Genomic DNA, 60,948 nt, shown 5'->3' with positions numbered 1-60,948 from the left:
TTCGTCTTTTTAATGGACTCTGAACATCAATTTTGGCATGTAGTCTCATATAACCATGACCACCTTGACTGATAAGTTTTGTATCATGAGCATCAAATTTTCCTATAAACCACGAAATGGTCTAGCCATTGCCTTCGTCATCAAACCATGTGATAGATAATGGATTTGAACTTAAAAATCTGCAAAACTAATAAAACTCGTAATGGATCTTCTCCACCCCTAAATTGTGAAACAATAGGATATGAATGTTAAAAGTCTATGAGGAACCATCAATTACTCTTTCCATATCCATCTCATGGTAAAACCAAACTAAAAAAAATGCTTTTTACAAAGATCTGTGATTGTAACCCCTCCCAACAAATGCTAGAAATTGGCCATAGTATTACCGTTGTAATACCCCAGAATTTTGGTTTATGAGAAAGGATAAATAGTTGAAAAGTGAAATAAGTATTTAGAGAGAAAGCATGAATAATGAAATTTAGTAAGGTTAAATTGCAAATTTGTGAAAGTTAGAGGACTAAAAGTGTAAATTTACTATTTATTGTGACATGGTTATGTATTGATATGTGGATTTGGAAAATTGAGATCTTGGTTAAATTGAATAAAGAGAAAAATATAGGGATTAAATTGAAATTTCCCTATTTTATGGAGGAGAGACTTAAATGTAATTTTTTATTTTTAAATGATATTGAGATTCTGATTTTTTATTTTATGGAGGAAAAAATCCATGAATTTTCTTAATATTACCCTAAAACTATAGCCTAATTTCATATCCTAGAGTGTTATGAGATATTATTTACCATGGATATCAATTAGTTGAAGGAGAAGTAAAGGAAAACATAGGAAAGAGAAGAGAAAGGTTGAATTAAATTGAAAAAAATAGGTAAGTGCTTAATTGAGTTCAAGCTTGTTTATTTTATTTTAAGTGTTTAAAATTTTAATATGAAAAAGAAGAAGATATGATTATGATGAATACTTGAATTTAGTAGTGAATATGTAAATAAAGGTATGTTAGTAAAGTAAAAATGATAAAGTGATAATTTATTGATTAGTGAATTTAATGAAACTAAGGATTAAATTATAAACAATGAAAAATTATTTATTTGTCATAAATTGATAAATGAATAGATGCATTATCTTGAAATTACTATAGAGAGGATTAAATTGTAATGCGTATAAAAGGTGTTATATGAAACCAACAAAGTGATTAAAGACGTAAATGAAGTGTTATGTGATAGTAATGAAGTGTAAGGTGATATAATAATTATTGAATTTTATGAATTTAAAAACTAAATTGTAAAATGTTCAAAAGTTACTATGTGTACTAAAATAGTGAAATAATTATTTGAATGAAGTGTTTTATGAAAGCAAAGTGTTATATGAAAGTGAATTAAAATCTAAAGTGTAAAGTATTGTAAATATGTGATATGTTAGTGTTCGTGTGAATTAATATATGAAGTGAGGATGTAGTGCATGTGGTTATGTAATTCAAAGTGAATAAGTAATGTGATAGAGAGTGATATATGTGATATGCCAAGTATGTTATATAAAGAAAATATGTGAATGTGTAAAAATGAAAAATATTATGTATATGTTTATATGATTTAAAATGAAAGTGTTATATGAATAAATGTCTTAATAAGCTTAGAAGATATATGATATGTGATAATGAAATGATTTTAGAGTTGAGAGGGGCTAGGGGTTCAGATGGGAACTAGGTTGGTGTTGCGGGGGTTTGAAGGGAATTGGGAGAGGAGATGTAACACCCCTAACCCGTAACCATCGCCAGAATAGGTTAAGAGACATTACTGGACTTTCAACTCAAGTTCAGATTGGTAATTCATCAAACATTTAACAAATTTCATTTCATTTCAGTAATTATCAATCATCCATATTCATAACATGCTTAAATCGAGCATACAAAGCTTAATTCATATGTTCGGGACTGAATCGATAACATATAAAAGTTTTGAGAAAACTTAGAAAAAATTTTGAATAAGGGTCATACGCCCGTGTACTCAGGCCGTGTGGCATGAAATAGGCTTAGTTTAAGCCACTTTTCACACCCTAAAACACATGTACCTAAACCATTCATATAGTACCAAATTCACATACAATATGAACAACTATAAACAACCATTTCAATGCACATATATGCCATTTCAAAGCCAATCATTTACATACTCAAATTAATACCATTTATGCATTTAAACACATATCAAACTAATATGATTCAACCTCATACCTATCCTAATATCAAATAACATTCAAGCATTTCTCAATCACCAACTCATCACATACCAATATTATAATATGCATCAAGTCCTTCATAAGCAAACTTGCCAAAACATATCATCTTATACACATTTGACCATTATAACAACTAAGCCAAATCTCATAGCTTAAGAACATTAAAACACATAACTATACAATAAGCTAAAATAACCAAAAACATATTCCCATATACTAGCCTATACATGCCATATTTACACAATTTCCATGAGTTCAAAAGTACCGAGAAATCGACTGGATAGTGTGATGCTTATCTCCGACGTCGTTCGAATCGAGCTAGCTAACAAACCTCTATAAAACACGAAGAAGTAAACTGAGTAAGCATTAAAACTTAGTAAGCCCGTATAATAGAATTTAAACTTACCATATTGCATAATTTAAGCAATTAAATCAATATGTCCAACTCGAATATTCAAATGCCTATCACACATAGGCCTCAATAGGTTAGAGTCTCAAATATGCAGATAACCAATATTTCATCCATGAATGATTCAATTTGGCATTCAACTCACGTAGCATTTCATTCATACATTTCATAAAATCTTGTTTCCAGTTCCATATGTCCTCATAACACATATCATATTTCATCTATAAAATTCACATAGATCATATTCCATTTCATTCTCAATCATATAATCAGTAACAGTATAATGCCCTTTGAACCTAATGAAACATCGAAGGATACTCTAGTGATACACACTATGTGCATTAATTGGTAATCTGTCAATTCATTATCATTTTTGCTCTTTCGAGCCATGATCGGTAAGCTCATTCTGAGCTGAAGAACGGTAAGCTCTATCGAGCTGAAACGGTAAGCTCATAAGAGCTGATATATCGGTAAGCTCATACGAGATGTGGTGAGTCCAGAAAAAATGTAGGAGCTTGACCAAAATGGTAACCCTGGTGACATGTCACTCGTATCCTACGATTTTCTATAGTTCAAACGGGGCTCGGTATTACTCAATACATTTCAAATTAAGCAATTCAATATCGTTTATTTCAACCATTCAATTCACACACATATACATACATATTCATTTCATACAATTGCAATTAAATGAAAGTTCGATTCTAATTATACAAACTTACCTCGAGTTGCTAAGATGGAAATTATCGACTATTCGTCCAATTTTCCTTTTCCCCGATCTAATCCCAATCTCGACTTATCTTGATCTATACATTATCAAAATCAAATTATTTAATCAACTATTTATTCAATTTATTCCAAAACACACATTAGGGCTATTTTACACATCTTCCCCTAAACTTTCACATTTTTACAATTTAGTCCTTATCACATAAAATTGCAAATTCATGCAATTTAGTACAAACCCATGCTTAACTGAATTTAATACATGTTACTAGCAGCCCATATTTTCAATTTATTCACACTTTTAACCACCACATTTCACATTTTATCAATTTAATCCCTTTTTGACATTTTTGTTAAAAAGTACTTTACAAAACTTGTATATCTAACATTACACCTTCATAATCTATCATTAAACACTTAAAAAACCAAGCATTCAAAAATGGCATCATTTGAAATCTATAACAGTTTCAAAAATGAAGGTACGGGCTAGCTAGATTAAGATGCAACGATCCCGGAAACATAAAAATCATCAAAAATGGGCTTAAAATCACTTACATGCAAGGGTTTAGGTTGCTGAAATTTTGAGCTCCCCAATGGCTATTTCTTGGTGAAAATCGGTGGAAGATGAAGAAAGAATGAAGCATTTTTCTTTTGTTTTATTTAATTTACTATTAATTACCTAATTACCATTTTACCCTCACCTAACTTTAAAAATTACTCAATTACCAAGCCATGCACATCCACTAACTTATGTAATGGTCTAATTACTATATAAGGACCTCCACTTTAAAGTTCTATGGCTATTTAATACCTTTAGCTATTAGAACTCAACTTTTACGCTTTACATGATTTAGTCCTTTTTACCAAATTAAGCATTTAAACAATAAAATTTCTTTACGAAAATTTCATCTAATGATTCTATCATGCTTTAATATTTAATATAATAATAAAATTAATATTTTAATTTCAAATTTGTGGTCCCAAAACCATTGTTCCGATTTGACCCAAAAACGAGCTGTTACAGAAGAAATGAGTTATGTAATGTGTTTAATGGAGGTCCATATATTTTCTGAAGCTTTATTATCAGAGTTTCGTTAAAGGCTGAGAGTTCTATTTTGGCCTAGAGTTATGGAATTTATTGAAATACTATATGTTCTAATTGATTGGAACTCCTTTAAGATTCACTAAGAATTGCAAAAGTGATACGAGAAAGTAAAAATGTTGTAGTGATATATGTGATTCAGTAATACATGTGAATTATGTCTTAAATGAAATATGTGAGTTAAGTGTTTATGTTATATTTGTGATATGGGAAAAAGATTTTGATATGTGAATGTGAAAGTTGATTAGTGACTATATGTGTGAAAGTAAAATTATAACTTATAAAGTTAATTTAAATGATTTTATGTTTTGAAAATAAATTAAAAGTTTAAGTATATTAGTGAAAGAAACTATGTGAATAAATGTTATTAAAATTATTTAAATTGTATATATATATATATATGGTGAGATTGAATTCAATTGAGTACTTAAGTTATTCAAATAGCTGAACGCGTTTATTCAAATATGTAGGTGAAAGAAAATACATTGAAGGTATGTGAACTACTTTATAATGATTGTTAATTCAACTTGATCACATTACTAATCCAACCTGCAAGACCGATTTCTTTTTGGTATGAATATAAATTTTGGACTTTAGAGATGGCATATACTTAAGTTTCGTAGTGTATAAATGTATAATAAAAATGTTATAAAATAAGTGTATTTATGTAATTTCAAAAAATGATTATGTGTTTAAATGTAACTGTTGCTCGGATCTATTATCGGATCTAGTGAAGGTGTTACATGCCTAACCTAAAAATGGACAAAACTGGAAGTTAGAAAACACCCTACTACCCAACCTATCTTGATCTTCTCCAACGTTGATCTTCCAGGCTTACTCTTCCCAATCTTTAATACTAAGACCCGCCATGTCTTCCTCCATCATATCCAAGAAACAAGACCTGCAAAAGAAAGAAAAAGCAAAGATCAATAGAAGAAACTAGCCACAAAGGCAGACGAGAAAATAGAAGAAATGTGCCACGAATAATTAATTTGATCCCAAGTACTCACTTTAATAAATTGTTTTATTCTCTCATGTTCCTGTCAAAAAACTCAAATATAAAAAGTACTTCCTTAACAATGTTTAACTTTCCTTCTTGTTCTTGCTTATGTTTTGATTTGGTCCATTGTCGTTTTGAATTTATAGTTCAAAACAGCAATATTCAACCCTGACAAGCAGAAGAGCAAAAGATTTATAGTAAGAACCAAAACAACACTTGACCGACTTATGTTTATGAAATTCCATTGCATTTTCAACTGCACAATATTGAAAGCAAACTTGATCCCAGTATTCTGATAAATGTATTCTAAAAAACAATCCTAAACATTTGTAAATATAAAATCCAGTCTGGGGCTGACAAAAACATAAGATCTGCAGTTTACCTGCCTCCAAAGTTTAGAAGGTAGAAAAACAAGTAAGTTTACTTGCAGTTTCAATTAATCACATGAAAAATAGTTTTTATAATGAAAACTGGGCTTTGGAGAAATTGAACTAACTGAGCTTAGCGGCTTCAACGAAATTTCCACCTTGTCGAGCTGGATTTGAGTTCTAAGTTTAATGATCATTTCAGTTTCTTGTTTCAATCCATCGCATTCTTTGCTCTTATTTTGGTTTGCTTATCTCTCAAGCATTCATTTACTTTGATGTTCCCCATCTTTGCTTTCACCCGTTTGAGTTGGACCCTCATGTAATAATAGCTAGGGTTATGAAAGAGAGAATTTAGTGAAAGAAGGAGAGAAGAAGAAGAGAAGAAAAAGAAAGAAAAAAAAAAGAAATCGAAAATAAAAGAAAATGAATAAAATTGATCGAAAAGAAAGAAAAAAACACCATAAGGATTTACTATGCAACTTGGCCTAAGAGTAAGTCACACTAATGCCATTACACCATTAAAGGATGAAAATGTAAAAATTGATAGCTTTCGCGACAATAACATAACTTTTTTAAAAGTTTGATAACCAAAACATATTTTAAATCATACATAAATAATTAAATTTATATCATTTCATCGTTAATTGCAATTAAGGGCTTAGTAACGTTGTTTGAATAAGTCCGACTAACCAGTTGGATTGGTTGAACTAAGAGTAGGTTCGGGTACCGGTTCGAAAAGTGACTTTAAATTGGTTAGACCATGAACCGGTATGAATTGACTAAAAAATTGATTGAATCGGTGATGGAATCGATTCAACCAAAATATTTAAAATATTTGGATTTTTAATATTTTTAATCAGACCAGTTGGTCCGACAAACCAATTATAGTCTGACGAACTAGTGACTTGATCAGTTCGACCACCGATCTGGTTTTAAAAAACATTGGGCTTAGTGATCAAAATGTAAAAATTGATAAAATTAGTGATCATATCGTAACTTTATAAAATTTGATGACCAAGACGTACTTTATACATACATAAATAACTATATTTATAATTTAGCTAAAACAATTTCTTGGGTAAACTATACCCATGGTCACTCTAAAATAGGGTTTGTCCTATTTTAGTCACTCCAAATTTTTGTTCACAATTTAGTCACTTTAAATAAGATAATTGTGCAAATTAGTTATTGTCGTTAAAATTTTCATTTTCTTTTATCAGATTATTGACGTGGCACATTAGTCCATTGAGTGACTGGCATGTGGTTTTTTTTGTTGACTTTTGACTAAAGTTTAGGGACCTCTTTGTAAAGTTTAGGGGGGATTTGGACTAATTATAGGGGCGTCCCTAAACTTTAGTCAAAAGTCAACAAACAATACAACGTGTCAATCACTCAATTTGCTAATTTTTCATAGACTTGTTCGGGTGGCTTGGCTCGAAGGCCCATCGGAAAAGTGAGAGGGTTTAGGCAAACAATACATGGACAAAAAAATAATGCCCATTTTTTAAATGGGCCAGGTCTCGGGTAAGTTTTTTTTCTTGGACCCGACCCGGTTAGAATTTGCAAAAAAAAAAAATTACTGTTGTTTTTTACTATTTTTTCATTATTTTTCTATCATTTCGCTATTATATTGCTACTATTTTGTTGTTATTATTTGGATATTGTATAACTCTTCTTTTATTATTAATTTTGCTACTATTTTAGAGGCATTTTATTGCTAAGTTGCATTTTAAATATATTTTAAAATTTTTTTCCATTTATTGAGAAATATTTATTTTAACATTTTAGTGTATTTAATTTATTATATTTTTTAAATTTATTTTATATAAAAATAATATAAAAAATTTTAGGAAGGGCAAGCTGGGCTCAAATTTTAGCATTTTTATCCGAATCAGATTTGGATAAAATTTTAGGCCTATTTTTCGAACCAGGTCAAACTCAGGCCTAAAAAATGAGCCTAAATTTTTTACTTGACCTGACTCGACCCATGAACAAGTTTAATTTTTCATATTAGCAACCCATCAAATGAAAATGAAAAATTTAAAGGTTACATTAATTCACACAATTAATTTAGAGTGATTAAATTATTTTTTTTTAAATGATTAAAATAGGAGAAATATTATTTTAGAGTGGGCAATTTACAGAGAAAAGCCCTTTTTTTCAAAAATTATCAAAACGGGTCCATTATTTAATTATTTACCGGAATGATCCATTTTTCGGGAAATCGCGTCCACGTAAGCGATGTCGAGTGCGCGTCGAGAAATCGTAGCCGCGTCGGCGTGAGTTCTTGACATGGCAACAAATCGCGCCTCTAGGATGCGATTTGTTGCCATGTCGACAACTCATACCGACGTGGCGCATTTAAACTTCAGCGCATGAACGATTGCTCAACGGTCAAAATTTGACCGTTGCCCCTAACGGTAAAAAAAACTATAAATACCCCCACCCTTTTTTATTTTTTCACAAACTAATCCTCTCTCATATTTTCTCTCAATTTCCTCTCAATTTCCTTCCAAAATTCTCTCAAATCCATATTTAATTTCCATTTCCTTTCAATTTCCTTTGTTAAAATAATTTTAAATTTTTTTATATTTTTATAAATCATAAAAATTTCTACGATTTCATCAATGGCCGGATCATTGACTCGTCTTGATAAGCATCACATATCGGTGGAACAAATGAAAATGGTAAGTGTTAAATTTAATTTTTAAATATTATTTAAGAATTTTTTAATTATGCATTTTTAGATAATTATTAATTTATTATTTGTTATAAAAGTCTGTAGATCGGGTATTGGAATGCAAGATCCGAAATATGCATGCTCCTCCATCACCGTTGGTAGAGAACTACATGCGGGAAGCGGGTTTTTGGCACGTGGCGACGGTAGGCCGGGGATGCAAGTTGTACCCAAAACTAATCAGCGCGTTGATCGAGAGGTGGAGACCCGAGACGCACATATTCCATCTTTCATGTGGAGACTCTAGAAGATGTCAGTCTGCAATTAGGATTGCCGGTGGACGGTTACCCAGTCACCGGGTCTGCTCAATCTAGCGATTGGGAGGCGGTGTGCTACGAGCTTTTGGGCACTATTCCGGAGAAAATAGAGGGAGGTAAGGTCGAGATGGGCTGGTTACGTGACACATTCCCTGATCCGGATGAAGATTCAACCGAGATTGAAAGAATCCGATATGCTCGGGCATACATTCTTCAATTAATTGGAGGTTATCTGATGCCCGACACGTCGCGGAGCCGCGTACATCTAAGATGACTGCTAAAACTCGTTGATTTTAGAGCAACCGGTGAATTTAGTTGGGGGTCTGCCGTCTTGACAACGTTATATCGGGAGATGTGCAGGGCGACGCGACCGAGGAGAGCAAAAATCGGAGGTTGCCTATCACTACTGCAATCATGGGCACGGTTTCGCTTTCCATTTCTACGTCCTTGGGTGGACCACCCATATACATTCCCACTCATAACGAGGTAATTTTTATATTAGATTTTACAATTATTATGTAGATTTTTAAAAATAAAAGTATGCTAAAAATTTATTTAATTAGGTGGAACCATCCGGCAAGTCATGCTGGATTACCGTCCTCTCTTGAAGATATACGACTTCTATTGGACGAACGATCGAAAGCACAAGTAAGTATTATTGCAAATAGATATTTTCATACATTCGCTAGTCGATTGATATTTAGTATTTAGTATTATGTATATAACTAATATTTCTATCATGTTCATATAGTTTCAACGGACACCATACGAGGATCCGGCATTTCGGGTAGTAATCCCGGAAGAGTTTTTACAAAATCTGAACGGTTGACACGTGAAAGTCGTGTTGATCAACTATGCAACCGTGGAGCCGCACCAGACAGACAGAGTGCTACGACAGTTTGGATGTAGACAATCGATTCTCGTGGACCCTGATTTGTTTGACGATCACCACAAAATCGACCTTTGGCTATTGAATACGGATTGGACTAGATACTGGTCCAAGTATATAGAAATGTGGGAAAATCGGCATGAATATATACCTACTCGGGAACCAATCATTGTTCCGGAGTTAGCGTACGTTCCAGAATATATGCCATGGTTTATGATCCATGGCAAGCCGTATTTACTGACGCCAGAGGAGAGGCAGCGGCAAATACGTGTCGAAAGGGAAAGACGCAGGCCTCTAAATCCAAGATGACAAGACGACGAAGGCAGCCCCTCAACGAGGCCTAGACATTCACCCAGCTCATCATCAGCAGCCATGCAATCACCGAATAGAGAGCAAACACGGTCACCCGAAGCAGCAGTTCAACCGATGATACCCACTCAACCGCCTTTTCAGATGATGCCAGGTGCGTTTCCTAGCCCTTATATATATCCTAACCCTTATATGTATCCTTTTCCGAGTCCTATGGCAGGTTAGAGCCAAATGCCCGGTTCAGCTCCATTTCCTGTTATGCCAAGTAGACCGCCGATGTATACGCCAGCGGCGCACGGGGAATCGCAAGAGGGGCCGTCGAGGAGCTTTCCTTTTTACCAATCCCCAGCAACGTATGGGTTTCAAACACCGTCGCCCTTCGTGATGCAAACACCTCCACATACACTATTCTTTGAAGGTGGATCATCGTCCCAAGTCCGACAACCAGATGCCGTCTGGAAGAACCGAATCCCGGAGAACAACAACCGCCACGGAAGCTAGAGAAAGGAGGAATCCAGCGTGTAACCGTCGACGACCGCCATGTGGCACTGAATCCCCCGGCATAGACATTGATTGCCATATTTAAAATTATTTGTACAAATATTTTGAGTATTTTGAAGTTTATTTGATGTAATAAAATAGAAGTTTATTTGATGTAATAAAAATAGAAATTTTTTTGAGTTATTTTGATATTATTTGATGTAATAAAATAAAAGTTTATTTTATGTAATAAAATAGAAATTTTGAATATTTTGAATATTTTGATATTATTTGTGAATTCTACTAACCTAATTAATTTGAAAAGAAAACCTAACCCAATTAAATTGAAAACCTAACCTAATTAAATTAAAAACCTAACCTAATTAAAAAACCTAATCTAATTAAACCCTAAACCCTAACCTAATTAAATTGAAAAGAAAACCTAACCTAATTAAATTCAAAACCTAACCTAATTAAATTAAAAAGAAAACCTAACCTAATTAAATTAAAAACCTAACCTAATTAAACCCTAACCCTAACCTAATTAAACCCTAAACCTAACCTAATTAAACCCAAACCCTAACCTAATTAAATTGAAAACCCTAACCTAATTAAACCCTAAACCTAACCTAATTAAATTGAAAACCTTAACCTAATTAAACCCTAAACCCTAACCTAATTAAATTAAAAAACTAACCTAATTAAATTGAAAACCTAACCTAATTAAATTAAAAACCTTAACCTAATTAAACCCTAAACCCTAACCTAATTAAATTGAAAAAACTAACCTAATTAAATTGAAAACCCTAACCTAATTAAATTGAAAACCCTAAACCCTAACCTAATTAAATTGAAAAAACTAACCTAATTAAATTGAAAACCCTAACCTAATTAAACCCTAAACCCTAACCTAATTAAATTGAAAACCCTAACCCTAACCCTAAACCCATAAAAACCCTAACCCTTAACATTCACATAATGTTAGATTTGGAAAAATGTTTTTTCCCGATACTAACAATTAATAATTTTATATAATTTGATAATTTTACTAACAATTAATACAATTTATCGGATAATAATTTTACATTCACATAATGTTAGATTTGGAAAAATGTTTTCACTGGTACTAACAAATAATAATTTTATATAAATTGAAATTTTTACTAACCATTAATACAATTTATCAATTAATAATTTCACAAACTTAATTTTTTTTTACAATTACATTCAACTATTGCGATTAGGGCATGATCGACTTGTATGGCCTAGATTCCTACACCATCCGCACAACTTCGTTTGACTGGCTGTTTTCTCGGATATCCATATTGTTACGTATTCTACTCGAGCAAGGTCGACCCTTTGGTTTGCGGCGTAATTCTCTATCTGGTAACAGCTTAAAAAGAGTAAGAGATACGGGCGGCCAGTTACGTTCATCTGGGAACGGTGGGAAAACATGTCTCCAGACATTGTACATGTTTTCTAATTTGTACACTTCGTCCACATAACTCATCGGATCCAGACAGAGATCCTGACAAGCTGCAATAACATGAGCGCATGGATAACGAAGTGTATCAAACATTCCACAGTCACAAGTCCTATTTCGCAAGTGTACACGATATTGCCTACCAACAACACCTTGGTGCGGTCTGTCAAACTCTGTCACGCGAAACCATAAATTGTCTCGATCATGACAAACTGTGTACATGGTGTTTACCCTCGCCTTGGCCTTGTTAATTTCTTGAACTACCTTACTGCACCATACATGGCCTCCCTACATCGCTCGCATAACTTCTTTCGCTTTGAAATAAGCGCCGTAAGCGAAAATATGTCTCTTACACAACCGATGTTATCGGTAGATGGCGCGTTCCTTTAAGAACAAAATTTATGCATTCAGCCAGGTTCGACGTCATATGGTCATATCGTAGGGTGCCATCATATGCTTGTGCCCACTGTTCGAAACGTATGTTACAAAGGTAGTACGCCCCTTCTGTGTTAATTGAATGTAAAATTGCCAACATATCGTGAAAACGATCTTTATTTATTTCATACCCTGCAAATATAAGATCATAGCGAATAATTTATACCACTTCTACCAATAAAACTAATTCAAATTGACAAACGAAATAACACAGATATAAACTAAATACCCATGTTGGTCACTTGCCGTCGTTCGTTCTTAGATGGATATTGCCTATAGTAATTCGAAGCAACGTGTCTTAGGCAATATCTATGGTGTGTGCGCTGCCATAAGCTTCCCTGTCGATCAAATGCAACTAGTATAACGGCGCCCTGATCTGAAATAACACAGATATCAGGTTAGGGGCACACATGCCTCCTTAACCTAGAGAGAAAGAAATCCCAGTCATCAGATGACTCCCCCGGTGTTATTGCAAATGAAATTGGAAGAATTCTCCCACCGCCATCCTGTGCCATTGCAAGCAATAGCCGATGAGTATACCTCATGAACATAAAGGTACCGTCAATTTGTACCAACGGCTTGCAGTATGGAAATGCGTCTCGGTATTGCTTAAAGGTCCAAAACAGGCGTTTGAACACTTGGCATCCACGTAGCAATCGACCGTTGTAGTACGCATGTTCCGTTTCAAGGTCTGTGATGGCACTTGGGACGTTTCTCTCTAGCACCTGACAGCACTGCCATATTTCATTATATGAGGCGTCCCACCCACTATGCATATTCTCCAACGCCTTTTGCTTAGTTATCCAAGCCTTGCGGTAAGAGGGCGTGTACCCCATTTGGCTACGGATATTGGCAATTAACACCGGCACTGAAGTCCTGGGATTTGCTTTTACCGTGGGCAGTATCAAGCTAGCTAACATAGCTGAATCCATCTTGGGATGATCTTGTGAAACACCTATAAAACGAGTACATTAAATAATGCAACATTGCATAATAAAAGTATTGTTCAGAAACCGTCAATACTATACCTGCAGCACATGTATGTGGACCTTTGTACTTTTTAATCTCCCACAACCCTGTCATTTTCCTTAACGAGGCATAGATTTTCCATGAACATGTGCCGTCTTGGACCTCACACTTCGCTTCAAACTTATCAGATTTGGATTTAACGACGTGGTAGTTAACGCCATTTTTGATGCTATGTTGTTTCAAAGCACCAATAAAATTATCCTTGTTGGTAAACTGATTACCAACTTCAAATTCACCGGAATCTACCCCCGAACTTGTACGACCACGCAATCGGTGTGGTAGATCTGGAAACTCTAACGCATCATCTGCAGACAGATCGACATTATGCATGTGGACTGGAGGTGAGTATGCTCTGAATCGTGGATTTTCTTCTTCATCTGAACTCCTTCCAGCATCTTCAGGTTCTGTTGGAATAGGCTCCGGTTCAGAAAATAAGCCAACTTCTGCACTATCCGGCCCGGGCTCTAGAGGTAGATCCACATCGGAGTCATCTTCTAACCCACAATCATCTGCAGCATACGAGGTTCCCTCACCGGTTGACGTCGTAGGGAGTACGTCATCCCTTCTTCTAGGCATTTGATAACGTCCCCAATTGGATGTAGATTGCCACCCATTAGAACTTGATGTCGTTCCCCAGTACGTATTTCCATCATCAAATGTTGAGCCACCAATGTACATGTCCCATCCACCGACAGAGTGTCTTGCAGGGGATGTGCATTCGACACCGCTACCGAACATGGGCTATTTCGTATTTTGTAACCCGCTAACCGAGTGTCGGCCAGGGGTCGTGTATACATCTCGAACACCGGTCGCAAGTACATCAGTTGGCGATGTAAATTGTATATATAACTCAATATAAGGTGCTCCACTAACAAGATGAGTCTGCACCATTGCTTCCAAGCTACGAGCACCTTTTATGTCGAATGAGTCATATGTCACCGGATCAACAGAAGAACAAAATCGATACGTGATAGACAGAACTTTCATTGGTGTTGTTTCGAAAATTTTACGCCTAATTCTTTTACGAAGTTCTATCAAATCTATGTTACGGTTAAAACCGATCGCACCGTATTCTCAGACAAAAACAACACCATTCTCGTGTGGCAAACCTCACCATCGTAGTAAATAATAGCACTAATCGTTCACTCATATTTGAAACTCTAACCTTCTTAGCCTCTCTAAATTGTTTACATTGTGACTTATGCATTACGAGAACATTTTACGCCTAATTTATAGCCTCATTAAACATGTTCTCAGTAGCAAAAGCGCGTCCACGGTAGCGCGATTTTCTAAATTCTTCTCAAATAGCATCCTGCTAGAAGCGATTTTATACTATTTTCTTAGAAATGTCAAAAAAAAATTATTTCATCCATGACCTACTGTAGCAAAAGCGTGTCCACGAGGGCGCGATTTTACAAATTATTCTTAAATAGCATCCTGCTAGAAGCGATTTTATACTATTTGCTCAGAAACGTCAAAAAAAATTATTTCATCCATGACCTACTATAGCAAAAGCACGTCCATGAGGACGCGATTTCACAAATTCTTCTCAAATAGCATCTTGCTAGAAGCGATTTTATACTATTTGATTAGAAACGTCAACTCAAAATTATTTCTTCTCGGACTTAAAAACCCTAAGCCCTAAAAGCCAAAAAAACCTAACATGGGAAAAACGAAAAAATCGCGTCCCCTGGAACACACTACGTGGCGTCAGGAAATTGCGGCCATGTCAGTGCGAGTTGCTGACATGGCAACAAATCGCGTCCTAGAGGGAGCGATTTGTTGCCATGTGAGCAACTCGCGCTGACGTGGCCGCGATTTCTTGACGCGTACTCTGATATCGCGCTAACGTGGACGCGATTTCCCGGAAAATAGACTATTTCGATAAATAATTAAATAATGGGCCCATTTCGAAAATTTTTGAAAAAAAAGGCTTTTTTTTTTGTAAAATGTCCTTTTAGAGTCGCCGTGAGGTTTACCAAAATTCTTTTTCTACTAAAAGAAAATGTGAAATTGATAAATTCACAAAACCTCAGTCAGACAGTCACTGCGATGTGCGATCACCAAATATTGAAGGAAAAAACAAAAACCAAAAAACCTCTCCTCTATTCTTTTGATCAAATTCTAGATTCGCCCCTCTTAATTTCACTCGAATTTCCAGGTAACCCTCTACGATTATGGCATCGGAGTAAATAAGACCTCCAATTCGGTCGGAGAGAGTTGGGGTAGCGGCCTTGTGAGAAAGCCGACGGAGCGCATTCGTAAGTCCAAAGAAAAATAAGAGAACGAAATGTCGCAGCAGCAGATGAACAACAATACCAGTAGTAGCAATATTCCGGTGAGCGAGAGGTATTGGACTTTAGTTGATAAAGCTGATAAGAAATTTTCGAAGATCAGAGACTTGCCTTACTATGAGCGCAACAGGTATAATATATATATATATATATATATATATATTTGTGAAACTTTTCTTTACTTTTATCGTCGTTTGGGAATTAGGATTTGTAGTTTTTAATTTCTTTGATTTTTCTGCAATTTTAAAGGTAAATAATTTAATTGGAGAGAAAAAAAAAATTATAAAATCTATTTTCGAGAATGGTTTATTTAGGATGTCAAACCAAACTATTGGATTATGCAAACTTATTTTCGTTTTCCTTTATTTTTGGAGGTTAGATTTGGTGGTTAATTTTGCCTTTTCGTTTCACTTTCCTGAAACAGAAAGCAAGAATGCATTTGGATGCGAAACTGAATTATGATTCAAACAACTAAATTTGAAGTTCTAACTTTTTTCTGATAACAAAATATATATTTTTAATAAATCTTGAATAATTATTTTGAATTGATATTGCATTTTTGTCATTCCTTTTTAATTAATTATGATTTTACTTTTACCACTTGCTTTTGCCTGTTAGGAATTATTTGGGAAGGAAACAGAGAATTGTAGACGATGAGTCTTCAAACAGATAATCGAAGAGAACTTTAGTTAATTGAAATAGTGTGGTTCTTTTATTGTGTAAATGGAACTATAATTCGTGAAACATTAATTGAAAGACAATTTATTAATGAACTTGGCATATTTGGTTTCTACTTCATAGGTACGATACATACTTTTACAAGGTATTCAAAGTCTACACTCAGTTGTGGAAGTTTCAGCAGGAAAATCGGCAGAAACTAGTTGAAGCAGGGCTAAAGAGATGGGAGATTGGTGAGATTGCATCACGAATTGGTCAGCTTTATTATGGACAATATATGCGAACAAGTGAAGCGAGTTACTTGTCTGAGGCATATATCTTCTACGAGGCGATTTTGACAAGGGAGTACTTCAGAGAGGGATCATTTCAGGATTTCAATCTTGCAAATAAACAATTGAGGTTTCTAGCTAGGTTTTTGATGGTGTGTTTGGTTCTAAACCGGAGAGAAATGGTGCATCAATTAGTTAATCAGCTGAAGATGTTGGTTGATGAATGCAAGAGGACTTTCCAGGTCTTTATGACGTAACCATGCATGCTTCTTTTCTACAGCTAATGAAATATAGATGTGCCTTAAATAAGACTGCATTTTGTGAAGATGAAGTTATTTATATGCTTCTTTTCACTTTTTTCGGGGCTTTGTTTTTTTTTTTTTGGGGAGGGGGGGCGAGGTTGACTTTTGAGTTATGGAAGAAAGAGGTAATCAACATCATTAGTAGTATATCATGGAATAAACAAGATATGTTACATCTGTTTTTTTCCCTCTTAAAATTAATCCAAAGTTTCACAGAGAATATAGTAATCTTTGGTTGTGGAAGCAACTGTAATCCAATGTTTTAAAATTTCCATGGTTCCTGTCATTTGGTGATGGTTTGATTCAGAGGTTAGATGGTCTTTTAGGAACCTCCAAATCTCCTTTTAATATTCAGATTTGGTTTTTTTTGAATGACAGTGATTACTTGTGTCCAGATTAATGATTGTAACCCAGTTTCTCTCCAGGACACTGACTTTAAAGAATGGAAGCTGGTGGTTCAGGAGATAGTAAGATTTTTGAAAGCTGACACCGCTTTTATGAATATCAGGCCTTTAAGGTATAGTCTTGTACTGGACCCTCACCCAGATGTTCTACCTCATGTTGCTGCACCAGTTGCAAGAAAGAATTTGAGATTGCGGGATGCTGTGCTGAGCAGCTACCACCATAACGAGGTTAGGGAAGGTTTTGTTTTTCCTGTCTTCCTGATAAATGGTATAGCGTCTGCTATATGCATGTATGCAGATATATGTATATATAACTTTAAATGTTGAATTCATTTTGCCACATCCGTATTTAATGAATTAAAAATAGCTTGTAATCTACCTCTTTCTACTGTTTACTCTCAATCAGGTCAAATTAAAAATGTTGAATTCATTTTTCTACTTTTGTCATAATGAATTAAAAATAGTTTGTAATCTATCTTTTTCTCTTGTTTATTCTTGATCAGGTCAAATTTTCGGAGCTCACTCTTGACACCTTTAGGATGCTTCAGTGCTTGGAATGGGAGCCCAGTGGTTCTTTCTACCCGTCAGCTGGTGGTAAAAGTGGTCAGAATGGAGCATTAGCATCTAGTCCCATTAACCACTCCCAAGATATTGCTGATCCTACTTTGCCACCAAACCCGAGAAAAGCCGTATTATATCGTCCATCTCTAACACATTTTATTGCGGTAAGTTTAAAACCTGTGAATAGATATTTTCTTCAGGTTGTAGTTTTGGGGCCGATTAGGTTGCTGTTGGCTTCCATAATGCTGCTTTTAGTAGCCAACGAATCCTAAAGGTTGTGTTTTGAGGTGTAATTATTACAATAAGATGGGAATAGATTAAAATTTTTTTGGGGCCAGGAAAGAATAAAGTTTAATGAATTAAGTATTTTTGGCAAGAGAAATATGGGAGAGGGAGAGAAGAGTTGGAGTGTTGCAGTCAAGCTTTCCAATGGGTGTACCTTTTAAATGAAAGGAGAGTAAAGGTATTGAGTGATTGATTGGATTAGGATAATATAAACTCATTTCAATTTTTAAGCGAAGCCAAGTTCATAATAAGACCAACTTAGGCTCTTGCATTCTGTATTAGTACAGAGGAAGTATAGGGATGCAAAAGAAAATTCAGTACTTCTAAGCTGCTGGTGAGCATCAATTGTGTTTTATCTCAATAACATATCTAAGTAAGTATTAATTGTAAATTTATGTGAAGATAAAGGAGATTATTACCTTGACAAATTATAATTTCTCTGTCCATTAATGAGATATTTTCTTACCCTTCAGGGAATTAGGAATTACTGGATACTTTGTACATGAGTACATGACTTTTCTTGCATGTCAAGGGATATAGTAAAACACATATACTTTGACACAAATGGTGTAGCTTTTTTATGTAACTCATCTGCCAACGTCAACAATGACTGTGGGGTTTACTAATAAAATTGGGGTTTTATACGTGCTACCTTTCTTGCTCCCTTTCTTGCTCTGTAGTATGTTTTATGTTGTTGTACCTTCTGTGAGCAGGTTCTGGCAACCATCTGTGAGGAGCTCCCTCCTGATGGTGTTCTCTTGGTATATTTGTCAGCTTCAGGTGATCAGTTTTGGCTCATGCTTGCCATGTTTCTCCCCGTTCATTATCATAATTGCTGCTGCTCATGCCTTTTATAATAAATTACTTCAGGAACAACTGGACATACGTTGTCTCTCTCAGGTTCTGGGACCGGTATCAACACAGCAGAAAATATTACAAGGGACTTTCAATCTCATACAATTCACTCAGATGGAACCTCCACTTCATCTATGAGTTCACCAAGCAATAGCCCAAACCCTTCGGCAAGTCAAAAGAAAGGAGATTGCATCAGTTACCATACTGGTTGCTTGCAGTTTGGTAATCGCGGGAGTGGAGGTATTCACAAAGTTCTAAGCAATTATCAATCTCGTACATATAATCTGCTATTTTGTTCATTGTTTAGCTTATTTGATGGCTTAATCTATACTTATGGGATGAATTGAAGAGATTTCATATATAACCTATCTCCTCACAAAACTATTCTCCATTATGAACTTAAGGCCTATTGGACATGTCATTTTGTAAAGTCATAACTCATACAAATGCCAGTCAGTTGATAGCCTTGTTGGGATCTTGTTCAATGATTCTTTACATTGTTTTTTTGTTGTAATGATAGTAGGTTTTAGTACTAGTTAATTTTAGGATTCACTTTCTCACGGTTTTTTTTTATCAAACATGTCTCATCATGTGAAAAAGTAATATGCAACATCTCTGCTTTTTCTAATGCTTTGCAACCAAGAATCATGCCAAGCATATTGTTTGTATGTTGAAACTTTCTTCCTGGCATAATCTAAATGCTTAAGGAGCTTCCTAAATGGCTGGTCTTTATTTTTCAGATTTTTGATATTTATGTTTGTACTGGGTCTTACTCATTTTCCATTTGAGAATTACGTCAGTCCTTTAATAATTTGGTATTTCTTTATTCATAGTCTTAACATTATTACGCCCATATCTTCTAGAATTATGAATGTTTGTCCTGACATCTAATAACTCATTTCTAGGATTGAACTGTATTTACCCTAGCGACTTAATTCCATTCACAAGAAGACCACTTTTTATAATAATTGAAAGTGATGCCAGCGAGGTGTTTAAGGCAAGTGTGTCAAACTATGTCTCGTTTATTGTTGATACTTTTTATTGTGCATAATTTATAATTGTTTTGTGTTAAAATGTCTGCAGGCTATTAGTGGAGCTGAGAAAGGAGAGCGAGCTGCATTGCTTCTGTCCCCTAACTGTTCATTTCCAATTGGCAGTAGTGATGCTTCTCGTCACTCAGTTGGTAGCCTATTCACAATTTTCCTAACAGCTCCATTGCAGGCTTTTTGTCTGTTGCTTGGTATTTCAGGCTCTGATATTGAAATGGTAAGGAAGAAATCCACTACTTTTTCATTTTATTTGTTTGGTATATTAACTGCTAGAAAAATTCCAGGACACATATAAACATGCTGAAAGCCTGCTTTCGTCATCGTTAAATGACTGGGGCTTGAAATTGGCAACATCAGATAATGTTGATCCTGTCTGGGCGCAGATTCTTGGAGATCCATTCCTACGACGGTTTCTTCTTAGGTAATTTTGTGTTCTATTGTGAGGGTTGAAATGTTTAGGGAAGCATGTGGTAAAAATGTTTGTTGATTTTTATGAAATTTGGCCAAACATATGCATTAAAGTTTTTCAGTCTCTCTTTAACGTGGTGGTTAACGAGTCTCACTTTTTAATGTTTTTGCAACACTTGAGCTTGGTTCTTTCTAGTGTTGAAACTGAACTAGATCAGCCAATTGAAAGTGGTTGGACTTGGAGTGGGCAATTTAATTAGTCTTGACCAATTTAATCGGGAAAACCAGTTTAATATTATGTTTATTATTATTATTATTATTATTATTATTATTTACATTGATGATATTTGAAATTTTAAACCTTTTAGTTTTATAGTAAATCCAACATCATCAAGTCAAATGTACGTTTCTATTAATCATTTAATGTTTATTTAACATTAATTTTTTTAAAATATCTAAAAACTCATTTAAATTAGTTGGACAATTCAACCGGTTGAACTAGAAATCGGGGTCTAACCATTTTGACATCTAGTCTAGTGCTTTTTTACACTGGTTTATGCTGAACTTAAAAGGTGTCCCCAAATCTGGATTTATTCTTCCCTTTTTCTTCCAACCCCACCACAGTAGATTGGAGAAAGTGCCACAATGTGTCACCACTCAGTCAGTAGTATACAACTATGTTTGAAACTAGAATCCAAGTAACATAAATGTACATATGTGATGAGAGAATTATGACTGTTGCCCTCTATCTAGAATTTCTTTGCTCATGCGTTGGCAAGTAGGACTTGTAACCAAGACTATTTGACAATTTGCAGTTAAAACTTAGTTTGTATCCAATTTGCAGATTTATCTTTTGTCGGGCAGTATTGACATTGTTTGTGCAAACCTACAACAAGGAGGAGTTCCATCCCGAATGTATGCCAGCACTTCCGGATGCTGTTTCACCAAGGACAAGTGCCTCTCAAACCGCAGTTGTGCAGCTGGCTAAACTGTTCCATGCCACCAAACGGTTTGTTTTCACAGAAGCAATTCCACTTCCTGATCATATAAGCAGTGGTACACGGTCTTGAATTTTCTTTCTCAGGAATTGGATACTCCATAAATATAGGTGAGTTTTACGACAGTTAGATTTGAAAACCGAGTGTTTGATGATTGAAATGGGCAGTGCATGGTTCATTCTTATGGTCACTGTTTCACGTGTATGTCTGTAAAATTAGAATTGGATACGAAGTTTGTTTGTTTTTGTAATGCAATGATGAAAAGGTTAATTTCCAAAGCTGGCAGGTACTGTTATGATTATTCTTTTTGGAATAAAGGGAGGAATTATTTTGCTCATTAGGATTCAAGGTCAAGGAGTTGGTGATCCTCGTATAATACAGACTCAGATTTGTTTTCCTCATATCTAACCAAATTCTACTCACTTGAAGAAGAATTTAGGCATATTATTATTAACATTAAATTACCTTATTTAAAAAGAAAACCGAAAAATTAAGAAGTAATCTATATTACCTCTATAACTATTTATTTAAAAGTTGATTTTTGTCAAATATTATGGCTCAAAGTAATCGACTTAAAAGTTTGAGTTATACATCAATATCCATTTGTATCAACATGTGATAATTTTATACCATGTTTAAAATTCCAATATAATTTGATGAAATCACATAGATTTAGCTTTTATGGTTTCAATTTTTCCAAACATTTATCCCATATTTTGCTACTTATTTATAATACAATTGTAATTAAAAATTACCGACACTCCAAACCAATTTGTTGTTAGCAATATTGCCACAAGTCATGTAGCAATTACTTGCACTAAGAAAAATCTTGGTGACTTTACATTATTTTGTTATTAATTCTAATTATTTCAAATTTTATGTTTCAATCTTGGCAAAATCTTGTATTCCGATCATTCCACACCAATTTCTCTCTCCCTCCCTCCCTCCCTCCAATATTTTCCCCTTTTGCTGTGTTTTATAATCAATTAGGTAGTTTTAATAGAAAATCAAATGATTATGATATTAAGATAAAAAAAAAAAAGAGTGAATGTTATGGAAAAAGAGTGAACTAGGGACACGGCCGTACCCCAATCCGAGTCCTTACTCGTGTAACTCTCTGAGTTGCCCTACACGCTCGTGTGTCAGGCCTTGTGTTAGGCCGTGTAACTCACCGACTTGCATCCTAAAGAACTCATCAGATGACACACGACCGTGTCGCTAGGCCATGTGTCTCACACAACTGAGTTACACACCCGTGTCTCAGGCCATGTGGACCCAAAATGAACCTTAAACAACAACTTTACCAATTCAAGCTTACTTGGACTCTAAGTAATTCATTTACCAGCCAAAAGACCTATTCAAAGTGACATTAAACAAACTAAAAACATGCTAAATCAACATCCTAAGTGCCTAACCAATGTATCCTCATTGATACCACAAGTATATATAATTATACATCAAAATGAATCATCAATCAAAACTTATCAATTCACAAAATTTAACACCTAACCAATATGCCTATCATAGGCACTTCAAACACAACATTCTATTAACACATACCATATATATTTGCATTAAAACATCTTACCTTATTCACATATATCATATATAAGTTGACTATTTGCACTTAAGATCATACTTAACATTTTACATATCCAAAACAATAGTAATGACATATAAGTCTATTACATGACATATAATCCAAAATGAATGCTCCAAAAACTACCGAAAATGAGTGGATAGTGTGACTTGAGTGCCGATCCGACCATCTAATCTTCAAAGTATCTACAAGAAAAAAAAACACAAGTAAGCTCATTGAAGCTTAGTAAGTTCGACGTACTAAAATGACAAATCTTACCGAAGTAAGTACAACAAATCAAATAATAATACAACCATATGTGTTCCATGTCATCCACAATCTCAATCGGTGAATTGTAAACTTCAATTCAAAACTCAAATACATGACAAAACCATCAAAATCACTAAACAAGTTATCTTACCGAGATTTACAATCTGATGAATGGCTAACGGTTATGAGTACATCGATATTCCAACTGAAACACACCATATGCTCATAAGAGCTAATCCATCCAAAACACACCAAAACAAAGTATAACATGAGAGTTCGCAACAAATGCTGAACCTCGGCCTACTCGGAAAACATATATATCATTCCACAACAATCTCCACTCCAATCTCCCATAATGCACCATATCTCGATTGTACTCTAACCCGCATTCAATCTGATCTTGAAATTCAATAAATCTCTCAAATAACCTTACATCATCTATAATCAAATATATCTATTATATCACATTATATTATCTAACATTTTATATAGATGTTAAATTATAAACTGTAAAATTTACTTGGACTGAATTGTTGTAGTTGCAAAAGTTTAAAGACTATTTTACAATTTTTCTTTTTCCACGAGTATCAATTGAGTCTTGATTTAAAATGTAAAATTTCTCAATTATTAGCTTACATTAAACACTCCAATTCATTTTACATTTTATAACCTTTTATTTTTGGATTTACACATCACCCCTAACTTTTACAACTTTTTCAATTTAGTCCCTTAACCCAAAAATCATAAAATTAACCATTTTTCTCAAGTCAACCTTACAGCCAAATATACTAGGCCCTTAAACAGTCCCCAGTAAACATCAAATTCACTATAAAATCCTAAAAATTTTACATTTTCACAATTTAATCACTAAATCAAAATTTAACAAAAATCACTTTATAAAATCACCAAATAACACAACCAAAGATTCAAATACATAGCTATTATAAAAAAAAAAACGTTCAAGATTCATCAATGGAAACTTCTAAGATTTTTAACGAAGGTACGAGCTAGCTAAACCTAGTTGCAATGATCTCAAAAACATAAAAATTACAAAAAAAAAAAAAAATAAAGAAATCACTCACATGCAAGGCTTTATGTTTTGCCGAATTCGATGCTCCAAAAATGAACTTCTCTTTGATTTTCGGTGGAAGAACATCAAAGATGATAGCCAATTTCTTTTTTTTTTTTTTGTTTTATTAATCTTTAGTCAATTAACTAAATTACAAATTTACCCTTAATTATAACCTTATAGATCAACAATTTAAAAGCCTATTATTTTCAATCAATAAAATTATGGACTAACTATTGCTTAAGTCCCTTTTCATTTAATAATTAGGCTATCAAATCAATAGAATTCAAGATTTATTAAATTTTGCGTCTTTTTTAATTTAGTTCTTTTTCCTTAATTAACTATTTAAACGTTAAAATTTTTTAACCAAATTTTAATACGACCCTAATGACTATAAATATTCTAAAAATAATATTTACGAGTCAACACGACGAAAATTTGTGGTCTCAAACCACAATCCCGCTACCACTAAAAATAAGACTGTTACAACGTAAAAACACCTAAACCAATGATTAACAAAACCAAAAGCTATATGGAGTTGATGACATAAGAAATAACAAAATTACAATATATATACATACATATATATATATATATATATACGAATTAGCGGGTCTAGTTTATGTTTACTAAATAGACTTGCCTTAGCTTCTCGACTTGCCCATTTATCTCCATGAAAAATTGTGAAAAACTTGGACTTACTAGTGATAATAAGAGAGAATTGAGCATACAGTTTGTAGCAGGGTAAGCAGAGCAAGAAAACCGCAGCAACAAATGATAATTAGGTCCAGGGAGAGTTAAAATTCCTTTTTATATTGATATTGGACGGGTTGAATTGGGTAATGGTTGGGGTTTTTTTTCTTCGAGTTTGAGCTAGATGAAAATAGTCCAAAAATCATAAAAATTGATTCAATTAGTTTCTTTTTATTATCAATTTTTTGAATTTAATTCACAGTTTAATAATGATTTAAAATTGTCGTGATTCAAACAACTTAACCACTATCTCCAAATTAATAGGTTGATTGATTCCCAATCCGATCCAATTTAAAAAACATTCAACCTCGTATGATTTACCTTACATATACCTCTATGGTTATATGAAGCACGATTACGACTCTTGGTTTTACATGGAAAAACCGAAATACATATTCAACGCATTGAGACATGATAAAAATCTAAAGAAAAAATTAGACACGACTAAAACACTGGTGAATACAAAATTTTGATGATGACCGAAAACATTAGGACAAGCATAAGTCTCAGTTTGAAATCTAAATTTATGCTTTTTCGTCTTGGATGTGAGGAAGTTGGGAGTGCTAAAATGACTATTATATAAAGAGGTCTTTTAAGGTCTTATATTATACATCTAATTTTTTTGTCATTATATTTTTGGGTAAGCTACATTGCAAGTCACTCAATCAATAATTTTGTTCTTGTTTTGGCCATTTCAAAATTGTTTTTTTTTTAAATTTAGTCACTTTATTAATATAATTGTTTAAATTGGTCACTACTGCTAAAAATTCTATTAATCCATTTTACAAATTTCTACTGTTGCACATTAGCCAATTGAAAGATAACACATGTCACATTTTTTTTAACTTTTGACTAAAGCTTAGAGATCTCATGATTTAGGTCAAATGTATGCATTCTCTGCCTTAGCCCGTTTAAATCCATCTTCCCTGAACCTTGGAAAAAATGAAGAATGAATTTACATTTAAAACTTTTTCCCAGGAAAAATAATATATACACTAGTGAAATTCAGACCCTACGACCAAATCAATTGCTCATATAACATTTTAAATAGCTATGTTACTCTTACTATTCATTTTCTTGAAGTACCTATGTCTAATTCATAACTAGATATAGGCATGAGGATATGATTGTAACACCCCTAACCCTTCTCCATCGTCGGATTAGGGTCACAGGCATTACTAACAAATCAAAACATTTAATTATTACATCATAAGCATTGGTGTAAGTTAACAATTAACATTATATTATAACCAACATCAACCAAAGGACCTCCTAGGTACATGCCATTACAAAATAAAACATCACCACACTTGAGCTTGGGATTATTGTTGGATGCTAAGTCGACGATAAGTTGAAAGTACCTAACCTGCGCACGGAAAACAAAACCGTACGCAGAGTATAACTCAGCAGTATTTCTATAATTTGAACAATTTAAACTTGATATGAATAGTTAAGATATAGAGATGCAATAAGTAATGTTATAAAACATAGGTATCAAATCGATAATTCCAACTTACTCATTCTTTATTCACATTCAATAGAGTTCACAAATTTTAATACATGACAATAGTATTTCATATGGCATTTGAGAAACCAATTCATTCAATGACATATTTCATCTCTATTTCCAATTCATGATTTCATTTCTCATAATTCAATCCATATTCACACCAATCTACCATTTCATATTTCATTTCACATCCCATTTCCATTTCTCAACCATGTCATTTCAATATCGAACACATCGATTTTATCGTTTATTTTTCCTATTAATACGACTCGGATTCGAACAGATTCACGAATCCAACCAACACACCAGTTTAGCACCCAGTGCCTCATTGGATAAATTTGAAGTAATAACTACGCCCAGTGCTATATAACTTGACACCCAATGTCTCATCAATTAAACCGAAGCAAATTGGCACCCAGTGCCTCATTGACTCGAGGTTGAAGAAATCCCTAAACTCTTCCTATCCTATGACATGCCATCTATATCCGACTTAGCACAAAACAGTTAATAGAGTTTCATTTCACTTTTCAATACAACAAATGTCTCAATTTCATATATATGTACATGATCACATATAGTCAATTCAATATTTACATAATCAATACATTTCATAATATACAAATCAATCCATTTCAAATCAACTATGAATTCAATTCAATCTCAAAGTATAAAAGTACTCACCTCAAATGCTTACCATACATAACAATGCAATATGTAATAGTTTACAACTTAATTCGGATTATAGAAACACAAATCGTATATTCCAAGCTACTCGATGCCGACCTTGTCTTTTCCCTTCTTACTCGAGGATTTCAGAACGACGTTTATTATGGAATAAAATAATTACAATTAATTAATAACATACCATTCAATTCACAAGAATTTCAATTTTTTTGCTATATTTTGCTTAATCCTCAATTTAGTCCTTAAACCGAGACTAAATTTAATATCCATATTTAACCTCAAATTTTATACTAGTTTCACTCTAAGCTAAATTTAGCTTCCTATTTTCAATTCTACCCTTAATTTCAATTTTAATTTTTCATAATTTAATCCTGTTGCTCAAATTCAATAATTTACTTCACTATTTAGTCCTTTTTCACTTCTAACTTTAAAATCTATCAAATTAACCCCTAATACCTAAACTACTCAACAATGACAACATCTAAAATCTTAAACAATACTAAAAATTATAGCATGAGTCAAGTAGTTCTAAGTACCGAGATTCGAAACATAAAAATACAAAAAAAAGAGATTAAATTACACTAACCAAATTGAATTTTAACCCTTAGGTGACTTAGCCGTTCGTTCTTTCTCTTCTTTTCTTTCCTTTTTAATTTGCATGCATACTCACTTTCCACTTTCATTTTTATTTCATTAATTTGTTTTCATTTTATTTATTATTATATAATATACATACATACTTTTCATGTTACTTATTTATTATTACACGTTATCGTATATATATAACACATATCACTATGTCGTCCACTTTAAAATATATAGGTGTAATTGCTACTTTAGCCCTTCAATTTATTTTAATCTATAATTTAACTTTTAACACCTACGCGATTTGGTCCTTACACCTAAATAGTTCCTAATTCATGCAATTTACCTATCCAATAAAATTAATTTGCTACTAAATTACTTTGTAAATATTTATCAATTTATAGAAACAGTGTCTTGGAAATACACTTTTCAACACCCCTAACTATCGAGTTGTTACAATGAAACTTGAATAAATTAACCATAACATATACCTAAGTTTGACTAACATAGCTAAGCAGTCTCACCATATTTTAAACAAACACACAATACTATTAGAGAGATTAAGCAACAACTTACTACTGTGATTCAAGCAACTCAATGAATTTCTTTATTCCCTCAAGTCACAACCAACCATTAGAAAAGAATTAAACTCTTACCTTATATTTGGGGTAAATGATGTAAAAGGCTATTTATTAATAATATTTGACTGTTTAGGTTGATTTTTGTGATATTTATTGAAAAAACGCGTCCAATAAAATGTGCTTTTAGTTTTAGTTAGATGATTAAATATTAGTGTTTTAATCCACGAGTCCTGAGTTCGACTCCTTTCCTGCTCACATTTTTATTTCATGTTGGTCTAAGATTTTTTCATTTTAATTAATATTTTTAACATATTAGCTCTTTTGTTAGATGGTTAGATAATTGTGATTACATCCTTGAGTCTTGGGTTTGATTCTTCTCCTACTCACATTTGTATTTTTAATTTGTATGTTTGCCACATCCTGATTTTCTAATTGATAAGGTGGTAAAATTATAGTAAGAATGAGTAGTTGGCCTAGTGGTAAAGAGCTAGTGAAATTATCCTTTAGACCTAAGTTTGATTTCCCTCATCTGTATATTTTTTGTTTACTGAATTTTTGCCAAAAAAAAAAACCCTAGATGACTCCCTTACCTAGTAACCCTAGTTATAAATACTATTTTTCTCCTCTCCATCAATTTTTTTTATTCTGCTTCATCCTTTGTCGTCCCCCTTTAGTGCTCCCCTCTGTTCTCTATTTTTTTTTCTTTCTCCTACTCCATTGTGCCTCCCATTGTTCATGTTGAAGGCTGGTCAGCATGCAGCATCGAAGACCACCATGCAGAGGCAGCAGATTTCACGTGCAAGCAAATGATGTTTTGTTTCATTTTGTAATTCTCAGCTAATGTAATGTAATCTAGTTCATTTTGAACTATGTTAGGATGATATTTGATGTAATATTGATAGTGATTGAGCTAATTAATCAGCTTTATTCATGTGTGCAAGTTAATTATTTCAAGTTTCTAGATTACTTAATGGTAGTAGGTATTAATTAGGTTAACCTACTGTTTTGACAAGCTAGAAGCTTGATTTTATGTATTGACTTCATGTCGTTTTTTCTTTAATGAATGAATTCAAAAATATTTCATCCATATGCTCTCCATTCTTTTAGCTTTACTTTAAAATTTTGTTTTGTTTTCTGCTTTGTTTCTACCGCAAGTCACGAATCTTGCTGCTTAAGTTACTTACTGAACTTTGTTGTTCTTTGTTCATAACTCCAACAATTGGTATTTAGAGCTATAGTCTTAGAGGACCTGTTATAGTTCAACACCAGGAACTATGGCTTTATCAGGTTTTTCACCAGTTGCACCACCAGTCTTCAATGGAGAGGGCTTTCATATTTGGGTAGTCAAAATAAAGACTTACCTGCAGGCATTCGACCTATGGGAAGTGGTTAACTCAGATGCTGAGCCAGCAGCTCTCAGAGCAAATCCAACAGTTGATCAGATAAAGCAGCATGCTGATGAAAGAACAAAAGGCATAAGGCTATGTCATGTATACAAAATTGTGTCTTAGATGTGATTTTCATGAGAATCACGGCCTGTGAAACACCAAAAGAGGCTTGGATAAGTTGAAAGAAGAGTTTCAAGGAACTGAAAGAATAAGGCAACAACAGCTACTAAACTTGAGAAGGGATTTCGAGAACTTGAAGATGAAAGAGGAAGAAACAGTCAAGCAGTATTCAGACAGAGTTATGGCTGTAGTAAATAGTATAAGGCTCCTTGGAGAGCAATTTAGTGAAGCCAGAATAGTGGAGAAAGTTATATCCACTTTACCTGAGAGGTATGAGGCAAAAATCTCATCTCTCGAAGACTCAAGGGATTTGACAACCATTTCCTTAACTGAGTTAATCAATGCCTTGTATGCACAAGAACAGAGAAGGGCTACTAGACTAGAGGAGCACCAAGAAGGAGCCTTTCAAGCCAAAGCTAAGCCAACATCGAATACCTCTGTTTACAAAGGTAAAAAGACTTAGAGGGACAAGTTTAAGCATGAAACCACAAGAAGAAGGGACCAACCTTGTAGACATTGCAAAAGGGCTAGTCATCTTGAAATTACTGGTTTAGGCCAGATGTGCAATGCCAATATTGTAAAAAGATGGGACATGTTGACAAGGTCTGCAAAAACAAAGGCAAACCAAGGCAGAGCCAATTCTAGCAGCAAAATGACTCCAAATGACTCACATTTAGCTTGTATTGCCTCCATTGATGACTCCAAGCTTTGGCACCAGAGGCTTGGACATGCAAACTTCAAATCGATGGCTTAGATGGTAAATGAAGGGTTGGCTGAAAACTTCACTAACTCAGTGAAGAATGATGAAATCTGTGAGATATGTCAGCAAGGAAAACAAGCAAGATTGCCGTTTCCTACCTACAAAGCCTGGAGAGCCTCAGAAAGGCTGCAGCTTGTGCACAAGATGTGTGTGGACCAATGAAGATCGAATCTCTCAATGGGAACAGGTACTTTATTCTTTTCATTGATGATCATACAAGATATTGCTGGATTTTTGCCTCATACAGGTTTTTACTGTATCATGCTCAGCAAATCAAAAGAAGGGCTCAAAAGGTTGGCTGTTAGATAGTGGTTGCACAAATCACATGTCACCAGATGCAACCATTTTCAAAACTTTGGATAAAACTTGCAAGACCAAAGTAAAAATTGGGAATTATGGTCAGTTTATAAAGGCTGAAGGAAAAGAGGATGTGTTAATATGCACTCCTACAGGTGGCAAAGTCATTTCAAATGTGCTCCTTGTACCTAAAATTGATAGGAACCTTCTCAGCATTGCTCAACTGCTAGAGAAAGGCTACTCAGTGGTGTTCAAGGAGAAGGAATGCCAAATTTTTGATCCAAATGGATCAAGCTTCATGACAGTCACTATGACTGATAAATGTTTTGAAGTAGATTGGCAAAATGACTCACATTTAGCTTGTATTGCCTCCATTGATGACTCCAAGCTTTGGCACCAGAGGCTTGGACATGCAAACTTCAAATCGATGGCTTAGATGGTAAATGAAGGGTTGGCTGAAAACTTCACTAACTCAGTGAAGAATGATGAAATCTGTGAGATATGTCAGCAAGGAAAACAAGCAAGATTGCCGTTTCCTACCTACAAAGCCTGGAGAGCCTCAGAAAGGCTGCAACTTGTGCACAAGATGTGTGTGGACCAATGAAGATCGAATCTCTCAATGGGAACAGGTACTTTATTCTTTTCATTGATGATCATACAAGATATTGCTGGATTTACTTTATGAAATAAAAATCAGAGGTGGCTCCTGTGTTTTTGAAGTTTAAAGTTGCTGCTGAAACTGAAACTGGCTGCAAACTTAAGACACTAAGGTCAGATAATAGGACTGAGTATACCTTAGCTCAGTTTCAAACTTACTGTGAAAATGCAGGTATTAAACATCAGCTGACCAATGTGTATACACCTCAGCAGAATGGGGTTAGTGAAAGAAAAAATAGAAGTTTGATGGATATGGCCAGGTGTCTTTTGTTTGAGAAGAATTTGCCTAAAATTTTGTGGGCTGAGGTAGTAAACACCTCCAAAATAGGCTTCCAACTAAGGCCCTAGCTCAAAAGACTCCATTTGAAGCTTAGTTTGGATTCAAGCCATCACTGGCTCATCTCAGAAGCTTTGGTTGCATATGTTATGCACAATTTCCAGCTGTGAAGAGAGGCAAGTTGGATAAAAGGGCTCAAGCAGGGATTCTAATAGGCTATAGCACAGTCAAAAAGGGCTATAGAATTTTGGAACCCTCCACAAATAAAATCTTTGTGAGCAGAGATGTAGTGTTCAATGAGAAAGCAAGTTAGAATTGGGAGAAAAATGAACTAGAGGCAGTGACTAAAGGTCTTGCATCAGACCAAATTGAAACTGATCAAGACACATCAGAAATGGATGTTGATGATGAACCAGTTAGAGGCACTCGATCATTGGCTGATATTTATGAAAGAGCACAAGTAGCCATTGTAGAACCAAGTTGTTTTGAAGAGGCAGAAGTCAACAAGAGTGGAAGCAAGCAATGTCTGATGAGATCAGTATGATCGAGAAGAATCAAACCTGGAACCTAGTTGAAAGACCAGCAAACAGGAAGATCATTGGGGTTAAATGGGTCTATCGAGTTAAACACAATGCTGATGGTAGCTTAAAAAAACTGAAGGCAATGTTAGTTGTCAAAGGCTTTAGTCAGAGGTATGGATCAGACTACCTGGAGACCGTTGCACCAGTGGCCAGGCTTGACACCATCAGACTGCTAGTTGCCTTGGCAGCACAAAAGTAGTGGAAGATATATCAGCTTGATGTAATGTCAGCATTTCTTAATGGATTCCTTGAAGAAGAGATTTATGTGGAGCAACCTCAAGGCTTCAAGGTGATTGGTAAAGAAGAAATGGTGTACAAGTTGAACAAAGCTTTGTATGGCTTGAAACAAGCACCAAGGGCCTGGTACAGCAGAATTGATGGATACTTGGTCAGTTTGGGATTCGAGAGGAGTATTAGCGAGCCAACCTTGTATGTTAAAAAGACCAAGGTAGAAAATCAACTCATTGTGTCATTATATGTTGATGACCTATTGGTGACAGGAGGAGATCAAGCAATGTTGGTCAGTTTCAAAACCAAAATGCAACAAAACTTTGAAATGTCAGACTTGGGGTTGATGTCCTATTTCTTAGGCATGGAAGTAACACAAGCAGAGAATGGAATCTACTTAAGTCAAAGAGCTTTTGCAAAGAAGATTCTTAACAAATTCTCAATACAGAATTGTAAAGCAACTAGCACACCAGTTACTGTTGGAGAAAAGCTATCGAATCAATGTACTTTTGAGAAAGTGTGTGAAACAACTTATAGAAGTCTAGTTGGTTGTTTATTATATTAAACTGCCACTAGGCCAGACATAATGTATGTTGTTAGTTTACTCTCAAGCTTCATGCATTGTTGTAATGAAAGTCATTTTAAAGCTGCCAAGAGAGTTCCTAGATACATCAAGGGAACCTTGAGCTATGAGATGCTGTTTAGCAAGGTTGAACATTTGAAGTTAGTGGGATACAGTGACAGTGACTGGGCTGGTACAATAGATGATATGAAAAGCACCTCAGGTTATCTTTTTAATCTTGGCTCAGCTGTATTTTGCTGGAGTTCAAAGAAGCAGGCACTAGTAGCTTAATCTACTGCAGAAGCTGAATATGTAGCAGCTGTTGCAGCTGTTAATCAGGCCATTTGGCTTAGAAAAATTCTAATCGATCTTAACCTTGAACAAGAGGAAGCAACAGAGATAATGTGTGACAACCAATCTGTTGTTGCAATCGCAAAGAATCCTGTTTTTCATGGGAGGACAAAACATTTCAACACCAAGCTCCATGCTGTTAGAGAAATGGAACAAGCTCATAAAGTAAAACTAGTTCATTGCAGTTCAGAAGAGCAATTAGCTGATATTTTGACAAAAGCACTTAATGTTTCAAGGTTTCAATGCTTAAGGATAAAGATGAGAGTCTGCAACATGCTAACCAAGGAGGAGTGTTGAAGGCTGGTCAACATGCAGCATCGAAGACCACCATGCAGAGGCAGCAGATTTCACGTGCAAGCAAAGGATGTTTTGTTTCATTTTGTAATTCTCAGCTAATGTAATGTAATCTAGTTCATTTTTAACTATGTTAGGGTGATATTTGATGTAATATTGATAGTGACTGAGTTGATTAATCAACTTTATTCATGTGTGCAAGTTAATTATTTCAAGTTTCTAGATTACTTAGTGGTAGTAGGTATTGATTAGGTTAACCTACTGTTTTGACAAGCTAGAAGCTTGATTTTATGTATTGAATTCATGTCGTTTTTTATTTAATGAATGAATTCAAAAAGATTTCATCCATATGCTCTCCATTCTTCTAGCTTTACTTTAAAATTTTGTTTTGTTTTCTGCTTTGTTTCTACCGCAAGTTACGACTCTTGCTGCTCAAGTTACTTGCTGAACTTTGTTGTTCTTTGTTCATAACTCCAACAGTTCATCTTCTCCTCTCATTTGTTTACTTATTTTTCCTACTCGTTGTTCTCCTTTTATTTAAGTCGAACCTTGTTGCCATTTTTGCTCTCCATTTTCGCACCTTGTCCATTTTTTTAGCATTGTCATTTTTTTATTGCTCACTACTCGCTCCTTTTCTTCACTGGTTGTTGCTACCCCTTTGGCCAAATCCTATTTAGCCTTCATTGGTGCAATCATTGACTGTTATTATCATTTCATCACAGATCTAAATCGGGTGATGAGTAAGTGGAGGTTTAATCAGATCTTGTCACGTTTCCTATTTTCTTTATTTCCTACTTTGGCCGAATATTATTATTTCCTTACCCAAAGACTCTATGATAACTTTTGTGTGTTATTTTTATTAAAGGACATCATCCTAACACCTCAGATCAGTAGTAGCAAAAAAAGGGTGTACCGCATATCTTATTTAACCGTAATAGAGTAAATATCGCCATTGGAAATTAAAACCTATTAGCCATTGTAAATCTCTATTATGGCGGAACCCTATAGGGTTGTTTTAAGCTGGTCCTAACTTGTGTTTATTCATGATATGTACAAATCTAATCGAGTTCTAGTCAGAATTGAATCTTAGAAGCTACGGGTTAAAGTTAGTGCTTCAGATTTACACGTAACAGGTGTAGGTCTTACTATTGGGTGTTTTATTGTCTATTGAATTAATATTTTGTGCATATTAAATCATTATACATGTTGATTTGTGTATGGATGAATGGTCATGAATGGGATTAAAAGTTGTTGATTAAGTTAAGTTCTAATGGTTAAGGTCAGTTGTCTAAAGGCTCTATTGTGATTAAATGAATATGCATGGAAACCATTGATTGTATGCTCTCTAAATGGTATGACATAATATTATTTATTGAATGCATGATTAAAGCATACAAATGTATATCATTTTATTGGATGCATGCAAAGCATGCCACTGAGATTGTAAAACTGAAAGCATGTTAAGCATGCCACTGACATTATTATTGTTCTCAATTTGCATGATTGATATGCCATATTGCATCATATAGGGCTGGGTTTTATTGGATGATGGAGGGGTTTCATAAGAGTACCGACTATTAATCCGCAACTTTGGTTAGTCAGTATACCGTACCCCGGAGTACTATGGAATACGAGCAAATATTTACACATAATCTTGACAGGTAGAACAGTTGACTTACGTCCTTTGATATCACACATCTAAGTTCAATATGTTACAAAGCATATAAGCATTAAGGGTCTTCAAATATAAGAATCCATTAATAAATTGTACAAGTAATTTGATTATCCTAGCATAATACAAAAAGTCGTATATATGATTGTTTAGTTGTGATGTCAATTCATGGATAAGACTACCTAGATCACATAGGGCTTTTCGGCTTGTAACGTTTTGAGGCTTAATAAATTTATGGAATTTAAGAATAGTAAGCATCAAATGGTTTCACGCATGAAAATAATTTGACACATCATATTGTCCCTTATTCTTCTCCTTAGTGACCATTTCCTACTTATCGTCTTATTTCTCCTTCTCTCACCTTCCTTATTTCTCCTTATAGGAAATCTTAGCATCATATAGTAACTACGACTAGCTCACAGTTTTTCGTGCACTAATGAACGAGTTTTTCTATTTTTGTGACTTTATGACTTTTCTTTCTTTTTCATGATATTTCACTCACAAATACTTTTATTTTTCATGTGTTTTTTCAACGCAATTAATTTTTTTTTTCATTTTTCACTTTTAAGCTAACCTATAATCACCTTACTACACTGATCTTTTCTATCACTCTATTTTTACAAAACTAATGTAATGTATCTACTTAACCCTCAATATATATGGTTAGTCATCTATAATCATGCAATTCAGGACAAATTATTATTTTTAGCTCGATTTTTGTATAGAGATTCATCAAGATGTGTTTTTGGGGGTCAAAATAGGTACTAAGGATGAACAAATAAGGGTTAGCTTTTTTGCTTTGAGTGTATACCAAACAATGCCTTAGGTCAACTATAGGTATCTCAATATTCGCAAATTTAGTCAACCAAACAATCACAAATTCAACAATTTATCATTCATACCAGCATGCTCATTTCCTTGTATTCTCTATATCATTTGGTACATTCAATTGCTTAATTCCTATTTACAATGTAATATATAGAACTTAGTAGTCTAATGATCAATTATTTAAAATCACTTATCATCATGCCAATTTTATAGAAAATACAATTAACTTGTGTACATACTCCTAACCAATTACTTGTATTTCTACAAGGTCAAGCACACAATTGACAAGAAAAAAAAAAGGAAAGCATTAGGTAGCAATGTTTTGTCATACTTGTTTTGTCGTACAAGCTCAAGCTGTGGAAATGAATCAGACGAAAAGAGTGGAGATCATCAAAGGCATAACACATGCTTTGTCGTACTTGCACTATGATTGTAGTCGTCCAATAGTTCATCGAGATATATCAAGTAACAATGTTATTTTAAACTCGATCTTTAAGACCTTTGTAACTGAATTTGGAGCTGTTCAAGCAGTTGAAATGAATTGGATGAAAAGAGTGGAGATCATCAAAGGCATAACACATGCTTTGTTGTACTTGCACTATGATTGTAGTTGTTAAATAGTTCATTCAGATATATCAAGTAACAATGTTCTTTTAAACTCAAGCTTTAAGGCCTTTGTAATTGAATTTAGAACTGCTAAAATGCTAAATCTTGACTCATCCAATCAGACCATTAGTGTGGGCATATGTGGTTATATAGCTCTAGGTGATTTTCTTTGCTTCATTTGATGACATTTTCTTCTAAATTTATAAAATTAATTGAACATATACTTGATTTTCTTTGTATTTGGTTTCTTGTATGCAACACTTACCTATACAATGGTTGTCATAAAAAATGTGATGTCTTTTGGAGTTGTGCCACTGGAAACATTAATGCGAAAGCATCCTAAAGAAATGTTATCATGGTTGTCGTCACCAACTTATTTGGTAATATGAAGCTAAACTAATTGATTTGTTAGACAACCGTTTACCACTTTTGAGAAGCCAACCAGTTGCACAAAATCTTCGTTCACGTTGCTATGCTGGCATTCACTTGCTTAAATCTATAACCAATGTCTCAGCCAAAATTGAAAGAAGTGTGCGAAGAGTTCCTTTCTCACTGAACATCCTTGGGAATTCCCCTTTGGATGATCTTTTTGTTACAACTTGTGAACTGTGAAATACTTTGACGATTAGATATTATTTATCCTTTGAGTTAGTCTTTCATGCTTTATTACATATCATGTGTTATATATGAAGGAATGAATTGCAATGTTCAATAAACCTATTTATTCGGTTGCTTTGCAGAACATAAGTTCTACAATTTGATCTAAATATTCAAACACCACCCTAGTGGCTTCCTTCTATTCCGTACTTTAAGTTGATCTTTCATGCTTAAAAGAAGCATGGAAATGAAACACGAAAATGAAGGAAACTACTAGATGATATTTTAATATTTTGATCAAATTACAGAATTTATGTTATGTAAAGCAACCGAATAAATAATTTTATTGAACATTTGTTGGTGTTATGAACAATGTACAAGCAAGTTCAGCTAAGACTTGAGCAACAAGGCTCTGCAGAAGAAACAAACAGAATTCAAAAACAGAATTAAGCTTTAAAGAACAGAAATGAAACTAAAAATTGAGAGAGTATGCAGAATGATGAATTCTTGAATGAATTTTTCATTAAAATGAACAATGGCATAAAGTAAATACAAATACCAGACATGAGCTGGTTAATACAAGCAGAAAGCATCACCTAAACACTACCTAACTCCACTAATAGCACTGTAACTTATAAAACATGACTTGCACACATAGATAAGCTGATTTATCAGCTTATCAGCACCTAATCATCAAGTACAATTTGGTTTGATTTCAACTAAGTTACAAAGTAAGAAATTGAAAGTAACTAAACAAAATAACAGCTTGACCCTAAGCTGTAACTACATAGCTCGGGCTATTTTTGTTGCAACATTGCAGTATGCTGGCTAACTTCAACACTCCTCCTTAGCCTGCATGCTGCAAACTCTCATTTGCATTCTCAATTCCATGAATCTTGACACACTAAGGGCTTTTTTCAAAATATCAGCCAAGTGCTCTTTTGAACTGCAATGAACCAGTTTCACTTCCTATGCTTGCTCCATTTCTCTGACAACATGAAGCTTAATGTTGAAGTGCTTTGTCCTTCCATGAAAAAACGGATTCTTTGCAATTGCAACAGTATATTGATTGTCACACATTATCTATGTTGCTTCCCTTTGGTGTAGATTCAAATCAGCCAGGATTTTTCTTAGCAAAACACCTTGGTTCATAGCTCCAGCAGCTGCTACATATTCTGCCTCAGCAGTTGATTGAGCAACAAAATTTTGCTTTTTTGAACTCCAGCAAAATATAATTGATCCAAGGGTGAAAAAATACCCTGAGGTGCTCTTCATGTTATCCATCGAACCAGCCCAGTCACTATCAGTATGACCAACCAATTTCAAGCTTTCAACTTTGTTATACAACATTCCATAACTCAGGGTACGCTTGATATACCTGAGCACCCTTTTTACAGCTTGAAAATGCTTCTTATTGCAACAGTGCATAAGCCTAGATAGTAGACTTACAACATACATAATGTCTAGTCTGATTGTAGTTAAATAGAGTAGGCATCCAATCAAACTTCTGTATGTTGATTCACAAACCTTCTCAAAATCACTATGGCTCGACAATCTTTCTCCAACAGCAACTGGAGTGCTAGTTGCTTTACTGTTTTGCATGGAGAATTTGGTCAGAATTTCGGAGGCAAAGGCTTTCTAACTTAAGAATATTCCATTCTGTGTTTGTGTCACCTCCATGCCAAGAAAATAAGTCATCCTTCCTAGATCAGACATCTCAAACATCTGTTGCATTTTCACTTTGAAATCACTTAGTATTGCTTGGTCTCCTCTTGTCACCTACAGGTCATCAACATACAAGGATACAATGAGCTGAGTTTGTACTCCTTCCTTCTTAACATAAAATGTTGGCTCACTAATGCTCTTTTCAAATCCCAAACTGACCAAGTAGCTATCAATCCTACTATACTAGTCCCTTGGTGCCTGTTTCAAGCCATACAAGGCTTCTTCAATCTGTAAACCATGTATTCCATACCAGCCACTTTGAAACCTTGAGGTTGTTCAACATAGATCTCTTCTTCAAGAAATCCATTGAAGAAGGTTGATTTCACATCGAGTTGGTGAATTTTCCACTACATTTGTGCTGCTAAGGCAATTAGCAGCCTGATGGTGTCAAGCCTGGCCATTGGTGTAAAGGTCTCCAGATAGTCTATGCCATACTTTTGGATAAACCCCTTCACAACTAGCTTTGCTTTCAACTTGTTGAAACTTCCATCAGCATTATGTTTGGCTCTATAGATCCATTTCACTCCAATGGTCTTCCAGTTGGCTGGTCTTTCAACTAGTTCCCAGGTATGATTCTTCTCAATCATCTGATTTCATCGACCATTGCTGTTTCACCTTCTTTGAGCTTGACCTCTTCAAAGCAGCTTGGTTCCACTATGGCTACTTGAGCTCTTTCATAAATCTCGACCAATGGTCTAGTGCCTCTGACTGGTTCATCATCAATATTCATTTCAGGACCATTCTAATCAAATTCAGTCTGATTTGCTACAAGGTCTTCAAAAACTGCCTCCGGCTCTTTCTTCTCCCATTTCCAACTTGACATCTAATCAAATACCACATCTCTACTCACAACCACCATGTTTGCTGAAGGATCCAAGACTCTATACCCCTTTTTGATTGTGTTGTAGCCCACCAGAATGCCAAGTTGAGCCCTTTTTGCTAGTTTGTCCCTTTTCACAGTAGGAACATGTGCATAACATATACAACCAAAGATCCTTAGATGAGCCAATGATGGTTTGAACCTAAACCAAGCCTCAAATAGAGTTTTGTGAGCCGAAGCCTTGGTTGGGAGTCTGTTTTGGATATACACTGCAGTGTTAACTACCTCAGCCCACAAGGTTTTAGGCAAATTCTTCTCAAACATCAAGCACTTCGCCATATCCATCAAGCTTTTATTCTTTCTTTCACTAACACCATTCTGTTGAGGAGTATAGGTGTTGGTGAGCTGGTGTTTGACACTTACTTCATCACAAAAGGCTTGAAACTGAGCTGAGGTGTACTCAATTCCATTATCAGACTTTAGGGTCTTGAGCTTGCAGCCTGTTTCAATCTCTGTAGTAGCCTTGAACTTCTAGAACACTGAGGCCACCTCTGATTTGTGTTTCAAAAAATAAATCCAACAAAATCTCGAGTGATCATCAATACTCTAAATGAAATACCTACTGCCGTTCAATGACTGAGTCTTCGTGGGGCCACACACATCAGTGTGCACAAGCTGCAGCCTTTCTGAGACTCTCTAGGCCTTGTTTGAAGGAAATGGCTGCCTGGCCTACTTTCCTAACTGACATACCTCACAAACTTCCTCCTTTTCAACTGAGTTGATGAAGTTCTCAACCAGATCTTATTTGGTTAGTTAGTCCATCGATTTGTAGTTGGCATGACCAAGCCTTTGGTGCTAAAGCTTAGATTCATCTAATGAGGCTATGTAGGCTGAGTTTGAGTCATTTGTCCAGTTAACAACAAAGCTTTTATCAGTCATAGTGACTGACATGAGCCTGGATCCACTTGGATCACTAATTTGGCACTCATTGCTTTTGAACACAACAGAATACCCTTTTCTCTAGCAATTGAGCTATGCTGAGCAGATTTCTGTCAATCTCAGGCACCAACAGCACATTTGACACAAGCTTGTTACCTGTGGGAGTGCTTATCAGTACAACCCATTTGCCTTCTGCCTTGATGAAAAGGCCATTACCTACTTTCACCTTTGTTTTAAAGCTTCTATCAATTGACTTGAAGATGGCAGCATCTGATGTCATATGGTTGGTGCAACCACTGTTTATGAGCCATCCCTTTGTGGCCTTTTCTTTACTAGCTTAGCATGAAACTGTAAAAACTTTCTTTTCATGGTCACTGTCTTCTTCTACTACTCGAGCTTCAGCCTTTGGCTGTTGTGGTTGATTCTACCTTGGTCTGCCTTTGCTTTTGCAAACCTTTTCAACATGACCCATCCTTTTGTAGTGTTGGCACTGCACATCTGGTCTAAACCAGCAATTGGCTTTTGGATGACCAGGCCTTTTTTAATGCCTGCAGGGTTGATCCCTTCTTTTTGCAGCATTTGACTTAGGCTTGTCCCTCCAAGTCTTTTTGTAATTGTAGGTAGAGGTGCTCAAGGCAAGTTTAGTTTTTGCTTGGAAGGCTCATTCTTGGTGCTCCTCCAGCCTGCTGGCTCTTCTTTGCTCTTGTGCATAAAGAGCATTGATCAGCTCTGTCAATGAGATGTTGGTTAGGTCCCTTGAGTCTTCGAGGGAAGATATTTTTGCCTCATACCTCTCAAGTAAGGTTGAGATCACCTTCTTCACTATTCTTGCTTCATTGAATTGCACTCCAAGAAGCCTTATGCTGTTTACCGCAGCCATAATCCTATCTGAATACTGCTTAACTGTTTCTTCCTCCTTCATCTTCAAGTTCTCGAAATCTCTTATCAAATTCATAGTTGTTGCTGCCTTGTTCTCTCAGTTCCTTCGAACTCCTCTTTTAATTTGTTTTAGGTCTGTTTTGGTGTCTCACAGGCCATGATTCTTGTAAAGATTACATCTGACACACAATTTTGAATGCAAGACATGACTTTGTACCTCTTGGTCCTTTCATCAGCATGCTGCCTGATCTGAGCCACGGTTGGATTGGCTTTAAGTGGTGCAGCTGGTGAGAAGCCTGATGAAGCTATCGTTTTAAATGTTGAACTATAACAGGTCCACTGAGATTATAACTCTAGATACCAATTGTTGCTGTTATGAACAATGTGCAAGCAAGTTCAGCCGAGACTTGAGCAACAAGGCTCGAGACTTGCAGAAGAACAAACATAATTCAAAAATAAAATTAAGCTTTGAAGAACATAAATGAAACTAAAAATTGAAAGAGTATGTAGAATGATGAATTCTTGAATGAATTTTTTATTAAAATGAACAATGGCATAATGCCAATACAAATACCAAACATGAGTTGGTCAATACAAGCAGAAAACATCACCTAAACACTACCTAACTCCACTAATAACATTGTAACTTACAAAACATGACTTGCACACATAGATAAGCTGATTTATAAGCTTATCAACACCTAATCATCAAGTACAACTTGGTTTGACTTCAACTAAGTCACGAAATAACAAATTGAAAGTAACTAAACAAAATAGCAGCTCGATCCTAAGCTGCAACTACATGGCTCGGGCTGTTTTTGTTGCAACATTGTAGTATACTGGCCAGCTTCAACAACATTGCAATTCATTCCTTCATATATGACACATGATATCTAATCAAGCATTAAAGACCAACTCAAAGGATAAATAATATCTAATCATGAAAGCACTTCACAATTTAGAAGTTGTAACAAAGAGATTAGTCGAAGGGGAATTCCCAAGGATGTTCGGTGACAAAGGAATTCTTCGTACACTTCATTCATAGTTGGCTAGGACATCAGTTGCGAATATAAGCAAGTGAACACCAGAGTAGCAATGTGAACAAAGATTTTGTGCAACTAGTTGTCTTCTCGAAAGTGGTAAACGATTGTCTAACAAATCAATTAGCTTAGCTTCATATTTACCAAAGAAGTTGACAATGACAACCATGATAACATTTCTTCAGGATTTTCTCCCATTAATGTTTCCAATGGCACTACTCCAAAACTATAAACATCACATTTTTCAATGATAATTATCGAATAGACAAGTTCTGCATACAACAAACCAGATAAAAAGAAAAACAATTATATGTTGAATTAATTTTATAAATTCAAAAAAAAAACAGTCATCAAATAAAGTAAAAAGGAAAAATCACCGATAGCTATATAACCACATGGGCCTATAGTAATGGTCTGATTGGACGAGTCAAGATCTAGCATTTTACCAGTTCCAAAGTCAGCTACAAAGGCCTCAAAGCTCGAGTTTAAAAGAACATTGTTACTTGATATATCTCAATGAACTATTGGACGGCTACAATCATAGTGCAAGTATGACAAAACATGCGCTACCTTTGATGATCTCCACTCTTTTTGTCCAATTCATTTCCACAGATTCCACTTCGTCTTATAAGTTGCAGAACAAACTCCCTTTACCCATGTATTTATAGATCAAAAACATGGACCATCGGTGCAGACAAAACCCAGCTTCATGATATTTTGATGTATTTCTGTTAGAAACTTGATCTCATTCCTGAAGCTCTTGTCAAAAGCTAGATTTTCAACTTCTAAACAATGTAGTTTCTTTGAGGCAACTACTTTACCACAAGGTAGTTGTGCTCTGTAAACACTTCCATAACCACCAGCTTCGATACAGTATCAAAAGTCGAAATCCACTGTTGCTGCAACAATATACTCGTATGCTATCTTTCCATCATAAATCATATGGAACACAAGTCCCCGTAACTCAATTTCTACCTTCACTGTTAAAAAAATATTACAAAAATTGGGGTGAATATTTCTATTACTTGAAGAGTATCGTAATTTAAAAGTGAAGAAAAGATTGTAAATGTGAAAATTTAAATATGCTAAATATCACCTCTAAAGAATCTAGTTAAGCTAATTTGGATTTTAAGTGAAATTTTGAGAAACGCTAAGATTGAGCCAAATGGGAGTAGAATTCCAAAGTCATTAGATTTGTTATTTATAGCCTAAATGGGGGTAGGTAGGACAAGCTAAACTAGGAAAGCAATCTCTATCAATTTGCTTTAATTTCCAAGTTTGTTTTAGATTTAGTTTTGATTTAATACACTAAAGCTATTAACTTATAAATAATTATAAGTACATACGATTATGATCTTGTGATCCAAAACTACAACCTGAAGAAAATATCTATAATCACACAGGTTTTAAACTTACCGCAATAAAATGTGTTAGAGATGGACGAAATTGTAATCAGCCCAATTTGTCCAGGCCCAATATGCAGTTCATTTACAAAATAAATAAACCTACGAGCCCAATTCTAAAAAAAACTAATGGCCCAAACATTATGGCCCAACACCCTAAAATTTTAGAAAACCCTAGTCCCCTTGCACCGCTGCCTCCATGTGCGGTGTTAGCACGCCCACCGCCCAAGGCCTGGTCCTCTTACACCAAAATGGAAGCTTTCTGTCTCCGTTGACTTCGCCAGGACCTGCAAACGAAACAAAAAGACGAAAAAGAAGGCAGAGACAGAACACAAGAAACAATAACGAAAGTGAAATAGAATAGTAGTATTGTTTTCGGCTATAAAAGCCGAATCAAACAAATGCAAAAAGGGGATCGATTCAAAAATAAAAAAACAGAGAATCGAATATTGAAAGAAAAATTCAATAAAAAGCCCGAAAGGTTTTTACTTTCCATTTTTTCCTCCACTTAATCTTTTGATTTTTTTGTGGTATTTTGTTTTTATTACATTTGCATATACAAAAAAGTAAAACAAACAGGAAAAGAGAGTCAAACTGACCTATTTTCAAGTCTCCGAAGCCGTGGACGGCCGAGGAAGTCACCTCCGAGGATAGGCGGCTGAAAACTGAAAGGTTTCTTGAGCTTTTGGGGCTTTTTGGTTAATATTTTGGGGATTTTAAACACGGATTCGGGCTTAGGAGGTGTGAAAAGGCTATATCTAAAGTTTTCCCTTTTTAAGAATCACAGCGTCTGTGTGTGGCCGTCGTCGGTGGCTTGGCATGGTAGATGGTCATACCTTTGGCTGGGCTCTGGGAAGTGAATGGGGGGCTAGAGAGGTTTTTCTGGTTTTTTGTTTTAAAGAAGGGAGAAATGAAAAAATTTGAATAAATTTTGCTTTTATAGCACAAATAAAACGTCATTTCACCTGGGGTTTTTGCGCCAAAACGATGCCGTTTTGGGCGACCCGCGCGCGACCCGACTCGCACCCAGGGATCCGCGTGTTTTCTTTTAACATGGGAGAATATCCCTCTTGGTCCTTCCGCATTTTACACTTGTTTCAATTAGATCTTTTTGATTGTTTTTATTTCTTTCAATTAAGCCTGATAATTTTATTTTCATCACATTTCAGTCCCTAATGGAACTATGCGTTTTGGAGGATGGGATTATTTCCCATTCACCCCTCCTCGTCATCCGCGTGTTCAATTTGATATTTTTATCTTTTATTTACTCCCGATCTTGCCCCTGGGATTTTGTTTATTTTTAATTTAGTCCTTCCTTATCATTAAACTAATTAAGTTATTATTATTATTATTATTATTATTATTATTATTATTGTATTAGTTCATTCATTTATTTACCCTTTTTTACATATTATTTTATTTTATTATGGATTATTATTTTAATTCTTTTATCATATATCATGTCTAATTTCATAATATATTAGTTTATGTTTTTATATTAATTCAATATTTTCTATATATTTTAATGACTTTATTTTATAATACATTTTAAGAAATTTTATTTGAATATACTTCTATGTTTTTAAAAATCAATAATATTTTTATACAATACTATCATATGTATACCTACTTATATATTTTTATACTTTATAATTTATATATATACACATACACATACGTATTTTTCTAATATATATATATATATATATATATATATATATATGAATATATACCTACTTACATATTTTTATATATGCTTTGCAATTTGCATACGTAACTATATATATATTTACTTACACATTTTCTTTTCATAAATATATATATATACATATTTATATATTCTATATATTTTTGCATATACCTTTTATATATTTTCATATCCTATAATTCATGCATGTATATATTTTTATATGTTCTACGATTCATATTTATATTTTGTCCACGTTCCTTTTAATTATTTCTCCACGTTTTCATCATTATTTTAAAAAGGAATGTTTTAATTTTATTCGCTTATATGCTTGTTATCTTGTATGTTATTGATTTGTACTTTTTATTTATCTTATTTTGTTACTATTGCTCGTATTATTTTTATATCATCGTATTCATTTTTGTTTTATTACGAATATTGACACCGTGTTTCATTTCTACTATTTCGTGTTAGATTAATTTTATTCAATGCATAAATTATGACTTTTGAATAAGCAAAATCTCGTGTTTAGATTCGAAAAGATCGTGTCCTAACTTACTGGGCATGATCCCTTTTTTAAATCCGAGATAGCTAAAAATCTTCTAAATAAGTAAATTTTGGCATTCATTCGCTCATCAAGAATTCAAGACATTGTGTCCTAATTTACTAGACATAAGTCTCTTTCTCGATTAACGTAACATATGCCATTTTCTTGAAAATTTTCAAACATTTAAATAAAGGATCGTATTTTTAAATCTCTTTAAAGTTTTCAATCTTCGACACTAAGACATTAATTAATCAACTAGGTACCAATTTTGGGCGTTACAAGGGTGCTAATCCTTTCTCGTACGTAACCGACTCCCGAACCTGTTTTTCTAAATTTTGTGGACCAAAATCGTTGTTTTAATAAAATTAAACCGTTTATTAAAAACAACCACTTTTCAAGGTGGCCCGATCACACCTTATCAAAAAATATTGGTGGCGACTATTATACTTGTTTTCATTTTCGAAATCCAAGTCGACCCCGTTTTATCAAAAAAATGGTGTCAACAGCTTGGCGACTCCGCTAGGGACTTAAATAAGAGAGTCAAGCCATGTGTTGATTATTTCTTGTCTTTTTGTCGAAATTTGATAATTTGGTTTAAAATCACGATCCTTTCGTTGCGTTTCATTTTTGTAGTTTGTACCATTTTGTTATGTATGCTTTATTAGATCGAGTCTCGATATATTTTTCGACATGTTGCATTTGCATAAACCATTTGATTTACCCTTTTAAGTGGGAGTAAGAAACTACGCCTTCATGAGGTTTTCACCTCCGCATGGGATAGTGAATCGCTTCCGGGATACATCTGTACCTATGTCTTCGTGAGATTTTCATCTTCGCATGGCCATAGGAAAATGTATTCGCCTGAACTGAACTTGGTCCGTATGAGCCTATAATGGGTGAGGATCGAGGAATCTGCTGGTTCAGGTACCCTTACTTTAGAGCCAAACTACATATAGTGAACCCTAGTTGCCCACCTTAGGAATAATTACACCAAACCCTAGTGGTCACCCGAATAGGTGCTCTATATGTTTCTTTCTTACTTACTTTTTCTTTGTACTAACCCGTTTCATTTTGTTTTGGTTATGATTGCATTGCATTTTCATCTTATAAAAGAGGTGTTAATTCAAATTTGATTGTCAAATAGAAAAGCTTGTCATGGGAAAACGAATTTCTTGATGAAATGGAATATAATCCGACTACCCGAATATGGTCTGATTAAACACAATGAGCGAAGGCTAAAAGTTCGTGAAGGAATATACGACTATGCTTCACTACCTAAGGATTCAAACCGGCAAAGATTATTCGAGAGTTGTCACGTCTCAAAGAAACTAAAGAGTGTTGCGGGGTTATCAATGGATCGTGGCTTGGATCAAACAAAAAGGAGATAGTAGAGACAAATTTTGGAAAATTCACAAGATTTGATCCTAGCATCCGTATATGAAGAAAAAGATCAATGTCTTCGCCTAGAATATGAGGGCAAAGCCACGTATATAATCCGTTTTATGTAAAGAAATTTGTCTTCTAGAAAATTTGTTCTAATGGAACTGAATTCAGAATCAATACCTTTCTTTCTTTTTGCATTCATTCCATGCATTTGCATTACATTGCATCATATGCATTAGATTTTCACAAAAGGACACTAATTAGGTAAAATTATTTCAGTTAATTTCAAAACCAATCTACCAACGAACATCTCTACGGTACCCGCCGCAAAACTAGAACAATGTATCAAAGATTAGAAAGATTGGAACAATCGTAAAAAGAGATGCAAGATCAGATGCAGAAAAAATTAGCTAAAATGCAGCAAGACATGGAAGAGTCTCAAAGAAAATTATTGAGCCCATTAACACAGTTAATGGCTGGGGTGCATGATAAAGGGAAGAGTCCTATGGTCAATTCTGGAGATGATCAAGAAGACGCTGCATATCCTCACGGTTTCACCCCAATCAGTGTCCAGGCCCAACTAGACGCGCATTTACAAAGGGCACACGCTACTAACAGACCCCAACAATATTAGACCGGTACCTCGGTACCAATAAATTACCTGACAAGTTTAGATTCCAATCCAGGGAACAATCTAATCAATCCCGTAATTCCTGATCTAGACGAAATGGCAGAAATAGAAAAAGAAAGGGTAGAACTGCCAAAGTAACTCGAAGATTGGTACTGGTGGTTAGAAGAAAAACTCAAAGTAATGGAGAATGCTGATTACCATTACGAGGTTGATGCCAAGGATCTAAGTTTGGTCCCAGATCTAATACTCCCACCGAAATTCAAGGCTCCGGAATTCGAAAAATATAATGGGACTAGTTGTCCTGAAGCTCACATCACGATGTTCTGTGGAAGAATGACAGGATATGTTGATAATGATCAACTGTTAATTCATTGCTTCCAGGATAGTCTGATTGGGTTGGCTGCCAAATGGTACAACCAGTTGAGCCGTGTCAATATCTGCTCATGGAAGGACTTGGTACAGGCTTTCATGAAGCAATATGGCCACGTAACAGACATGGCAGCTGATAGAATTACACTACAAAACATGGAAAAGAAGCAAAGTGAGAGCTTCAGGAAATATGCCCAAAGGTGGAGAGAGATAGCGACACAAGTCCAGCCACCTCTTCTGGAGAAAAAAACCACGATGCTTTTCATCAACACTCTGAAAGCCCCATTCATTAACCACATGTTGGAAAGCGCTACCATGAGCTTCTCAGATATGGTAATGTCTAGCGAGATGATTGAAAACGACATAAGAAGTGGGAGGATAGATGCGGGGGAAAGTGTCAAAGGATCAACCCCAAAGAACAAAGAAAATGAAGTGGGCAACCTGAGCTTGTATAATAAAGGGTATTCTAAATCGGTCACAGTAGGCCAGCCAATGACGGTAGCTGCTAGTTATCGAGGCCCCTCAAGGCAAGAATCCAACTCGAGGCCAAATACAGAAATACTTCAGTTCACATCCATCCCAATGACGTATAAAGATTTCTATCAGAATCTGTTTAATGTGCATGTAGTAGCTCCGTTCTACTTAGAACCCATGCAACCTCCGTTCCTGAAATGGTATGAAGCGAACGCCTAATGCGAATACCACGTGGAAATGATAGGACACTCAATTGAAAACTGCACTACATTTAAAAAGTTAGTTGAAAGGTTCATTAAGATGGGCATCGTAAAATTTGACGACCCATCTAGGCCTAATGTGGCAGGAAATCCATTACCCAGTCATTCAGACCCAGGGGTAAACGCGATAATTGAGAATGGAGGGAGGGAAGAAAGCCAAAACCAATGTTGCAGAAGTAAAAACCCCACTAAAATGGGTTTTGAAACAAATGATAGACATGGGATTAACCATTCAAAATTTGGAGAAGAGATCAAAAGGGATTAGGAGCTACTGTGAGTTCCACACTGAAGAAGGCCATGAAATCCAGGAGTGCGCTGAATTCAAAACCTTGGTGAAAAGTCTAATAGATAATAAAGAGTTAGAATTCTTTGAAGAAGTCAAAGGCCGGAAGGAATGTTGGGAAATTTGAATGTTAACACCGTATTCGAAGAAGGAGCTGGGGAAGATAATTTATGAGGCATCTGCCCTTAACACACTTGGAAATGTTTTGCACAATGGGACTGTGGAAGAGATCCCTGTATTTTTTAGACCTAATTCGGAGTAATTTCCAAAACATGCTTATTGCTCTAGGCCTAGGAGCAATAAGAATCCTTTTGTGAGATAGGCTTATGTTCAATATCTTTATTTCAATAAAATGCATCTTTGTTCCTCACTTCGAGAAAGCATTCTTTTATTGTTTCCATTTCATTCATAATTACACTATACAGATAAATATTCTTGATTCTTTTATTCTTTGAGTCTTCCTTCGTCCCTAGAACAGGTCTTCAGATATCAATGATATGAGCGACACTGTTATTAACTCAGAATCTACTTTTGAGCAAGATATGTGTCCAGAGGAACCTCAGGACTTTGAAGACGACCAAGACTGTGGTTTATCTCCTGATTTGTTAAGGATGGTAGAACAAGTCGAGAAACAAATCCTACCTTACAAAGAATCAATAGAAGCCATGGCCTTCCTTAATGTGGGGATGGATGCCATCGAGCTGATCACGCCGAGAGATTCTAGTGGTCATTAACACATCTTTATGGTCGTCGATTACTTCATTAAGTGGGTAGAAGCTGCTTCATATGCTAATGTCACGAAGTCAACAGTCAACAAATTCTTGAAAATCATATGTCAGTATGGAATGCCAAAAAGAGATCATATTAGACCATGTATTGAATTTAAACAACGGCACGACATCAGAAGTTTGCAGTCTGTTCAAGATTAACACCATGTCGCCCCAAAATGAACAGTTCAGTGGAGAAAAAAAACCTCTACCGGGGCAACTCATTTCTCATTGGTATATGGAATAGAGGCAGTTTTACCCATCGAAGTTGATATTCCTTCCCTTCGAATCTTGTCAGAGCTGAAGTTGGATGAAGCAGAATGGATCCAGACCTGATATGATCAGTTAAATTTGATTGAAAAGAAAAGGTTGAAAACTATCCGTCATGGTCAAATGTACCAAAAGCGAATGATGCGAGCTCACCAAAAAAGGTTCGCCCTAGAGAATTCCATAAGGGAGACCTGATATCGAAGAAGATCCTTCCTATACAAAAGGACTTTAGAAGAAAGTGGATGCCAAACTGGAAAGGACCTTATGTGGAAGGCCTTATCTAAAAAAGCGTCGATATTGACCAAGATGGATGGCAAGAACTTGCCTAATCTTGAGAATTCTGATTCAAGTAATAAATACTTCACTTGGAAAAAAGAAACGAAAAGAAAAAAAAAGAAAAGAAGAACAAAAAGAAAAGAAAAGCCAAGGTGAAAACTCACAAAGGGCGCCTTGAGACCAAAGAGGTTTTGAATTGAAAACCCAGGAATGGACAGTTCAAATATTGATCGAAGGTGGGGCATACGGTAGTCTTGTCCTCTCCGAATTAATAAGAATGAGAGATTCTACATCTTGGGGCATCAAGAAAGTCTTCTAGGACTTCTAAACACATATCAAGTTCAAAAAGGTCCTCAAGAAGTTTGGGGCAGAGAAGCTCGTGCTACGATATCTGGGGCACCTATTTCCATTTTATTCATTTTTGCATTTTTGAAAAAATACGCCATATTGATTAATTTATTCTCATTTTGTATTCTGGCAGAATTTTCTATCTTGATTGATTCATTCATTTCGAGCTTTGCTCTCAACAAAATTTCATCTTGTCCATTTTGATAATATTTTTCAAGCGTTTTTCATTGAAATAAAGATTGTTGGACTGATAATATTCTAGCAAAAGAAGTTTTGCATATTACTCTGGAAGCTTCTAAATAGTACGAGAACCTGAAATAGGGCTATTGTTTAGAACAAACCAACTTAAGGGTTAGAAGCATTAAAAAAAATCTATATTGTGACTATTCCTTTGATTTTTCTGTCAAAGATACCGGCTGCACAAGAAGACATTAGTGATAGAACCTTGATGAACAGTGAGTAATGACAACCTAAGCATTAAAAATGGATCATTCTCATGACATTCTACAAATATCATACATATACATCTAGTTAGGAGCATTTGATTCATTCTAATCATGACATCCCAAACACTAGGCATAAATAGGTCCATGAAATAGATTTTCCAGGTCATGTTCCCCAGAGAATAGATCAATGAACTTACCCATACCCCTGAAGTTGAAATGGGATGGATTAAAGTCATCACACCTGTCCTATCTCCCTGAGCAGCAGCGGAGTAGGTCGAGGATTGTAGGTCTTGTCTTCCTGTACCGGTAGGGAAACAAATTTAAGCCACCAGCTTTATCTCCCTGATCAGCAGTTGAGTAGGTCGAAGATTACAAATCTTATCTCCCTAAGCAGTAGTGGAGTAGATCGAAGACGACGAATCTTATTTTTCCAAGGTAGTAGGGAAGCAGATTTAAGCCACCAGTCCTATCTCCCTGAGCAGCAGTGGAGTAGGTCAAAGATTACAGATCTTATCTCCCTAAGCAGTAGTGGAGCAGATCGAAGACGGCGAATCTTATTTTCCCAATGTAGTAGGGAAGCAGATTTAAGCCACCAGTCCTATCTCCCTGAGTAGCAGTGGAGTAGGTTAAAGATTGCAGATCCTATCCCCCTAAGCAGTAGTGGAGTAGATCGAAGATGGCAAATCTTATCTTCCCAAGGTAGTAGGGAAGCAGATTTAAGCCACCAGCCTTATCTCCCTGAGCTGCAGTGGAGTAGGTTGAATATTGCAGATCTTATCTCCCTAAGCAGTAGTGGAGCAGATCAGAGACGAAGAATCTTATCTTCTCAAGGTAGTAGGGAAGCAGATTTAAGCCACCAGCCTTATCTCCCTGAGCAGCAGTGGAGTAGGTCGAAGATTACAGATCTTATCTCCCTAAGCAGTAGTAGAGCAGATCGAAAGTGCCAGCCTTATCTCCCTAAGCAGCAGTGGAGTAGGTTAAAGATCACAGATCTTATCTCCCTAAGCAGTAGTGGAGCAGATCGAAAGCGCCAGCCTTATCTCCTTGAGCAGCAGTGGAGTAGGTTAAAGATCGCAAATCCTGTCTCCCTAAGCAGTAGTGGAGCAGATTAAATAGCGAATCTTATTCTCCCAAGGTAGTAGGGAAGCAGATTTAAACCACTAGTCTTATCCCCCTGAAGTTGTAGTAGGGCAGATTGAAGCTACTAATTCCATCTCCCTGAAGTTGCAGTGGAGCGGATTAAAACCAAAGATCTTATCTCTCTGAAGTTGCAGTGGAGCAGACAAAAGCCAATCCTATCTCCCTGAAGTTGCAGTGGAGCGGATTAAAACCACAGATCTTATCTCTCTGAAGTTGCAGTAGAGATGATTGCATCCAGTCTTATCTCCCTGAAGTTGCAGTGGAGCAGACAGAAGTCAATCATATCTCCCTGAAGTTGTAGTAAAGAGGATTAAAACCACAGATCTTATCTCTCTGAAGTTGTAATAGAGCAGACCGCATCCAGTCTTATCTCTCTGAAGTTGCAGTGGAACAGATTAAAAACATGGATCTTATCTCTCTGAAGTTGCAGTAGAGCAGATCGCATCCAGTCTTATCTCTTTGAAGTTGCAGTGGAGCAGACAGAAGAAACCAATCCTATTTCCCTGAAGTTGCAGTGGAGCAGATTAAAAACCACAGATCTTATCTCTCTGAAGTTGCAGTAGAGCAGATCATATCCAGTCTTATCTCCCTAAAGTTGAAGTGGAGTAAACTAAAACCACAAATCTTATCCCCTGAAGTTGCGGCAGAGTGGATTGAAGCTACAAGTCGTATCTCTCTGAAATGCAGTGGAGTGGATCGAAGCAACAAGACCCAGTGGACTGGAATGAGGCTACTTGAAGAAAAAGTGACCAAAGAAGTCAAGATTTGGCGAGACCGGGCAAAATTGGTCTTTCTGAGTCTTTGCTCTGTTCTCGTTACACGACAACGAGCAAAGAGGGACAGCTGTAATCAACCCAATTTGCACGGGCCCAATATCCAGTCCATTTACAAAATAAATAAACCTACGAGCCCAATTGTAAAAAAAACTAATGGCCCAACCGTTATGGCCCAACACCCAAAAATTTTAGAAAACCCTAGTCCCCTTGCACCGTTGCCTCCATGTGTGGTGTCAGCACGCCCACCGCCCAAGGCCTGGTCCTCTTACACCAAAATGGAAGCTTTCCATCTCCGTTGACTTCGCCAGGACCTGCAAATGAAACAAAAAGACGAAAAAGAAGGCAGAATCAAACAAATGTAAAAAGGGGACCGATTCAAACAGTAACGAAAGTGAAATAGAACAGTAGCATTGTTTTCGGCTATAAAAGCCGAATCAAACAAATGTAAAAAGGGGACCGATTCAAAAATAAAAAATAGAGAATCGCATATTGAAAGAAAATTTCAATAGAAAGCCCGAAAGGTTTTTACTTTCCATTTTTTCCTCCGCTTAATCTTTTGATTTTTTTTGTGTTATTTTGTTTTTATTACAATTACATATACAAAAAAGTAAAACAAACAGGAAAAGAGAGTCAAACTAACCTATATTCGGGTCTCCGAAGCCGTGGACGGCCGAGGAAGTCACCTCCGAGGATAGGCGGCCGAAAATCGGAAGGTTTCTTGAGCTTTTGGGGCTTTTTGGTTAATATTTTGGGGATTTTAAACACGGATTCAGGCTTAGGAGGTTAGAAAAGGCTAGATCTAAAGTTTTCCCCTTTTCCGGCAATCGCGTATGACGGCGCCGTCGCCGGTGGCCGACGGAAGACACAGTGGCCGATGGTTGTACCTTTGGCCGGGCTCTGGGGAGTGAATGGGGGGGCTAGAGAGGTTTTCTGGTTTTTTGTTTTAAAGAAGGGAGAAATGAAAAATTTTGAATAAATTTTTGCTTTTATAGCACAAATAAAACGTCATTTCACCTGGGGGTTTTTGCGCCAAAACGACGCCGTTTTGGGCGACCCGCGAGCGACCCGACCCGCACCCAAGGATCCGCGTGTTTTCTTTTAAAATGGGAGAATATCCCTCTTGGTCCTTCCGCGTTTTACACTTGTTTCAATTAGATTCGTTTGATTGTTTTTATTTCTTTCAATTAAGCCTGATAATTTTATTTTCATCACATTTCAGTCCCTAATGGAACTATGCGTTTTGGAGGATGGGATTATTTCCCATTCACCCCTCCTTGTCATCCGCCGGTTCAATTTGATATTTTTATCTTTTATTTACTCCCGATCTTGCCCCTAAGATTTTGTTTATTTTTATTTAGTCCTTCCTTATCATTAAACTAATTAAGTTATTATTATTATTATTATTATTATTATTATTATTATTATATTAGTTCATTCATTTATTTACCTTTTTTTACATATTATTTTATTTTATTATGGATTATTATTTTAATTCTTTTATCATATATCATGTCTAATTTCATAATATATTAGTTTATGTTTTTATATTAATTCAATATTGTCTATATATTTTAATGACTTTATTTTATAATACATTTTAAGAAATTTTATTTGAATATACTTCTATGTTTTTAAAAATCAATAATATTTTTATACAATACTATCATATGTATACCTACTTATATATTTTTATACTTTATAATTTATATATATACACACATACACATACGTATTTTTATAAATTATATATATATATATATATGAATATATACCTACTTACATATTTTTATATATGCTTTGCAATTTGCGTACGTAACTATATATATATTTACTTACACATTTTCTTTTCATAAATATATATATATACATATTTATATATTCTATATATTTTAGCTTATACCTTTTATATATTTTCATATCCTATAATTCATGCATGTATATATTTTTATATGTTCTACGATTCATATTTATATTTTGTCCACGTTCCTTCTAATTATTTCTCCACGTTTTCATCATTATTTTAAAAAGGGAATGTTTTAATTTTATTCGCTTATATGCTTGTTATCTTATATGTTATTGATTTGTACTTTTTATTTATCTTATTTTTGTTGCTATTGCTCATATTATTTTTACATCATCGTATTCAATTTTGTTTTGTTACGAATATTGACACCGTGTTTCATTTCTACTATTTCGTGTTAGATTAATTTTATTCAATGCATAAATTATGACTTTTGAATAAGTAAAATCTCGTGTTTAGATTCGAGAAGGTCGTACCCTAACTTACTGGGTTTCGATTTTCAAAATAAATCTAAATACACGAATATTTTTGAACTCAAGTTTTAAACGATCTCGGGAAATTAAGAAAAGATTATGTCCTAACTTACTGGGCATGATCCCTTTTTTAAATCCGAGATAGCTAAAAATCTTCTAAATAAGTAAATTTTGGCATTCATTCGCGCATTGGGAATTCAAGACATTGTGTCCTAATTTACTGGACATAAGTCTCTTTCTCGATTAACGTGAAATATGCCATTTTCTCGAAAATTTTCAAACATTTCAATAAAGGATCGTATTTTTAAATCTCTTTAAAGTTTTTAATCTTCGACACTAAGACATTAATTAATCAACTAGGTATCAAATTTGGACGTTACAATGGTACTAATCCTTCCTCGTATGTAACCGACTCCCGAACCCGTTTTTCTAAATTTCATGGATCAAAATCATTGTTTTAATAAAATTAAATCGTTTATTAAAAACAACAACTTTTCAAGGTGGCTCGATCACACCTTATCAAAAAAGATTGGTGGCGACTCCCATACTCGTTTTCATTTTCAAAATCCAAGTTGACCCCGTTTTATCAAAAAAATAGTGTCGATGACAACCATGATAACATTTCTGTAGGATTTTTTCCCATTAATGTTTCCAATGGCACTACTCCAAAACTATAAACATCAACAATCATCGTATAGACAAGTTCTGCATACAACAAACCAGATAAAAAGAAAAACAATTATATGTTGCATTAATTTTATAAATTCAAAAAAAAAAAAGTCATCAAATAAAGTAAAAAGGAAAAATCACCGGTAGCTATATAACCACATGGGCCCACAGTAATGGTCTGATTGGATGAGTCAAGATCTAGCATTTTAGCAGTTCCAAAGTCAGCTACAAAGGCCTCAAAGCTCGAGTTTCTATTAGACGGCTACAATCATAGTGCAAGTATGACAAAACATGCGCTAGCCTTTGATGATCTCCACTCTTTTTGTCCAATTCATTTCCACAGATTCCACTTCGTCTTATAAGTTGCAGAACAAACTCACTTTATCCATGTATTTATAGATCAAAAACATGGACCATCGGTGTAGACAAAACCCAGCTTCACGATGTTTCGATGTTGTATTTCTGTTAGAAACTTGATCTCATTCCTGAAGCTCTTGTCAAAAGCTAGATTTTCAACTTCTAAACAATGTAGTTTCTTGGAGGCAACTACTTTACCACAAGGTAGTTGTGCTCTGTAAACACTTCCATAACCACCAACATCGATACAGTATCAAAAGTCGAAATCCACTGTTGCTGCAACAATATACTCGTATGCTATCTTTCCATCATAATTCCATATGGAACACAAATCCCCGTAACTCAATTTCTACCTTCACTGTTAAAAAAATATTTTAAAAAAATTGGGGTGAATATTTCTATTGCTTGAAGAGTATCGTAATTTAAAAGTGAAGAAAAGATTGTAAATGTTAAAATTTAAATATGCTAAAATCACCTCTAAAGAATCTAGTTAAGCTAATTTGGATTTTAAGTGAAATTTTGAGAAACGCTAAGATTGAGCCAAATGGGAGTAGAATTCCAAAGTCATTAGATTTGTTATTTATAGCCTAAATGGGGGTAGGTAGGACAAGCTAAACTAGGAAAGCAATCTCTATCAATTTGCTTTACTTTCCAACTATTTGTTTTAGATTTAGTTTTGATTTAATACACTAAAGCTATTAACTTATAAATAATTATAAGTAAATACGATTATGATCTTGTGATCCAAAAATACAACCTGAAGAAAATATCTATAATCACACAGGTTTTAAACTTACCGCAATAAAATGTGTTAGAGATGGACGATATAATACAGCTTTTCTCGGGTTAGGCGGCAAAGTAAAATCAGCAATATCTTAGGAGTGATTAAAGCGACTAGATCCTAAGGCTTCATTCTGACCACTTTTACCACCAGCTGACAGGTAGAAAGAACCACTGCGCTCCCATTCAAAGATTACTATATTCTCAGTGAAACTTTGGATTAATCTTAAGAGGAAAACAGATGTAACAATATCTTTCACTCAAACCCACACATCAAATCTCATGCTAAATATTTATTATGTCTTGCTTATTCCATGATATACTACTAATGATTTTGATTACCTCTTTCTTCCATAACTCAGAAGTTAACACCCCCCCCCCAAGGTCCAAAAAAAAAAAGTGAAAAGGAGCATATAAATAACTTCATCCTCATTAAATGCAATCTTATTTAAGGCACATCTATATTTCATTAGCTGTAGAAATGTAGCCCTGCAAAATTAAGCATGCATGGTTACGTCATAAAGACCTGGAAAGTCCTCTTGCATTCATCAACCAACACCTTCAGCTGATTAACTAATTGATGCACCATTTCTCTCCAGTTTAGAACCAAACACACCATCAAAAACCTAGCTGGAAACCTCAATTGCTTATTTGGAAGATTGAAATCCTGAAATGATTCCTCTTTGAAATACTCCCTTGTCAAAATCGCCTCGTAGAAGATACATGCCTCAGACAAGTAACTCACTTCACTTGTTCACATATATTGTCCATAATAAAGTTGAGCAATTCGCGATGCAATCTCACCAATCTCCCATCTCATAAGCCCTCCTTCAACTAGCTTCTGCCGATTTTCCGGCTGAAACCCCCACAACTGAGCGTATGAATACCTTGTAAAAGTATGTATCGTACCTATGAAGTAGAACACCAAAAATGCCAAGTTCATTAATGAATTGTCTTTCAATTAATGTTCCACAAATTATAGTTCCATTTACACAATAAAAGAACCACACTATTTCAAGTAACTTAAGTTCTCTTCGATTATCTGTTTGAAGACTTATCGTAAATAATTCCCAACAGGCAAAAGGAAGTGGTAAAAGTAAATTCATAATTAATTAAAAAGGAATGACAAAAATGCAATATCAATTCAACATAATTATTCAAAATATATATTTTGTTATCAGAAAAAAGTTAGAACTTCAAATTTTAGTTGTTTGAATCATAATTCAGTTTCGCATCCAAATGCATTCTTGCTTTCTGTTTCAGGAAAGAGAAACGAAAAGGCAAAATTAACAACCAAATCGAACCTTCAAAAATAAAGGAAAACGAAAATAAGTTTGCATAATCCAATAATTTGGTTTAACATCCTAAATAAACCATTCTTGAAAATAGATTTTATAATTTTTTTTTTCTATCCAATTAAATTATTTACCTTTAAAATTGCAGAAAAATCAAAGAATTAAAAACTACAGAATCCTAATTCCCAAACGACGATAAAAGTAAAGAAGAGTTTCACAAAAAAAATTATATATATTATACCTGTTGCGCTCATAGTACGGCAAGTCTCTGATCTTCGAAAATTTCTTATCAGCTTTATCAACTAAAGTCCAATACCTCTCGCTCACCGGAATATTGCTACTACTGGTATTGTTGTTCATCTGCTGCTGCGACATTTCCTTCTCTTAGTTTTCTTTGGACTTATGAATGCGCTCCGTCGGCTTTCTCACATGGCCGCTACCCCAACTCTCTCCGGCCGAATTGGAGGTCTTACTTACTGAGGGTTACCTTGAAATTTGAGAGAAATAAAGATGGACGAATCTAGAATTTGATCAAAAGAATAGAGGAGTTGAGAAGCTTTTTGGTTAAGTTTTTTTGTTAGTGGGCAACTATGAATATTTTGGCTTAATTATCTGCTAAAGATTCAGTATCTGGTAATGAATTTATATCATGTTTTTATCTTTCTTTTCTTGTAAGCTGAAAATTCATGGAAGCAATTCTAAATAATTCTCAACTGCATTATTGATGTTAAAAAAAGAAAGTTGAAAGATGGATTACTAATTTTGATTTGCATTATAGCTGTTAGAAAAAGAAAGTTGAAAGGTGGATTACTCATTTTGATCTGCATTATTGTTATTAAAACACAAGTTGAACGCTACTTCTTTGCTACCTTGGCCCAACCCCCTTTCAGGTTAGATATGTTACTCAAATTTGAGTATATGTCCAGCATGAATATGTTCAATTTCTTCAAGTGTCATCAAATCCTCGTACTCATGTTTGATTATGCATCAGACGTAGGTACTTGAAGAAAAATGAATAGTGAGAGTAACATAGCTAGTTAGAATGTTATACAAGTAATTGATTTGGTGACAGGTTCTGAATGTTACTGGTGTATATATTCTTCTGGGTAAATTATTAAAACAGTCACTTTTTTTCAGCTTACATTTGAGTCACTTATGTTTGAACTGTTACATTTTAGCCACTTACGTTTTCGCGTTGCAACATTTTAGTCATTGAGCTATTAATTTTTGTTAACGGTGTAACAGTAAGCTGACGTGGCACGTTAAATCATCATTTCAAACAAA

General features: G+C 34.9%; 3 protein-coding genes and 1 pseudogene across 3 annotated transcripts; 3 read left to right on the top strand and 1 right to left on the bottom strand.

Moving 5' to 3' along the window:
* The first annotated feature begins 15,484 nt into the window (after nt 1-15,484).
* Nucleotides 15,485-21,914, top strand: LOC105783206 (uncharacterized). The gene is made up of 10 exons (XM_012608515.2): nt 15,485-15,898; nt 16,570-16,957; nt 17,443-17,649; nt 17,925-18,146; nt 18,981-19,047; nt 19,138-19,362; nt 20,028-20,119; nt 20,206-20,388; nt 20,456-20,592; nt 21,424-21,914. Exons 1-10 carry the CDS (start codon nt 15,765-15,767, stop codon nt 21,647-21,649), a joined length of 1,881 nt encoding a protein of 626 aa, XP_012463969.1. The 5' UTR covers nt 15,485-15,764; the 3' UTR covers nt 21,650-21,914.
* Nucleotides 21,915-30,916: 9,002 nt separating this feature from the next.
* On the top strand, nt 30,917-31,609 carry LOC128036220 (uncharacterized). Its single transcript, XM_052627144.1, has 2 exons — nt 30,917-31,063; nt 31,124-31,609. The coding sequence occupies exons 1-2, from the start codon at nt 30,917-30,919 to the stop codon at nt 31,607-31,609; spliced, it is 633 nt and encodes a 210-aa protein (XP_052483104.1).
* A 17,451-nt stretch (nt 31,610-49,060) lies between these two features.
* LOC105781683 (uncharacterized) lies at nt 49,061-49,942 on the top strand. Its single transcript, XM_012606198.1, has one exon. It carries the CDS (start codon nt 49,061-49,063, stop codon nt 49,940-49,942), a length of 882 nt encoding a protein of 293 aa, XP_012461652.1.
* Nucleotides 49,943-57,287: 7,345 nt separating this feature from the next.
* On the bottom strand, nt 57,288-60,315 carry LOC105784394 (uncharacterized; annotated as a pseudogene).
* Between the last annotated feature and the right edge of the window lie 633 nt (nt 60,316-60,948).

Source organism: Gossypium raimondii, chromosome 13 (assembly GCF_025698545.1).
Source record: "Gossypium raimondii isolate GPD5lz chromosome 13, ASM2569854v1, whole genome shotgun sequence".
Lineage (NCBI taxonomy): Eukaryota > Viridiplantae > Streptophyta > Magnoliopsida > Malvales > Malvaceae > Gossypium > Gossypium raimondii.
Note: the sequence above shows the minus strand (reverse complement) of the source record. Positions and strands in the feature narration are given on the sequence as shown.

Bases quoted from the DNA above. Each gene is read 5' to 3' on its own strand.
- LOC105783206 (XM_012608515.2), top strand. From the start codon at position 15,765: ATGTCGCAGCAGCAGATGAACAACAATACCAGTAGTAGCAATATTCCG. The intron at 19,048-19,137 runs GTGATCAGTTTT...AAATTACTTCAG, and splicing joins GGTATATTTGTCAGCTTCAG to GAACAACTGGACATACGTTG. The intron at 20,120-20,205 runs GCAAGTGTGTCA...AAATGTCTGCAG, and splicing joins ATGCCAGCGAGGTGTTTAAG to GCTATTAGTGGAGCTGAGAA.
- LOC128036220 (XM_052627144.1), top strand. From the start codon at position 30,917: ATGATGAAATCTGTGAGATATGTCAGCAAGGAAAACAAGCAAGATTGC. The intron at 31,064-31,123 runs GTACTTTATTCT...TGCCTCATACAG, and splicing joins GAATCTCTCAATGGGAACAG to GTTTTTACTGTATCATGCTC.
- LOC105781683 (XM_012606198.1), top strand. From the start codon at position 49,061: ATGGAGAATGCTGATTACCATTACGAGGTTGATGCCAAGGATCTAAGT.